This window comes from Suricata suricatta, chromosome 10 (genome assembly GCF_006229205.1).
Source record: "Suricata suricatta isolate VVHF042 chromosome 10, meerkat_22Aug2017_6uvM2_HiC, whole genome shotgun sequence".
NCBI lineage: Eukaryota > Metazoa > Chordata > Mammalia > Carnivora > Herpestidae > Suricata > Suricata suricatta.
Genome location: NC_043709.1, coordinates 45,653,571 through 45,723,936, shown reverse-complemented (window position 1 = coordinate 45,723,936; position 70,366 = coordinate 45,653,571). Strand labels below are relative to the sequence as shown.

General features: G+C 41.6%; 1 protein-coding gene across 2 annotated transcripts; it reads right to left on the bottom strand.

Moving 5' to 3' along the window:
* Positions 1 to 10,334: 10,334 nt before the first annotated feature.
* Positions 10,335 to 48,228, bottom strand: BEST3 (bestrophin 3). 2 transcript variants are annotated; one of them, XM_029954872.1, is made up of 9 exons: positions 48,077 to 48,228; positions 44,504 to 44,598; positions 43,809 to 44,042; positions 32,455 to 32,609; positions 31,223 to 31,300; positions 30,729 to 30,881; positions 27,453 to 27,533; positions 24,093 to 24,244; positions 10,335 to 11,277 (listed from the first exon to the last, which is right to left on the bottom strand). In XM_029954872.1, the coding sequence occupies exons 1-9, from the start codon at positions 48,226 to 48,228 to the stop codon at positions 10,335 to 10,337; spliced, it is 2,043 nt and encodes a 680-aa protein (XP_029810732.1). The 2 variants fall into 2 exon arrangements, with proteins under 2 accessions (XP_029810732.1, XP_029810733.1); XM_029954873.1 differs by lacking the exons at positions 10,335 to 11,277; positions 24,093 to 24,244; positions 27,453 to 27,533; ... (3 more) ...; positions 44,504 to 44,598; positions 48,077 to 48,228 and adding an exon at positions 36,641 to 36,696 and having other exon boundaries at positions 43,809 to 43,971.
* Between the last annotated feature and the right edge of the window lie 22,138 nt (positions 48,229 to 70,366).

The following is a 70,366-nucleotide window of genomic DNA, read 5'->3' as shown; positions in this document are numbered from 1 at the left end:
TCAGTCGGTTGAGCGTCCGGCTTCGGCTCAGGTCATGATCTCACGGTTCATGGGTTCGAGCCCCACATCGGGCTCTGTGCTGACAGCTAGCTCAGAGCTTGGAGCCTGTCTTTGAATTCTGTGTGTGTCTCTCTCTGACCCTCCCCTGCTCACACCATCTCTCTCTCTTTTAAAATAAATAAATAAATTACATATCCTTTTATCTCCCATCTCTGTGGAGCTTCCCTCATTATTCCGTGTTCCATGCAGTTTGCTCCAAGGCTGACCTCAGACTGAGGTCGATAGCTGGAAATAGCAGGAGGGCTCCAGGCAGCCTCCGCCCACGGGAGAGGCAGCCAGCCTGCCGGGTACTACGAACAGCAGCTGTGGCCGCACAGACCCGAGTGGACCCGAGGCTAGAGTTTCACCAGTGGGAATGACATAGAAATGACATGGTGTTCCTGGGTCGTCTGGATGGGACATTCCTGTAAGGCTTGAGCCAACGAGGCCTGGTCAAGCATGGCTGGCTAGTGCCGGAGTCCCTGTGTCTCAAATGATCTGCGCTGTCCTTGAGCCAGGGAGAATTCTGAGTGTACAGTTCACCCAGTGAAGCAGGTCAGACAGAAAGAGGAACGGATACGGGTTTTTGGTGTCTGAGTGGTAGCATGGGGTTGCTGGAGTTTATAGCAGGAACTAGAAAGATGACCTGACCTTATTGGCTTTGCATCTTCTTATGCTTTCTGTGTTTGCACAGTTTAGGGAACTCCTGTTGGTGGAGGTTTCCATGGAGCCGCCGATGCTTTAGTAGCATACTTGCCAACTGAAGATACCACCAGAGCCAAATAAGCAACAGTAGAGTGAGCTTGCTTCTGGAAGTGCAGGGCAAGAGGGAGCTATGGAGACTGTGGTAAACTGGAGAATCCTAGATGAGTAAGGGCTATGAGGAAATCAGATCCAGGCTACCAGTTTGCCACTACAGACCAAAGTTCTATATCTACCTCTGTCTCAGACAACAAAATTATTGTATGTACTTCTACCGTTGCACCCTCTCTCCATTGTGCTTCCATGATGCCCCAGTACAAATCCTTGGGTAATGAGTGTATCACAGTGACAATGAGCTTATGCAGAGATTAGGCCCTAAATTCCGCACAGAATGAGAAAATTGGTAGAGTGGAAATTACCATTGAGAATCTCTTAAGGAGGTATAGCACTGGGCACGTTATTAGTATCTTCCTCAGGAAGCATTTGTGCCCAGATGCTAAAAGTCATGGGAAGTTTTTCAGTTGAACAGCAGGTGATGTTTGGCTTGTGTTTAGGAGCCAAACTATTTGAGGAATTCTACTGTTGTGTCTTTAAATGCCAGACTCACTCTCCACGCATTGGAATTGAGGCTGACTGAGTGGAATTCCTGTCTTCTGCCTCCTACTCACACTAGGTATATGTTCCCTGGGAAGAAGGATGGAAGTGAGGAGGTATTTTCTTTTTATTTGAGAGAGAGAGAGAGAGAGAGAGAGAGAGAGAGAGAGAGAGAGAGAGAGGGTAGGGAGCTGGGGAGAGGGCCAAAGGGGGAGACAGACAGAATCGTAAGCAGGCTTCATGATCAGTGTCGAGGTGGACATGGGGCTTGATCTCATGATCCTAGGATCATGACCTTGGCCGAAATCAAAAGTTGGAAGCTCAACTGATTGAGCCACTCCTGGGTGGCCCCATAGAGTCTTTTCTTTATACATATATACAAGTGCTTCTCTTTCTTTGGTCAAACTCGCATAGTTGAATTCATATATGTCACACACATTGCATATGATTCCATGATTCCCAAGGATACACCTACACGCTTCACATGGGCACAGAGGAGGAATTGGTGGTCTTGCGCTGGATCTGCAGTCTTGTTTCACCAGCTTTAACTGATGACAACGGACAAGCCTATATTGTACCCAATCTTATATTAAACTCAAGGGCTTAAATTGTTCCCAGTGAAGGCAGAGATCATGAGGAGAACAAGTTTACCTGCAAGAAACATGTTTCTAGAGAAATAGGCTCTAGGTTTGGGCTATCCCTCAGGGAAATGATATATTTGCCTCATAGTTTATGTGCAGACCTGATTTTGAACCCCAGCTCTGCCAATTATCAGCTGTGTGACAGGGGTACACTATTTTACCATCCTCAACCTCAGTTTCTCTATGTGTAAAATGGGCATTGTGACACCTCACAGTTTATTAAGAGAATCAAATGGGATAGTGTATGTCCAGCACCTCCCATAACACTGAAACATAATAGGTATTCACTCAATCTTTGCCTCCTGAGAGTCCTCACCAGACTATGAAGGCTAAATCAATGGAGCTGGTTGAGTAGTTATGGTAATTGACTGCTAATCTGTTGTGTTCTGAATACAGAAATTTCTATCCTATCCTAGTTCATTGTTTTTCAGATGCAGTGTGGAAGAGTAGAATCAGCAATAAGCCTAAAGACCTGGGTTGAAATCCAAGATAGAAATTTTAACTGTTGTGTAACCTTCAGCAACGTATTTAATATCTCTGTCTCCTTTTGTGTAATGAATGGGTAACAGTGCTTCCTGAGGATCCGCTGAAGTGATAGATGTTAAACACTTGGCATAAGTACCCGATGAGTGTTCATTCTCCCTTCCCTTATCCCACTGCCCATTTTCTTTCTTTCTGCCATTTGTTTCTTTTTGCCACTCTCAGTATTCATCATTACTATTTCTTCCCTTCTCCTCCATGTATAGAATCTCCAGAGATGTTATTAGAACCAGCATTTGAGAGAGACCTTAAATCACTTAATCTAACGATTAATTTTATTTATTATTATTATTATTTTTAATGTGTATTTATTTTTGAGAGAGACAGAGCATGAGCAGGGGCAGGGGCAGAGAGAGGGAGAGACACAGAATCCTAAACAAGCTCCAGGCTCTGAGCTGTCAGCACAGAGCCCAACGTGGGGCTTAAACCCACGAACCATGAGATCATGACCTAAGCGGAAGTCAGACACTTAACTGACTTAGCCACCCAGGTGCCCCTAATCATTAACTTTAGAGCTGAGCAAACTGAGGTCACGTAGTCATATTACTTGAACACAGCTAAGACACCACACAGCTAAGATTAGAGTCACATTTGATGGAGATTTCCAGGTCTCTTAACTTTGGGTCTAGTTTGGATTTTTTTCTTTCCTTTCTCTTTCTCTCAAGGGGGTTCAGAAGAGAAGTCCCAAAAGAATTAAGAATTTTCTGAAGGGATGCTTAATGTCATTAGTAAATCAGATAAATGTCATACAGTGACAATACTGTTTAATTGGCAAGAAAATGCCAATTCAATGACAATCAGGGGTCACTTCACACTTGTCACACTGGAAAAATTCAAAACCTCGGTGGTGCCAAGCATGGGGCGGGAAGATGGGGAGTGTGCGTTGGGTGACTAGTCAGCACTATGATTCTGGAGTGCGTCTGGCAGTACGTAGTCAGGTTAAGTATGTCCAGACCCCATGACCCCATGACTCTGCTCCTGGATATAGGATGTTCCGTGAGGCCATAAAGGAAGCATTTCAGTGAGCTTACAGCAGAGGGGGTGCAGGCAAAGCTATGAGACATCTTAGAACATGTGGGAATCAGAAGTAATGGATGAGACGTGTTACCCAAGGGAACTTGAAAGGAAGAATCTTAAAAACATCATACTGAGTTGAACAAACAGATGAGACCTGTAATATAAAAGCATTTACATAAGTTAAAAACACTTGCACCCAAATACACATTGTGGAAGAATATTTACACAGAAAGGGCTTTACATTGAACACATTAACGTAGTTGCTGAGGGCGTGCCCGGGGGGCTCAGGTGGTTGAGGGTCTGACTCTTGACTTCAGCTCAGGTCATGATTTCACAGCTGGTGAGATTGAGCCCCACATAGGGCTCTGTGGTGACAGCACAGAGCCCACTTGGGATTCTCTCTCTCCCCCTTTCTCTGCCCCTTCACATTGGTACTCTCTCCCTCCAAATAAATAAATAAATAAATAAATAAATAAATAAATAATTCTCTAAAAAAATAGTTGGGAAGGGAATAGGATTGGGAATGAAAGGCAAAAAACATAGAAACAAGGCAATCATTATTCCCCTATACCCCCAGAGGACAGTGACAGATGATGTGGGAGGGGCAGGGTCCTAAGTCCCACCACCAAGCCTAGGCTGAATGTCTGACACTCAGGAGTTGCCTAATGTCTCATGAATGACTGTGGATAAAAATCCCAGTGGTGACCTCATCCAGGACTTTACCAATTCCCAGATGTTATTCTCCTGGAGGTGCTGGGAAATCCATGAGATTGCGTGGCCTATGGGGAGGAGGTAGACATTCTACCACTGTAACAATTTTCTATTAAAAAGTCCTTTCTCTACAAAATAAAATGCCAAGTTATTTCTCTAGAAGATCTGGTTTACTTTTTTGGTCCTAAGTGAGACATATATAAAGGCTGAACCTGGATCAGGTCTCTCTTCATTATCTAGCAGTTTATTGGCACAGGTTCTTTTTTTTTTTTTAATGTTTATTTATTATTGAGAGAGAGAAAGACACACACACAGAGTGTGAGCAGGGGAGGGGCAGAGAGAAAGAGAGGGAGATACAGAATATGAAGCAGGCTCCAGGCTCTGAGTTGTCAGCACAGAGCCTGATGAGGGACTTGAACCCCCAAACCGTGAGATCATGACCTGAGCTGAAGTTGGATGCTTGGCTGACAGAGCCACCCAGGTGCCCCCGGCATAGGTTCTTATGTAATATTTGGTAGAATATATTATTATCACCCTTTCTGTGAGCCACACTGTCAGGCTAGCCATGACATTTAGCTACTCTTACTGGTAGGAGGCATCTAAGGGATTCTCTAAGGGCGGACCTCAGGGTTTGTACCCAGTATTTCTGGAGCTGACATATCAGATCCTTTAGCATCAAGGAACAGGGGTGACTAACTCTCAGCTTGTGCAAAGAATAGGAATTTAGCCAGTGGCTGTGTTCATCTGATCTCTTCTAGTTCTATTTCTTCTTCATCTCTCTTCATTAATCTCCTTGATGTTTGTTTTGTTTTAATCTTCCCATTGGTCTAAATCAGGGTTCCTAACCTTGGTATTTGGGGCCCAATAGTTCTTGTGGGGGGCTGTCCTGTGCTCTGTAGGATGTTTAGCAATATCCCTGGCCTCTACCCATGAGATGCCAGTAGCGCCCCCCACTGTGACAACCCAAAATCTCGAGACATTGCAAAATATCTCGTGGGTGCAAAATCGCCTCTGGTTGAGAAGCACTAGGCTGACCAAAGAGCCTGGAGGACCCATCAACATTTCTGTACCAAATCTATTTTAGAAAGGTTCTTGTTTGCTTCAGGATATAAGATGTAGCATTCCCTTGGCTGATTCTGTTCGGTAAATGTTTAAAACCAGAAGCTTGCAGCACCTGGGTGGCTCAGTTGGTTAAGCCTCCAACTTTGGCTCAGGTCATGATCTCACGTTCGTGGGTTCGAGCCCCACGTCAGGCTCTGTGCTGACGGCTCAGAGCCTGAAGCTGGTCTTCAGATTCTGTGTCTCCCTCTCTCTCTGCCCCTCCCTGCTCAGGCTCTGTCTCTCTCTGTCTCAAAAATAAATAAAACATTAAAAAAATTAAAAAAAAATAAAACCAGAAGCTTGAGAAGATGATTCCAGGTAACCATCTGGCCAAATCTACCTGTGGCAAAAAGATCTGGGCCTATTTCCCAAGCTAATTTAATAAAACAAAAAAAACCCCACAAAAATGGAATCACTGGTCTGAGCTAATTGAGTAATTAGGGCAAATGTGATTCTTGTGTCCCCACTTTCCAGGGTCATTGCTCCTGTCTTCTGTTTGCCTTTGTCAGGGACAATGGCCATGCTCGGCAGAGGTGCGAAAGGAGGTTGCAAAGAGGTGAATGTGGAGATCACGTCTCTAGAGGTGTGCCAGGGTTGGGATACTTCTCCTGGGTTTTCCATGATTTGCAATAAGAGAACAAGGCTGATATTCTTGAATTGGTTCTTTTGACTCAGTGGCCATTTAAGTGGGGAAGACTGTCCTTAAAATTAGGGTTTATAGAACTAAAAAAACCCAGAACACACATGAAAGGATTGAGGATCCCTGTGAGATGGTTGGATAAGACAAAACAAGGAAAATTCTTGGTTATTACTGTTAATACCACACCACTTCAGAAAATGTTTGTTGTGGATCATGTAGGCGATGATTGTGATGAGGGAAGGGCAGGTGGAATCAGATTTGAATTCGGCTCTTGCTTAGGAGTACAGTCGTAGTGCTTGCTCTGAAATTAACTGATATAGGACCAGGTTAGACACCATAAGATGGTCCTCTGACTTCAAACCAGGGGTGCTAAATCCTCTAGAATTATAGTGGAAAAAACAGACACACTAATTGTTCTCTAGTTCCGCGTTTTGTGGGAGACAACTTTTTAAAAATGTTTATTTATTTTTGAGAGACAGGGAGAGAGACAGAGTGCAAGTGGGGGAGGAGCAGAGAGAAGGAGACACAGAATCCGAAGCAGGCTCCAGGCTCCCAGCTGTCAGCACAGAGTCTGATGTGGGGCACTGATGTGAAGTTGGCGCTTAACTGACTGAGCCACCCAGACGTCCATCTAGTTCCCTGTTGTGATTAAGGGGATTGGTATACACGCAGGGGACAGAGAGGCACTTGTTGCCATAGTGATGAGGCCTGGGGTGGGGGATGGATATAGGGTGAGGAGTGAAGGAATGACAGGAAACACTGGTGAGAAGGAAGATGTGGGAGATGCTGGGAAGCATATGAAAGAAAAAAAAAAACGAAGCCAAAAGAGAAATGGTAAGCTTTCTTGAATGAAAGAGATTAGAATCCTTGAGAATAAAGGGATCTTGACAAGTGAATGGCTAAAGTGGAAAGGAACAAATCCTTCCTTCTGCAGAATGGTGGGGGCATCAAGTAAAGCCATGCCCACCAACCAGACAGTGCTGCCTGGGCTCCCAGCCTTTTCTTGTAACCCCCCTCAGCCTCTCACAGGGCCAGTGAGATAATGTAGAGAAAAACCCATTTCCCAGGTGAGACTATGAGATTCAGAGGGACGGGCTTGTTCAAGTTCGTAAAGCTACGTGGGCAGAAGTCACACGCCAGTTTGGTACTCCTCATTCTGTTACACCACATGGCTGCCTGGACTCAGCGGATTCTGAGAATAGACATTATGATGAGATTTTGGAAAAATGATTGAGTGCTGAATCATTTCTCTGAAGAAGGAAGAAGCTAGAGGGGGAGCACACTGAAAAAGATGATGTGTGAGTCTTTAAATGAATGGTAAAGTTTATGTTTCTCCATTCCACTTAAAATGTGTTTTCTCCATGGCTGAAAGTGGCCACCTGGAGTGGCAGAGGCGGTGCACCATGAAGTACACAGGACAATTCAAGAGGGGAGTGTTCTGTGGAGGGCCAATCATCCCTAAAGTCTTGGGCCTTTACCTTCACTGTCCTGTGAGCACACATCAGGGCACAGCTATCTCCAGAAGTCGGAGAGAGAAGGCAGCAGATGGGGCTCAGCCTCCTTGTTCTCTCTGGCTGGGGGATTATATCTAATGCACGAGTCTGTTCTTGGAATGGACAAGCCAAAAAGACTAAGTTGCCAGGCCATGTGACCATTCACGCAGAGGGTAGAAGTTTCCAGAGCTCAGGAGAAAATGGTCTAGGCAGTCAATGGAATCAGGCACCAGGGAAGAAATCACTTTGTTTTTGCAACTTTGGTCTGTGTTGGGTAAAACCTCATTTCTTCATCTGATCTGGTCAATTGCTGGTGGGAATCTGCAGCTGAATTAAACCACATGGGCTCATTGAGTCATTATTCCATTTCCTGTGCAAGGAAGAAATAGGAGGCCACCTCAGAGTCTGGTGAAATATTGAGGAGATTCAATAATATTCTGGACAAAGGTGCCTAAAAGATGGATGGACGCAGAGATGAATGAACATTCTCCTAGTCCTCCACAAAATGTATGGTTCTGTTTGTGTATAATTTATCACCTTGGATTTATGAACAAACATTGATTATATTTCAAAGACAGGGAAGTGGAAATTTATTTGATTTTGAGCAATAGATAAAGCCAAAGGGAAGAGAATAGAGGACCTTAAGTTGCAACAGCCAAGAAAATAGCATGAAGAGGCTGGGGAGGGTTAAGGTTCCTGCTTCTCACCTCTGTTATGTAGGGGCTGGATGGTCTAGTTTATACTTAACACTTTGGGAATATTGGCCCCTTCTTAGGTACAAATGCTCTCGAGCAACATAGAGAAGCATCAATGAATAGTATTTCTTTCAATATTATTTCCTTTTAGTCTTTTGAGAAAAACCAGTTAAAGTAAATGTCACTGCTGTCATGCAGCTGGGGTGGCCCAGCTGGAGGCAATGTCTTGCAAAAATGTGCTAATTACACATTGCATGTTGGGAGGAGTTGGGAGGGGTGAGGAGGGATTCTGACAACTTTCTTCTGTCAGAAAAATGAAGAGGATCACGGCTGGGCTTGAAGCGGGTGAGATGCCCTCCTGTGTGCATGCCTAAGGTAGACGTGAGCAGGGAGGACCCAGAGGGGCTGCTGAGGCTGGAGAAGCTCAGGTCTGGCTTCTGCGGGGGATTCTCTGGAATTCTGGGCAAACTGTTGGCAGCTTCAGCACTTTATACACAGCACAACACTCTTACCACACAGAGTCAGAGTGTGGGCTCTTGGGTCAAATAAACCTGGGTTCGAATCTGAGCTCTGCCACGTTCTGGCTATGTGATTTTAGTCACGCTATTTTACTTTCCAAAGGCTCTATTTTCTTCATCTTTAAAATGGGAAGAACATGGCACACCTAGGTGGCTCAGTTGGTTAAGCATCTGCCTCCTGGTTTTGGCTCAGGTCATTTCATGGTTCGTGAGTTTAAGCCCCTCATTGGGCTCTGTGCTGACAGGGTAGAGTCTGCTTGGGATTCTGTCTCTCCCTCTCTGCCCCTCCCCTGCTCGCTCACTCTCTCTCTCTCAAAATAAATAAACTTTAAAAATAAAGTAAAATAAAATGGAGAGAATAGTATATCGACACATGGGACTCCTGTGAGGATTGGTGAGATTCTCTGTGAACTTTACACACTGCTGCCTAGACCCATGAGCACTCAATAAAGGGTAGCCACTAGGGTTACTTTATTTCATAAGTCATATGTAGTTAGGCGTCATCAGTCAACAGAAATAGTGACAGACAGCAGTACTCCTAAGACATGGCCTTCCAGACAAAGCTGGAGGCCCCAACCAATCGCAACCCCCACAACCCCTTGGAGGGAGGTGGGCAACATTCCATCCCCATTGTGCAGTCCTGGACCCCCTTAACCTCCCAGCTCCAAGATCCTACCTCATGCCAAACAACCTGGAACACACAGTAACTGGTCCCAGATTGGGACATAATTGGGAATTTTGCTTTAAGAGTTCAAGTCAAACACACTCCAGCCTTGTTATTCTTTGGTTCCATATCATTTGGTTATATAAGTTCCTTGTCCTTTCGATTTCTCCAATATTTAAGACCAAAGAGTGGATACGGAAAGAACAGCAATGGCAGCCGCGGGCGTGGTGGGGCGCCATCAGCCCCAACGCCCCTTCCGTTGGGAGGCTGGCGTGCCTCAGCTTGGGCTTGTGGACATCTTTGATTGCCCCGTAGGAGGCATTGCCAAAGCCTCACGGTTTGAAAGCCATGGCAAGAAGTAAGCAGCAGACATGGCAAGAGAAAATATTACAGCCTGAAAGGTGGGACAGAGTAGAAGGAAGGACAAAAGGATGAGAGAATAACAAGAAAGCAGGGAAAAGGAAATTGAAGGGAGATGGAGGTTGTGATGCTGATAGAGCTTAAGAATCAAGAAGTGATAATCGTTCTAGAAAGTTGGAGTGAGACAGAAAGCCTCAAAGAGTTGTAATTGGGAAAGGGATTTTGAGGCATTGTGCGATCCATCTCCCTCTCTTTATAATTGAAGAGCATAAGAAAAGAAAAAGGTGGGAAGGAGAGACTGTCTCTCTATAGGCAAATACAGAGGGCCGGACTATCTATCCAGAAAGCTAATAATCTATGAATTATAAGTCATATGTATACTTTTAAGATTCCTTATTTGGTTAAGATATGTCACTGTGGTCTGTTGTAACTTCCATGAAAGTCACCTTGAAATGGATGATGTGAATGTGTTTGGTTTTCTCAGTTCTCAGAAACTCAGGATCATAATGCCCTTTAGTTATAAGTAGCTTATACAGTGTGATGGCTTTTTAAAAAGTTGACCAGTCCTTAGGTATGTTCTGGAACTAATGCTAAACTTCTGGGAAAGGAAGAATCTAGGCTAGAACCATGTCCTGGGCCTTTCTGTTATTCGTCTGGGTGATTCCTTAGCTTGCTCATTGTTAAAATCTACGATATCAGTTTCCTTGGTGTCTAGGTTTTCCAATAAGTACAGCATATCAGGAGAGGCTCGAGAGCCAGCCACGATGTTGATTCCACTGGTCTCTGAGGATGTTTCTGGGTCAAGTGAAAGGACGGGCTGAGAGCTCTTGGGGTCTGGACTTAGGTCTGCCAGGGAGGCGTGGCTGGATGCCAGGAAACCAGGGAGGCTCCACCGTTTTGGGAACTTGTCATTATCATTAGGGTCTTCCCCAGAGGCTAATGTGAGGGTGTTTCTCTCAGCTGTGGCTGAACTGGTCTGGGGACTGGGGTCCCTAGGAGGTGTCCCTTTCTCTGAGGGGAGTGGACTCAATCCCATGGGCACCTCCTGCTGTTCAGTCCTGCTTGGCTCAACCCCAGTAAACTCTGTGCTCTGGATGGAGGCAGTGGAGCCAGGTGATGGCGGCAGTGGTCCCTCGGCCACTGTGATCAGTACCTCGGGGACCTGCGGCATTTTGGTGGGGGAGACCCTCACGCTGGACTGTGGAGTCAGGCTCTGCAAAGTGCTTGTCCGGCTGGTCTCCCTGATCGTGGACAGCTCCCCCAGGCTGGAGTACAGCTTGGGGCTCCCCTCTGGGGAGCAGGGTTGCTTCTGGGCGGCAGAGGCACGGTGAGGGCTTCTCGAGGGCACATCCAGCAGATCTCTGGCTGGGCTGACGTCGCCACTTGGGGGGAAGAACATGGAGCTGTCACTGGCCTGCCTGCCATAGCTTCTCCTCCTGGGGATGGAGGGGTGTTCGTGGGCACTCAGGAACCTCTTGACTCTTCTAATCATGGAGTGGCGGTGGCCGTGCTTCTCGAAACTCCACATCCACTCCTCGCCGGGGAGATCAGAGCTGGACAGTCTGAAACACACAATGGCAAAATGCAGGCAGAGCAGTTTCAGGGCCCCTGCTCTGTGGGCAGAGTCTCAGAGATCAGGACAGAATTTTGTATTTTCACATTACAGAGTTTGAAATGGAGGAGACTTTAACTTGAGATTTTCTGCTAGAGATTCTCCAACCTTTTGGTCACAGGATCTTTTTAAACACCTATAAATTATCGAGTACCCCAAAGAGATTTATTTCTGTGGGTTACAGCTATTACTACTTACTGTGTTAGAAATAACTGAGGAATATAAAAAAATTACACATGTGAGAATGTACAAACACTCATACCATGAAATGTTAAGTGATGACATCATCACATAGCATGGAGCTTCTGGAAAATTCTACTGTACACTTGGGGAAGAACGAGAATGAAAAGGCAAATAACATTTTAGTGCTGTTACAAAAAGTTTTACCCTTAAGAACTTGGGTCTTGGGGTCTTGGTTTTTGGGGATTCCCAGAGTTCCCCAGACTACACTTTGAAAATCACTAATCCAGAGACATGGACCTTAAGAAGAAGAAATGGTGTGTATTCATTCTTCTTTATTACAGGTGAATCAAGGTCATGAACTAATGATCCACAACCCCCTCCCCATGGATCATAGCTAAATTCAAGAGAATGCAAAAGCAGTTGACACTTACATTTATTTAAATACTTCTTATGCCTTAATGCAGTTAATTATCACACTCATCATATGAGTTGGTACTATTATTATTCAGATTTTACAGATGAGGAACCTGAGGCCCAGAGAGATTCTTTTTTTAATGTTTTTTTTTTTTTTTAATTTTTGAGAGACAGAGAGAGAGAGCACGAGCAGGGGAGGGTCAGAGAGAAAGGGAGATACAGAATCTGAAGCAGGCTCCAGGCTCTGAGCTAGCTGTCAGCACAAAGCCCGATGCGGGGCTTGAACCCACAAACCGTGAGATCATGACCTGAGCCGAAGCTGGATGCTTAACTGACTGAGTCACCCAGATACCCCAAGAGAGATTCTCAAAGGCAATGTAGCCAGTGAGGGCCAAACCCAGAAATCTGACTCCAAAGCCTTTGTTCTTAATGCCTTTTATATAAAGTTGGTCACCTGGGTGTCAAGTGATGAGGTAGAGCCTGGAGGCAGAATAATGAGTAAAACACAGTCCTTGCCCACAGGTAATTTGTTAACATCCCTGGTCCGGAAGGAGAAATGTGAACACACATCCATCTAAGGGAGTGGTGGATGTGTGTTCTTGCAATGTAGCTGCGCGCCCTGGTGATGAAGTTTGATGGATTTGGTACTGTTGAATTTTCAACATTTGAGACATAAAACAAACAACCCTAGCCTCTGAATCTTCTTCTTCAAGGCTGAAATAAAATGGATAATTGGAATAACAGCAAAGGCTATGGGGTGGTAAGGCCTTCTCCTGCCTCACATTACATGGTTGTCTCATGTGTTGGTGGACTTATGGTCTTAATAAGACCATAAGCTCAGAGAAGAGCTGCTTAAAGCCTTTGCCCTTAAACCACAAATGCTCACACCATCTCTGGGAGCAACAGTGCTTGGTCAGCCCTGGTCCAATATTTCTATCGATAGCTGTGGTGACAAGATGCCTTCATAATGCCAGGTGCACTTTATATGACACAGAGCGGGTGTCGGGGCAGGAGGGTGTTGGTGTAACCTGAAAGGGCAAAGTGAACGGCCAAGAGAACATCATTCTTCCATGTTTATGAATAAAAGATGGCTGATCGAGATGATTAACTGGCTAAATGTCCCGGGATGGCATCGGATTACAAACTTGTGCTGTTATTCTAAAGCCCCAGAAGTGCCCTTGGCTACCAGATAGTCTCTGGCCCACCCTTGGCCCTGCATGGCTCTGATTCGGTTACACCAACTTGAGAAACGCAGACTCATGTCTCAGCGGCCTGGTGACCCAGCTTGCTGAGTTTCATTAGTCAGATCTCCAGTCACACCAGAGGAGCGACAAGCACAGTTGTTCACTAAGATCGCCATGCTGGATGTGCTCTGGGAATCCCAAGTAGGGCTGCTAATCTCTCTTTATAGAGAGAGAGTCTGTTCTCCATTTGAGATCTTGACTTTTTATTTGGGAATTCTCTTCCTTGACTACTTCTAAACCACACAGCCTTGTAACAGTGATAAAATCTTCTAGGGATGCCTCGGTGGCTCAGTCAGTTAAGCATCCGACTTTGGCTCAGGTCATGATCTCATGGTTTATGAGTTCTAGCCCCGTGTCAGGGTCTGTGCTGACAGCTCAGAGCCTGAAGCCTGCGTTGGGTTCTGTGACTCCCTCTCTCTCTACCCCTCCCCCACTTACATTCTGTCTCTCTTTCTCAAAAATAAAAAAATCTTCTAGGAAACATTTTTGTACCATCATTACTTCAAAACTTTGTAAATCGTATGGACAGCATTTTCTAACTATGCCAATGATGGACATGTATATTCAATGGGGGCAAGAGGATTAAGGCCCTGCATCATAAATTGGAGGAAAACAGACCAGTTGCAAAGAACAAACTGCAAAAAAGCCAGTGCTCTTGCTAATGTTCTACTGATTCACCAACTGACACCAGGCAGGGCTGCCAGTGAGATCATGGCACCTTTCTGCCTCATGAGACTGTGGTGTGGACGCATGAGAATTATCCACTTGCCCAACTAAATTTACTGAGCATCTACCATGAGTAAATTTGTTGCATTAAGAATTGCATAACATAGTTTAAAAGGAGAGAGAAGGCATGTGTGTAATTAGCTAAATTGTGGCAAAGTAAGTTTTTGAGCTGACTTTTGACATTGAATAGGAATCAAGTGGGTAGAGAAGGGACAGAGTACTCCAAATAGAAGAAATGACTTGAGCATATAAGACAGGGGAAACTTTAGGGTGTTTGTGTGTGAAGTGGGAGAAACTTGAGTTGTACAAGCATGGAATAATGTCAGGCATAAAGCTGAAAAGGTAGCCTCGGGTTGTGTCAGAGTCTTATGTACCAGGTAGAGGGATTTGGACTTTATCCCAGAGGCAGTGGGAAGCTATTGGACTGTAGTTGTGAATGAAGGGATAGGTAGACTCGTGCTCATCTGTGGCAGTGTGCAAGCTGGAAGAGCTACATGGACAGCAACTCTGATGAGTGTTGTCATCCAAAAATACTGCGGATAAGAAACACGGCATGGAAACTTTGTATGCTATTAGTCAGAAAGACCCAATAGTAGGTCTTTGGAAGAACACTTGGTGGCCTGTGCTCGGGGCAGGCGCCAGTTTTATGATGTCATGATGAAGAGGTGAAGGAAGTCTTTCGGGTGTTTATAGTATCAAAGAGCAGTCGTGAAACTACCCAACGTGATGAACCTAACGACCTTTCTTCCAAATGTTTCCAGGAGGGAATGTTTCACTACCAGCACACAATCCCCATCTCCTTTCTCTGATAGTCATGCCTCCTAATATGACAGTAGAAACTGTGGTTTAAGAACAAAATGGTTTAAAGCTAAGAGTACACAGAGCAGAATATATGGAAAGATTCTTCATTTCCCAACTTGGGAGACTTGGATGTACTTTTAAGGTCGTTTCAGATTTTCTTCTCCTCCTTATTTGGTTTTTAAAGTGTACTTTTAGGACAAGGTTAGTGCAATTCTGAGGACCAAATGTAACACCACTTAAAATGCCCCAAAACAACTGTAGCAGAAACATTATATGATAGAATATAGGCACGCTCATTATATTACTATACATTAGAGAAGGTCAGCTGAAACGTGTTCTGGAATTTGCTTGGACTTAGATAGGCAAGTAATTAGAGCTAGGAGGACATTCATGGAAAGTGCCATGCAGCCATTAGTGTCCAGAAGATGGAATTTGAGAATTGCCTCTGTGGTAAGGAAAATGATTTATTTTGGGAGCTAGCAGAGCCAGGATTTCTGCTGCCTGGGCGGACTCTAACTAGCTGTGTGACCTTAGGAGAGCCACTTAACCTTTCTGTGACTCAGCATCATACTTGAAAACTAGTGACAACAATGCTTCCTCTACCTGCCTTAGAGGCTGTCGGGGAGTTCAAAAGAGTAATAGACTTGGAAAAGCTTTGAAGAGTAGGCAATATGAAAGGGACTTTGTCAATGACTGGCAGACTTTCAGAAGTGATTTCCAAGTCATTGTGACTTTTCGCACCTGCTTGGAGAAAATGATAGTGTCTGCCCAAAAGTTAAGCCCTTTTCTCCTCCAAGAGTGTATTTTAAAAATGTCACTATACCTGGGCACTGGGTGGCTCAGTTGGTTAAGTGTCTGATTCTTGATTTTGGCTCAAGTTGTCATCTCATGATTTCGTGAGTTCGAGCTCCACATTGGGCTCTGCATTGACATCACCGAGCCTGCTTGGGATTCTCTGCCCCTCCCCAGGTTGCACTCTCTCTGTCTCTCTCAAAGGATATTAAAAAAAAACTATCACTACACCTTGGAGCTGCCACTTGACAATGAACACCTTAGAAGGGATGACTGTAACAGTCACTTAACGGTTAGGCGAGGGCACTGAGTGAATGGAGAGGAAGCATAAGGACAGGAGAAAGCTGGGTTATTCAGGAGAAGGAAGATGGGGCTGATCAGGTGGCTCATTGCAGACACTGCCAAATCCTACAGTAAACAGTTATTGCACAATGTAAATCATTAGTATGGAAGAGAGTAGAATGAGGAAAGTTGGGCATTATTTTGAAAGGGTGGAGCAGGGTAGATGGGAGAGAGAAAAGGTTATATCAAGCCAGTCAGGCTACTTGGTTGTAGCTGAGTCTAAGAGGAAGAGCAGACGTTATTCCTTCAGGTCCACTGGCGTCAGGATTGGAATATGTTATTTCAACATTAATAAAAGGCCAACAACCCACACTTATAAAATATCTATTGAGCACCCAGCACACCGTCAGCCCTACAGTCTCCCTTGTCAGTGACAGATATCTGAGGGCACAAGCAGCAGTGATTTAAGGGCTTTTGAAAAGATGTTTGGGCTGGTCAGGGCCCAGAAGAACACTTGTCACCTCCTGTTGCCATAATAAAGGGGACCGGACTGCTGGAGACAGCAGTGACTTTCAGAATTCTTGGGAGAGTGTCTCATATGGAAACACCAAAACAGCCCCACTAACTTGAGAGATCTGATGCATTTTTTCCCCTAAGCAAGCTTTTTACAAAGCTTCCCCTTTCTCATGTGTGTGATCAGGTAAATAACTATAGAGCTTCACAAGATTGAAGGATAAAACTGGATAATGCTTGCCTTTCTTTCTCTGGGTCACCTTTTTTTTAACCGCCCCCCCCCCCGCCCCCCGGTTCATTGATATGTAACTGACATATAATATTCTATAAATTTAATGCTTATAATGTGATGATATGACATTTGTGTATATCATAGGATGTTTACCACAGTAAGGTCAGTCAACATCTTCACTTCACACAGTGGCCATTTTTTTGATGTTGTGTCACATTTAAAGTGGTATTTTGAGGGGCTCTTGCATGACCCAGTCCATTAAGCACCTGACTTCAGCTCAGGTCATCATCTCACAGTGTGTGAGTTTGAGCCCCACTTTGGGCTCTGCGCTGACAGCTCAGAGCCTGGAACCTGCTTCAGTTTCCGTGTCTTCTTCTCTCTCTGCCCCTCCCCTGCTCACACTCTGTCTGTCTCTCTTTCAAAAATAAATAAACATTAAAAAACTAAAAAAGAAAATATTTTGACAGTTTAAATTCAATTAATTTAGGTCATTTTAACAAAATTGAAATGAGGAATTTAGGAAATTGATATTTAATATGATGAATTCTTCTACTTCTCACATCGGATTTATTATTTTCAAATTGCTAGTGTTCCTCAAAGTCAGGCAGCCCCCTCGGAGGGAGCTGATAACTTGCCTGAAAATCTATCAGGGCAGAGCCCGTGTGGAGGAGCATTTTTTCACGGCAGAGCAAAATGCACTCTTCAAACCCATTAGAGGCAAGTGCTGTTATTTTTAACCTTCTGCTCTGCAGAATCTTGTCAGAGCTGAAGCCCAGGATTTATAAGATGGGAAGTAACTCGTGCTGAGCTGGGAGGTAGGGGCTGAGCCCTGGGGGGGAAAACCCAGTGGGCAGAGGTTGTGTCCCCCCAGCGCCCCTCATTTGCTGGATAGCGGGCAGTTTCGAGTAGTAGAGCATCACGGGAGGTTTGCTTAACTCAGAATAGGGGCATCCATTCTGCTAGGAGCAGCACCTCCCACTACCTCTCTTTTGCCTCTATGCTAGTTTGGACCAAGGATTATAGCCAACCTGGTAAAAGAATAGGCATATCTAGACTCCTGTTACCACCCTGGTTATGCTCACGGGCCCTCCACTGGCTGACGCAAAAATAAGTTGTGGCCCAAAGTGGGGGTTCACTTAAAGCCCTCCACGTTTCAACGCTATTGTATTCTATGGGAGTTTTGTTAGAAAAGGAAATTAAGTCATCTATACCTGTCAAATCTTTTAGAAGATGAAAATCGAGTGCCAGTGGTGAGTCTATGTTGGCTTGTGAAAGATTCCCTGAGAAGATTCTAAAATTATAAACTTAATAACGTGCATTCATCTCCTTGGGAGGCACCATCTCTCCTTCCATTCTGGTACATTAAGTGAAAATCAACGTTCCAAGAATACATTTTTGTTGAAGTTAGTGATTCAGAATTTGAGATATTTTTGGTAGTTTATAACACAAGCATGCAGTAGTATCTGTCAGACTATGTATTTTTTTTATAAAGCTAAAATATTTGAATATAGTCAGCTAAGAGAGGATTACTTACTAAAACCTCCATCTAGAGGTATATTTAACCACCATTTAATAAAGTACATGCTTGTTAAATATATACTTTGGTATATTTGAACTAATATCACCAAGTATACTTCTGACTGTACAATGCCACCCTAATGCTTTGTACACATTAAATATATAAGTACAACAGCAAAAAAGTAATTCTATTATTTCTACACATATGGAAGGCCTTTGGAATGAAGATAGATAAGTAAAAGTCATTATTTCTGGGTGTTTACAGTTTTATAGCACCAAATAAATCTTAAATACCTCAGCTCCTAACCAGAAGGAACGCTTACAAAAATCTGTATCTCTCTCCTCTCTGCTAAGTACGTCCTTAACTGACTCTATAGATCCAGTCCTTAAGATCACGCTAAGTGTGAGGAACTTGTGACATATTCGAATGATGGCAGAAAGCCCAGTAAAGCAGTGGTCTTTAAATGGTATTGCTGTCAGAAGTTCAAGGTCCATAGGCTGAGAGCATGCTTTTACATCAGCAGGACACTTAAAGTGACCACAGTTCCATGTGTACCCACTTGAGGGATCCATTTCATAAGCAGCTAGAGCCCCTCTTCTCCAGGATTTGGAATCCTTTAGCTGCTATGGATATTTCAGTAGGGTTTTTCCAATGTCTTCAAGGGATTATTGCTTCTTTGCTCTTGGTGGTTTTGATTTTCAAGACAGAATTAAAGGGTGTTATGAGGCTTTAAGACTTTAATTCCCTTGTGTTCCATTCCTCAGAGACTTATTCATTTGTGCTAATGGATAATCCCAAGTATTTAAAAAAGAATAAGACATTTGGGCGACTCATGGTGCTATAATGTGAACAGAATTCTACCTCTGGCTAGCTGTGTTGGGCTAGGCTTGGATCTTATTCTCTGTTCTAAAAAGAAATTTGGGGCCCCTGGGTGGCTCAGTTGGTGAAGCATTCGACCTTTCATTTCAGCTCAGGTCATAATCTCATGGTTTGTGAGTTCAAGCCCTGTGTCAGGCTCTGCACTAATTTGGAATTCTTTCTGCCCCTCTCCCACTCATGCTTTTTCTCTCTCAAAAATAAACATAAAAAAAGAAATTAATTTTCAGCAATGCTGGCTTGAGTTGAAACATTCTAGGTTTGTTTTGGTAAAGTTTGGTTTATTATGCATAAGTGTTTACTTACTATTGCCCAAAGAAGATCCATTTGCATTTCAGGGCTTGGGCATGTTTTCTTCACATGCATCTTCTAGAAAACTCTTTCTAAAGAGTTACAGGTTAAAAAACAAAAAACAAAAAAACTCTTCCCTCTGCTTGAGGGTAATCTCTTCATCTTGGTTAATAGTGTCTCCACCGTAAGGATAATGAAAAGACACCTTAATTAAAACAGCAGATCCCCACAATGTATACTATAAATATCTTAGGATTTTTATGTTGATTATATTTCAATAAATCTGTAATTTAAAAATAGTTTTATTTTTTATTTTTGTGAGTCAGAGAGAGACAGCACCAGCAGGGGAGGGTCAGAGAGAGAGGGAGACACAGAATCTGAAATAGGCTCCAGGCTCTGAGCTAGCTGTTGACACAAAGCCCGACACCGGGCTCGAACCCATGAACCATGAGATCATGACCTGAATCAAAGCTGGACGCTTAACTGACTGAGCCACTCAGGAGCCCCGATAAAGCAGAAATTAAAAAACCAAACAAAACACCTGTTACTTTAAATGCAGTGTCATTCCTTGCTGTTTTTGCTCATATTGGCTTGGAATGTACCCTTTGCTGAATCCCCTCCTCCGATTTGTGTGCTAGCTCCTAATTTACTCTTAAAGATGTGCGTTATACTCCTCAGCTCCAGGAAGCCATCTCTGATTCACCGGGCTGGGTGAAGTGTACTTTCCTTGTGTTTTCATGAGACTGAACATTTCTCTATTGCTGTGTGTACCACGTGGTTCTAGGACATGTCTCCTTGTGTCAGTGAGCTGAAGTGGTGTTTGTTTTGTTTTGTTCTTGTTTTGTATTTTTTTGTTTTTGTTTTTTGCCTATGCCTAGCATTTGAGATAGAACCTACCATATACAAGGCTCTGAAAGAACATTTGCCTGAATAAATGGATGAGTTCATTCCATATGTGAAGGTACAAGGAAAAACGTGGTATTTTAAATTTGTACTTGATATAAAAATATGGGGGAAAACTTGCTTTATTTCACTAATGTACATTTGGTAAATGTGTTGGAAATATGGCAATATTTTGAATATGTTCCTGAATATAGAGAACAGAGGAGTCGTCTCTAAGGAGTTTTCTTTTTTTATTTTAAATTTTTATTTATTTGAGAGATCGGGAGAAAGAGCGCACGCACATGAGCCCTCGAGCAAGCAGGGGAGGGGCAGGGTGGGGAGACAGAGGATCCAAAGTAGGTTTGGTGCTGAGAGCAGAGAGCCTGATAGTGGGGCTCACACTCGGGAACTGCAAGATCATGACTTGAACCAACGAACTGAGCCACTCAGGCACTCCTAAGGAGTTTCCTTTTTATTTGGAAATAAGTAGTGCCCTGAATGTAAAAGAAAATATGAGGCAGAGTAATTTCTCAGGTTGCCCTGGATAGTACTTTTGATCAGTTATTGAAGAGCATTTAGAATTTCTGGGTCATGGGAATTGTGATTATAAGCTTGAGATGTTGATATGAAAAGATAGAGAAATTTGATTTCTGAATTAAGTATGCTAGGATCATACATCCTAAATAGAATAAGAAAATTAAAAACTTACTCATCTGGAAAAGGATGTTATATGCTCATCAAGCAGCAAACACTTTTATGAAATAGTTGCATCCATACTATTTTGACACCTGGTCTTTAGCTTAATGCAAAGGGCTCATTGACTCAGTCATCATCAACAAAATCACCTGTGCTACAATGATGCTCACCTTTACCTTCCCTTTTCCCTGTTCCTCAGTCAGATGGCTCACTTGATATTGATTTTATATTTGGTGAGTGAACAGTAAAATGCTTAGGGAATGATCTTTTATGATTTTAGAGGACATTCATTGCTTTCAGCCCAGCACTCATTCCTGGTAGTACCATTCCAATTTTCTTAAGATTTCACCTACTCCATATGGTTGGTTGGGGCTGACACATGCCCCTTGGCCCAAAGATGGACACGTGAACCAGCCTCAGCTAATCAAAATTTGTGTCTCCCTCTTTAAGAGTGGGTATGTTATCCAAGCCCAGACAGTTAATTCAGTACTTTAGTTTTAAGAGTCGTGCTCTTCTCACAGGATTTGCTGAGAAGTTAGGTTGTAAAGCTGTTGGCCACCATCTTGCTGTTTTAAGGAGAACTGAAGAGATAGAGGGGGCAATAGTGAGTCCTGGTGATATTTTTTGGGCTTCTGAATCTAGCCACACCCAAAGTTAGGCTAGTTTCCAGATGTGATCCAAGAAACCTCCTTTTGCTTAAGTTAGCTGGAGTTGGTTTTCCAACATAGGCAAGCAGAAACAACTTGTGTAACAGAACAGTCCTGGAAAGAATCAACAGTGGACATTTCTGTGAATACTCCAAAAGCCTGTATTCCTGTAGCGACTTTTTCTAGATTGTGAGGTTCCCTCTGAATGGTCCTCATTCATGCAGAAAATCAAGACCAAGTGAACTTTTGCCTAATTATTTCTTTGATCATTAGTTCCAGAGTCCAGTTAAATTTCTCACAGAAATCTCCCTTAATAGACTCTGGCCTTTGCCTGCGGCTGTTCCCATCACATTAGTAAGTAGACTGTCTTAATTAGAGGAATTCTCTCTGACAACTAAGAACTTTTTGCTGCATTCTTAAATATCACATCTCCTAGTTTTCTCTCAAACATTATATTTTGTGTTCCAAATTTCCAGTGCTAGCTTAATATGAAAAATAGCTTAGATTTGTTTAATCTTTCTGTGCCTCATTTTGACATCCACAAATAAGATACTCACTGGAGTCAATAGTAACAATACTCTATGGTTACATCTAGAGTGCTCTGATGTTTACAATCTCATTTAATATTCTCGATAATTATTTGGGGGTAGATATTTTCTTCAAGGTCTTATAAATCCCTAATCCTGTGTCTCTATATTTACAAATAGGAGAAATAGACATTCTAACACTTTCTAAAGAATGTGGACACAGAGGACATAATATTATGATGGTTGGGATGAATATGCAGATCAAGATGAAAATCTTGAGACCAAACAAAAACTATCATTTTAACCATCCTGCAAAAACAATTAAGTGGACGACAGAAATGGCGCACAAGGGCACCTACAGTCCCAGTAGCAAAACCACAGTGATTCCCCGCCCCTGTCAGATGTGCTGGTCTCTTTTCTCTTATAAATTAGCTCTTCAAATACTTCCTATTAATCAGTGATGGGAAGGGACAGAAAGTTAGAGCCTACTGAGTTATCCAAAAACAAACCCACAGGAAAGCATCTATTAATTTTCAAGATTGAGAAGGATTTCAGGACCCATGAAACTGCCACTGCCGCACGTATCACAAAGTGCTGACAAGGGTGAACAACAGTGCATTGCTCTTTGTAGAGACAGAGCAGCCAGTTGGGGTACGGATGCCCATGGGAAAGTCAAGGCTTAGGGGGCCATCTGGAAGCCGAGGCAAGCCTAGCCTGGGGTGTGCAGCCTTCTCTAAGGTGTGCTTTGAAGACAATAAGGCAAATCTCCTGGCTCCTAAATCATTTCCTCATTTGCCACCACTTCTGAAATTCTACTTTGTCATCTTTCCCTTTGGATCTTGAAGACCTGTTAGGATTAAGAGACATTCAGCCAAGAGTGAAGCCTTGTAGGAATAGGGTTGAAGCTGGACATCCTGGTGGTTGGGAAACAGGAGGACCGAACACTGCGGGGGCGAGGAAAGAAGGTCCCAGGTGGCAATTATGGGACGTGAACTCGCCACCCAAATCTGCCAAGTGCTGGCCTCAAAGAATAGCAAACCACAGATTTGCCAAAAGTTTTAAGAAAAATCCTGCATATGTTTTCCCCTTTTTTAGAGGGATTTTTGAGAGGGGTTCTCCCTATTTTTCTAAATTTGTCCATAGTCTTCTCTTTAAGTTATTTGGAAACTGTGGCATCTGCCTTGAGCAAAAATACTTAAACTTCCCCCACATTCACACATTTCTCCAAAATCAAATACATTATCAGATTTAATAAAATTATTTGAGAAGTGTGTACAAGTTACTTCAGGCTTCAGCCCATTTATTTAAAGCTGAGTACATAGGGACAGATTATTATGTTAAAACCACAGCACAGAGACTGACTTGTCTACTAAACATAGTTGAATTAAAATCTTAGAGAAAACCTATCTCTTTTCTTGTCTCTAAGTAGTCTAACATAGTGCCTGCACATGGTATATGCCCCATAAACACTTGTTAGAAATACATTGAATTATGAAAATCTTAAGTAATAAATGATTATGTAATTGAATAAACTAAATTTTAATTGAATAAGTTAAATTTTAATTTTAATTGAATAAACCAAAATTTTCACTTTGGAAGGGAAAAAAGAGGATAATTAAACAACTATTGGAAAAGTTTTCTGTGGTATAAAAACAAGTGAAATGCAAATTACCCCCAAATACTCATTTCCGCATGTACGTACACACATTTACACCAAAAGCTATACCCTCTTTACTCTCAAACTTCCTTGAACATATTAGTTACACCTGAAAATTTGAAAAGGCTACCCTTCTGAGATATTAACAATTGAGAGTTGTCATGAAAATAAGTCAAGACCAGGGCATAGAAAGATCAGAAAAGGGGCTCCTGGGTGACTCAGTCGGTTGAGTGTCCAACTTCGGCTCAGGTCATGATCTCACGATTTGTAAGTTCAATCCCTGCGTCGGGCTCTGTACTGACAGCTCAGAGCCTGGGGCCTGCTTTGGATTCTGTGTCTCCCTCTCTTTCTGCCCCTTCCCAACTCACACTTTCTTTCTGTCTCTCTTTCTTTCAAATATAAACATTAAAAAAAATTAAAAAAAGATCAGAAGAGTGACCAACTTATTTTCTAAATATTGATGATATAAAAAAATGCACTTACCCCATTTCGACTGTTGACCCCAGAAAGGAGGGTATGCAATAGTCAGCAGCTGCCAGTGTGTAAGGTGGTCGCGCAGCAGAATCATCCCAGTAAATGTCCTTCTTCATCTTGGGTAAGCTCATGTGCATTTCATCCACAGCTAAAAGAGAGACCTAAAATCATTGTTTTACTGTTAGGATACTTCGGATGTGTATTGTTTTTTTTGTTTTGTTTTTTTTTTAAACTTTTTTTTAATGTTTTTTTTAAAATTTATTTTGATACAAAGAGAGACAGAGCATGAGAGGGGGAGGGGCAGAGAGAGAGAAGGAAACACAGAACCGGAAGCAGGCAGGCTCTGAGCTAGCTGTCAGCACAGAGCCTGATGCGGGGCTCAAACCCACAAACGTGAGATCTGACCTGAGTCAAAGTCGGAGGCTTAACCGACTGAGCCACCCAGGCACCCCCGGATGTGTATTGCATAAAGACAGAGAGTAAGCTCCAGTGGGTGGATGGGATTTGCAGTAGGACAGAGCAATCTGAGTGAGTAAATACACAAATGTCTATTATTCGTATTTGCTGTAATCAGGACTGTTGCAGGGACTTGCACATGTTTATTGCACGAGGGCACTTGGCAATGGGGGTAAATGGGGTTATAAAACTGTCCAGACTTGGTTTACGGAGTCCCGTGCCCAGAACGGGGCTAGCTACATTTTCCCGGGAAGCAGGAGACTCTCCTTTCTCTTCTTTGTTCAAAGTTACCCTATTGTCTAGCAGCTTTCCTGACTGCAACCTCATACTTCTAGATATCCTAAGAAGGTGAAGATTCATTATATCTCATCCTGTGGATTCCATAAACATACTTGATGTCATTTCTTTTTAAAACAATTTCTTAATGCTTATTTATTTTTGAGAGAGAGAGAGCACGAGTGGGGGAGGAGCAGAGAGAGGGGGAGGCCGAGGATCCAAAGTGGGCTCTGTGCTGTGAGAGCCCACAAACCTCGAGATCATGACCTGAGCTGAAGTCATTAACTGACTGAGCCACCCAAGAGCCCTCTTTTTTTTTTAAGTAGACTTCATGCCCAGCGTGGAGCCCAATGTGAGGCTTGAACTCAGAACCCTGCAATCAAGACCTGAGCAGAGATCAAGAGTTAGACATTTAATCGACTGAGCCACCCTGGCACCCTGTACTTGGTATCATTTCTTATGTGCCTTGATTATTTGTTTGTTTGTTTGGAAAGTATATCAGCAAGTCTATAGTGGTTGGGTCCATATAGTGGTCTCTCTTCTTGACTTTGACAAACTAATGCATGAATAAATTACTAATTTGCAAACCCAATTTTTACAAAGAGCAAGTGTCCCAACCATTATACTTCCTCCCTGATGGATGGACAATGTGATTGTTGGAGGTGATTATGGGGTGGATGTAACCTCTGGTGACCTGAGAGCCGACCCCAAGCTCCCAGAGACTCCTTACCCCCACCCCTCCCCTGCCTTTGGAATGTACTTTCTGGTCACTGTTCTCACAGTGGACCCATGTCAAGGACACGGCCTTGGGAGAGCAACGTATTGTTGAGACCATTTGGACTGAACCTATGACTGAACCCGTTAAGACCTTTGTATAAACTTTTACGATTCTGGCAGGTGGGCATGGAGATCTACTCATCTTGTGGCTGCCTGAAACAAGCCTTATAGGTCAGTCCCTTTGCTTATTAAATCTGCCACCTGCCAGTCTGGAGCGGCTCCTTCCTTCCATCTCTCCCAGCCCTCTCTATATGCAGCCAGTTTGTGAAGCAACCCTGTTCCACAGTGAAACATTTGAACCTGCTTGGTAAGGGCCCGAAGCAAGTAGACAAGCTGACATTCTTTTCTTAGTCTGTGAGGAAGAAAATGGTCTGGGGAGAGTCCTGCCTGGAAGGAAAATTCTCTCATGCTGATTCTTTATGAAAAACTTCTTTGAAATAATGCTTTTGGGGTAAGGGTCCTGGGGTCCATTAGGTTTAGTTCTGTCAGGCCTGAGACCCAGGCTGGTGTGGCCCATGATCCCAGGGTCCAGCTGGTTGGACATCTGACTGCAGGGAGCTGTGTGACATGAATTTGGGAGCTCACACCAGATCATGTCTGGCTGCCCTTGTCTGTTCCTGCTAACCTCACTTGGGTGGCAACAGAAACCAAATTAAATAATGAATTAAGGGGCACCTGGGTGGTTCAGTCAGTTAAGCGTATGACTTTGGCCCAGGTCATGATCCTGTGCAGGTCATGATCCTGTGCTTTGTGGGTTCGAGCCTCCTGCCAGGTTCTGTGCTGAGAACTTGGAGCCTGCTTCAGATTCTGTGTCTCCCTCTCTCTCTGCTCCTCCCCTGCTTGCACTCTGTCTCTCTGTCTCCCCAAAAGAAATACATATTAAAAAAATTTTTAAATAATGAATTAAAATATTGCTATACACTGAGATGGAAGAGGCTCCCATTTGTAAATAAACTTACAAAGAAAACTGGCTTGAAATTCCATTTAGGGGAAGAGAAAGAAAAATAAGATAAAAACAGAGAGGGAGGCAAGCCATAAGAGACTCTTTAAAATTTTTTTATAGTTTATTTTTATTTTTGAGACAGAGAAAGACAGACCATGAGTGAGGGAGAGGTAGAGAGACAGGGAAACACAGAATCTGAAGCAGACTCCAGGCTCTGAGCTGTCAGCACAGAACCCGACACGGGGCTCAAACCAATGAACTGTGAGATCATGACTTGAGCCGAAGTCAGATGCTTAACTGATTGAGCCACCCAGGTGTCCCAGGAGACCCTTAAATACAGAAAACAAACTGAGGGTTGCTAGAGGGGAGGTGAATGAAGGGCTGAGCTAAATGGCTGATGGGCATTGAGGAGGGTACTTGTTGGAATGAGCACTGGGTGTGATATACAAGTGACGGATCACTGAGTTCTCCAATACTACACTATATATTAACTAACTTGGATTCATTTTTATTTTTATTTTTTAATTTAAAAAAGTATTTATTCATTTTTTGAGAGACAGAGAGACGCAGTGTGAGCAGGGGAAGAGCAGAGAGAGGGAGACACAGAATCCAAAGCAGGCTCCAGGCTCTGAGCTGTCAGCCAAGAGCCCGATGTGGGGCTCGAACCCATGAACCAGGAGATCATGACCTGAGCCAAAGTCAGCTGCTTAACTGACTGAGCCACCCAGGCGCCCCTGATTTAAATAAAAAGAAAAATAAATTCTATTTAAAAGGGACTAAACTTCACTGCAAGTGAGATCCAGGATGTGTGAAGTTCCAAAAGTAGCTGAGACAACATACTGAAAAGCCAAATCTCTTTCATACGTGACAAAGGACTCATTATTAATGTTTGTCAAGGAAGGAAAAACTCCTCTAACCTGTAGATTTCTGTCAATGCACCAGTTGGTTTCGAAATCATCATCATCTTCTCCAAAAGGGTTGATAAGCTGCTCAGCGACCTGCGGTGGAGAACACAGAATACGGGCATCGTGATGCTTGCGAAGACCAAGATGCAGGCTAAAGGTGACGAAGGTGATGCCCTTTGCCACTTTCGTAACAGGAAGCTCAGAGGGGAGCGGGCTGTTCCACAGACACCGATGTTTATCAGCAAGCGACGCTGCTCTCAGACCACAAACGAGGCACCTGAGTGGTTTGCTCTGCCGCGGACCCGTCTGTTCAGCTGGTGACAGTGCAGGCCTGCCCAGGAGCAGCGTGTACTATGTAGGAGCCAAATGATTGATGTTCAGGCACAAACCAAAACAGTGAATGTCGAAGGAGCACGGACAGGTGCAAGGCCCCGCGCTGGGCACTTCCAGGATGGCGCAGCCTCGGAGCGACAGCAACTTACAAAGGTCCAAGTGATGAGATAAAATGTAACCATGAGGAAGGTGAAACAGCAGAGATGTGAAGCACAGTTAACAAGGCAAGGACTTTTCACAAGTATTGGCTCTAACTGCTGAATGAATGAGTCAGAGGAGCTGGAGGGTCATAAAGCTGGAATTTGTCTCACTTTGTCTTACTCTACTTTTATCTGGTGGGTCAATTTTCCCGCTGCAAAAAGTTTAGGCAGCTTCTTCTCATACATTTTCTAATAGTTGGTCACTATGAAATGATCTTAACCTTGTTCTGGCACTGAATAGCCTTCTTGATAAGAGGTTTATATGTCAAATAGGACTCATTTATTATTCTTTTTTAAATAATCTCTTTGCTTTTTATTATCTAGGGGTGTGTGTGTGTGTGTGTGAGAGAGAGAGAGAGAGAGAGAGAGAGGGAAAGAGAGAGTAAGAGAAAGAGGGGGAGGGAGATTTTACACTGGAGTTAAATGGAAAAAAAAAGTGTGTGAAATAGATACCATTGATTAGTTGAGTTTCTGTGTTCTGAGACTATTTTGTAGAAATTCTACCTACCTGATTTTTTTAGGACTTAAGTCTAACCACTAAGCACTTAGAGCAGTTGTTCTCAACCTGGGATTAAGGTCAAAGTCACTAGGGGAGCTTTAAAAGAACTTGATGCCTGGGTTCCTCCCTGAGAGATTCTGATTTATTTATTTATTTATTTATTCATTCAGAGATTCTGAGTTAATGGGTGTGAGGTTGAGCAGAGTTATCAGCATTGGATAAAATCCAGGAGAATTTAGTGCATGGCTGGAGTTGAGAACCATCGACTTACAGAGGTACATCTCCTCAATTCTAAGGGACAAAACGGGGCAGGGCCTGAGCCCAGAATCAGTCAGCCTCATGGTGACATCCATGTCACAGTCCTTTACTGCAACTTCCAGGGCCTGTCTACCCTTTCCTGCCTGATATTTTCCTTAAGTGGGTCACTGAAGAGGCCCGGAAAATATTTTTGTTATAACCAGAATTTCACTTTTATGGAATCAGCCCTGCATATAGTGTTAGAGTCTACATTTAACACCAAAATGATACCTATGTTTCAGAAATGACGTTCTCAAAAGATATCCTTTACTCTCTTGGAGGCTCCATTTCCAGCAGATAACTAATATACGGTTTGTAAGATTAAGGTGGGTTTTTTACACTTTAAAAAGATTTATAAAAATTGAAATGGCCAAGATAAAACAGCTGCTTAGAAATTGAGATATAATCCAGGGGGTGGAGAAACACTTCTTTTAGGATTGTCTATCTCTTCAAGGAGCTAAGGTGACATTTTCATATTTTGCCTTTAAAAGCACTTTATAAAGAAAAGGAGTGTTAATATTTTATGTATTTATTTTTTCAACATAATTTACTGCCAACTTGGCAACATACAGCATTAACAGTGTGCTCTTGGTTTTGGGGGGAGATTCCTGTGACTCAGCACTTACATACAACACCCAGTGCTCATCCGAACAATATTTTAGAGGCATTTCGGAAGGCAGGAGCTGCTAGCTGTTCCTAACAGGCTGGGCAAACACCTCACATAGACACGAAGCAAAGAATAAGAGGCTCGGCACAACTCAGGGGAAAGGACGATAAAAGACCAGAATGATCGAGCTCCTGGGCCAGTTGTGGTGATTTGCTGTTTATAAAACTAGACTCTATTTTTTTCCACTAAAGGGAGATGAGAGCTATTAGTCTCTCTTGCTCTTTCTCTGTCTTAAATGTATAAAAATAATTAAGAATTACAGTCATCTGGTTGAAAACGTTTTTGCCATTTATAAAGGACACACTTTTACTATTTGAAATGCCAACATATTTATCATTCCTGGTTAAGATTCAAATCAATGAAATCAGAGGCACTGGCGGGGACAATGTTGCCGTAGCCTGGAAGTCCGCCACGGTGTGTTCAACATGTGGCTGGCCAGAAGGTCAAAAGTTTGAAAATTAGAATTTATTTATCTTCGAACTGTCATTAGATTTCATTTGCCTTAATGCAGCAATTGTCTTTGTGTGTGTGTGTGTGTGTGTGTGTGTCTTTTCCATTCACTACTTCTTTTCTGGAAGTTCACAGAAGCGATGGAAGACTCGGGCTCTGGTGTTTACATCCAGGGAGGGGTAAGGGTTGTGGGGAGGGGCAGCGGTGGGTCAAATGCAATTCTGCACCGATGACTGGACAATTCTTCCTCACTGTTCCAACCTGTTTTCAATTTCCTGGCAAACCAGGTGTTGTCACAAATCCTGGCGTTTCTCGTTTTGATTCTGTTGAATCATTTTCTGAGTCTCAGTTCTGGTTTTGAAAATGGGATGCATTTAATAAGGGACAGCTAGTGGGATTGCAGAGAATCACAGTTAATTATTTACAGAGTTGAACAGAACCAAGATAATAATATAATTCTAATGCTTAAGTCTGATACACAAGGCTTCTTATTTACTCTCTTTTACTCTGCCTACTTGCTTATTGTGGCATAAAATATCCGTGAAGGCACAGTTATTACTTTAATTACATTATTATAATCCTAATGGGAGCGCACAAGGACTTAAAAAAAAATCACTGGCCATAAAAGAGTACTCTTGTAGTCTCTTTGCTTCAGATTGCTGCATATGGTACTCACCACATCACTTGAATCCCTACTTTACAAGTAATAACATCTGAGTGATAAAATCTTAAATCTACCTTTGACTTGCTCATGAACGAGTGACTCAGTAAAGGACCAGTGTGCAGAGGACAGAACATGATAGATTACAGAGCGGGTTTCAGGCACAGAGATGGTGGGCTACCTTGAGCCATCCTGCATAGAAGAAGAACTGCAGGAGAGTGAAGATCGGAATGTAAAGATCTAAGTCATGCCCTGCGTAGCCTTTGGTGGGATCCAAAAACTGGCGTCCAATCAGGCAGGCAAAGAAGAAGGTGTAGACAGCCAGAGTGACAACCTGCAATGGAGAGAAGCCTGAGTGAGAGCACAGCGCTGGGCACCACGGCAGGCCAGAGCGCCCAAGTGGGCAAGTAGATAAAAACCCTGTGCAGGGACACCTGGGTGTCTCAGTTGGCTAAGCGTCTGAACCTTGGTTTCAGCTCAGGTCATGATCTCACAGTTTGTGAGTTCAAGCCCTGGATCAGGCTCTGCACTGACAGTATAGAGTCTGCTTGGGATTTTCCCTCTCCCTCTCTCTCCACGCTTCCCCACTTGCTCTGTCTCTGTCTCTCTTACTCTCTGTCTCTCTCAAAATAAATAAATAACTTAAAAAAAAACCACATGCAAAGTATTTTATACCTGGGTGTAAACCAGCGGAATCCCAACCCAGTCATAACCAAATAAGAGGCTGCACCAAGAGCGGTATCTGTTCATTTCCTAAGCCAGAAACAGATAAAACATGGTTTACTAAATGATGCATGAGGCAGTAAACATTTCCTGGGATTCAGAGTGTGGCCAGGTCTTCTATGAATATGTCTGTAAAAGGATGAGGCTGACTTTTTAAGGCTACTCCAAAATGAAAATCCTGAAAATGACAATCACCGTCATTCAACAATGGAAAGAGGATGGAGACAGTTGGATATTTTAAAAAATATATTAAAATAAATCAGGACTTTCTAGAACTACTGCCTACTCTATTGAATCCATTATTTCCAACATGTATACTGTCCTAAAGTGGTGATAGGAAGGCAGGGGCTAATATTTTCAATAAGTCATTTCTATCCATTTTGGTAAATTTATGTGGAGAGCAGATTTTGTTTGTTTCTCTACCTCTTGAAAACATGTTTACTATAGATTTTAGGGGAAAAAGAAGTACTTCCTAAACCTTTCTGCCCACAAACAAGGACTTTGGAGCACTTATCTTGACAGAAAATATCTTTCTGGAATGGGAAGGACTCGAATCCACTGATTTTTCCTTTATCATGCATAGATTATTATATAAGACTGGGAAAAAGAGTTGTTAATTTGGGAGCTATTTTTATATCATTCACTCCTTTTGGCCTAATCCAGGCAGGAGACTGTCATGGGCCATATCTATCTAACCCTTCCATAAATTTGTTTCTCAGATGAATTCAGGGTTATTCGGTTTAATGGAAACATAATTTTGTTTCCTGGAGCATCCGAAAAGTTGGTTTAACCTCAGGAACTTCCAGTTTGGGGCAAATGATCAGGCAGGGTTATTTCTACTCCAGATGTTATTCTAGATTCTTGGGGGATGGCAATTATGCCAATGTGGGCACCAGGTCATTGAGAACCCTTGGCAGCTGTTGGTAATCAATTAAGGGACACTTTCTTACAGAGCCTATGACAAAGCCCAATTCTGTTTAGACAGAGTTTTGAAGCAACCAACCAAAGTTAAAACCTGTATACTACCCCTGTCCTGCGTGTGGAGGGTTCTGACATGAGCCCAGTTTTTCTGGTTCCTTTGGAACCGGGCATGAGCAAAGTAGACACGTCCTGGTCTGACCTATTACACCCAGGTCTCTGTTCTCTGATTAGCATCTCCTAGGGATGGTTTGTGATGTACTTACAGTCATCAGTGATTGCAGATCAACACTGTCTCTGATTCTACCTTCCTTCCGAGCTTTAGCTGCAAGATTTCCAAACCAGATAAATGGAACCCAATATTTCAGATGAGGAGATTTGAGGTGGTCAAATAATTTTCTTTCATCTGCCGTCATAAAACCTTTAGCACAAAATAAAGATAGTTCAGTTATAGAGAATTAGCTCAGTACTAATACATTGCTCTAAATATTTTCATGGTTAGTATGTGAGCATACAATGGGGGGATATTAAAATATTACATAAAATACATATTACATAAAATGAAGGTTCTTGACTCAAGTAGTTTATACTTGTATTAGAGAGAAGGAATGTGTATGTGCGAGTGTACACACACAAGCTGTGTATCAGTAATCTGTAAGGCAAGGCATGTTGGTAATCCCTCACAGAGATGGCCTGTAGAAAGTAAGGTGACAGGGGCACCTGGGTGGCTCAGTTGGTTAAGCATCTGACTCTGGCTCAGGTCATGATCTCAGTTTGTGGGTTCGAGCCCCGCGTCAGGCTCTGTGCTGACAGCTCAGAGCCTGGAGCCTGCTTTGGATTCTGTGTCTCCCTCTCTCTCTACCCCTCCTCCACTCATGCTCTGTTTCTCTCTATCTCAATAATAAATAAACATAAACAAATTAAAAAAAAAAGAAAGTAAGGTGACATTAAATGGGACTAGAACATCTGGGGAAAGTTTCTTCTCTAGGATTTGGTTTATTCATCTAAAATTGGGAACAAGAATACTTAGGATTGTTAGGCTTAAAAGAGCAGAAGGTGTTACCATATACAAAGCACTAAGTATGGCATGGAACTCAAGAATCATATACTTTTCCTCCTGACTGCTCACCCCCTTCACAGCCCTGATTAACTAGGTCTCCTGTGAAGCCCTCCTTGATTTCTTTCTTCTCCTTCTCCTGGGATTTCTCCCCTTCAAAGCTCCCCACACAGTGCTCTCTGTTGCCATACATAAAAGTTTCTCCTGCCAAGACTCTTTGGAAGGGCAAAGAGCATACTATCTTCATAGTCCCCACAGCGATTTGCATCTACCTTAAAAGTTAAATTTTATAATCTTTATTTGTGTGTGTGTATAGCACAGTTTGCCTGAGCTCCCAGTGACCTCTCTGAGCCTCAGTTTTCCCAGGTGCAAAAGAAAGATGATAATATCTACTTCCCAGGAATGTTGTAGAATTACCTGAGATGATGGACGCACGTCAAGAGCTTAGCATAATGCTTAGCACATACTTTGCACTCGCTAAGTACAAAGGCATAATATATCATGAAGTTTTAGCTATCCACCCCACCTCCAAGGAAAGAAGAGATTTGAAAAAGAGGAGAGGAGAAATAAAGGAGTAGGTTTGTTTAATAAATAAACATTTACTGAATATCTATCATGTACCAGGGTTCATTCATATAAATATATACTATGAAAGCTTACAGTTTGCACTTGATTTTTTATTTTTTTAAAAAATTTGATTGAATCACTCAAATGGTACAGAAATCCAAAAAGGCCAAAAGAATATTAATAGGAAAAGTAAGTCTCATCTTCTCAGCCACACAGTTTCCCTCTCTGAAGGAATCACTGCAACCAATTTATTGCGTATCTTTCCAGAGAAATAGCATGGGGTTCATACAGGCTTAATTTTTAAGGACGTGAATGGCTTTATACTACATACACATCTGCCATTTGCCTCTAGTTTTTGCTTATATCTTGGAGGTCTTTTTTTGGTTAACATATAGATAGTGGCATCATTGTTTTTAATGGCGGCATTCTAGTTAATCCTACACGATATTTTATTTAACTAGTTCTCTTTTAAATAGACATTTAAATGGTTTAAAATCTTTTGCTATCAAAAACAATAATTCCATGACCATCCTGCACTTACTCATTTGACTTTTTCAGTGGACTTTTTAATGTTAATTTATGATTTAGCACAAATAATGTTTTCCAAACTAAAGCCTTTTCTGAAAACTGAGTTTTGTTAGGTACTAATTTTGAGGTGCTTTTGTCTCAGGAATGTAATCATTTGCTTATGAGATTCTAATCCATTCAGATGAAAATCACTTTTGCCCTAGTGTAACACAGTTCACATCTTTAACCATCTGTAATCAATTTATGAATCCTATTATCCCGCTTAAAGTAATCTGCCTTCCTTACCATGTAGTTTTAATTCAGAGGTGTTACTATAACAGAAAAGAAGTCAAAGGAGAAGTAAGATGTGCTCGCTCTGATTCATAGGGCTTCAGAGATACCTAGATCTAGGTCAGGGTCTTTGAGAATAAGGTCCACAGACCATGGGTGCCTGCATCACTTGTGACATCTATTACACATGGAGAGGGTGAGGCTCCACCCTTACCTACTAAATCAGGCTCCACAGTGCCGAAGTTCTCAACCCAGGTCTGCACTCCAGAGTCTCATGTGGGTACTTTTAGAACATACCAATGTCTTGGCCTTATCCCCGGAGATTCTGATTCTATTGGTCTAGAGTGAGTCCGGGCACCAGCATCCATGTAAAATCTTCCTGACCGACTTAACGGAATTGGGTCCAGGCAGTCACATGTGGACAAAGCTCTGCCAGAAATTCTAACACACAGTGATGTTCGAAAATTACTGCCCTACCGAATGAAGCTTCTATTTACTCAGTATTGGAAGTAAACAGAGTGTCAACTACAAAGCCAATATTTACCAACAGGAGACTCGTTTTAGATAATACTCAGGTTATTTATGTTAGCTTAGAAGGGTTCTGCCCGTGCCTGGGGAATTGGACTTTCTCCGGATATCAAAAATAACAACGAGCCTGATCATTCTCTTCTCATTTCTCAGTGCGTCTCAAAGTTGTTGCATGATCCAGATAATTTGCTTTTTTTCTTTTTAAAGACTTGCAGAGTGTGATTAAACCTTATTACAGGAAGTTAATAAACTTGACCTGTCCTGGCTCTGTACTTAAAGATTGGAGGCAGCAGTTCATACTTTACCTGGAAGCCTATTCTTGGACATTTCATATCAATTAAATAGCAGTTTTATTCTTGGGATTTCTACTGCAATTTTCAAAAATTATCCCTTTTGTATCCTGGCTGCAATCTCTGTCATTTGACCCAAGAATAACTTTACCTCTGGTGATTTTTTAATCAGGAGTATGGATCAAATTGTGCTGGTGAGGTCTTTCTTGGCGCAGCAGAATGTAGTATGCCGAGTGAGGACTTACTGAGCACAGACACTAAAGCTAGAGTTAGGGCCTCCCCCATTCAGCACCCCGTCAATTGGTAGGAGATGTGTGGAGCATGGAAAGCTGGTGGATTTTAATTTTTAGCCCACACATACTGAGGGCTTTGCTAGGTTCTGTGAAAGACGTTAATGGCGATAATGAATACTGAGGATGCACGACGTGACATGGATGCGTCCTCCAAGAGTGCTCAGGCAGGCGACTTTTGTTATTCCCTGCAGGGTCACAACACATCTCACCTAACTAAAGCAAACCCTGTCCTTGAAAATAAAGTTATCGGTCAATTAAAAGGAAATCTATAGATTGTTCGTTGGTTAAATCCATTGAAAGAACATTTTCTCTGAAATGGAATGTTACCAGCACTTCAGGTCATTATCACCACAGGCCGATGATCTTTTCCAGAATGTGGCCATTATCCTCATCTCTAAGACGATGTGAACCACAGGCATGGATTTGCCACAGCGTGCTAGCACTGTCAACTGGCTGGTCCTCACACAACCCTGTGACCTTGACATGTCAGTCTTCATGACATGCTCCCTTGCGTCCTGTCCACACCCCTGACATTGTTATTTCATCTTGCTGTTGCATCTGCTCAGAACTTCTCTTGCTCTCTTTTCCTTCTGGCTTTCTGGCCAGTTCAGCTCTGTTCAGCACTTTTCATACTGCTTATCACAGGAAACCTCCCTAATATTTGAGACCAGAGTAACATACATACAGGTTTTACTTTAGAGTTGAATTGTGGTTTAATGGAGTAGGACCTGCTACCTTAAGGCAAAATGTTACCGCCCTCAAGCCCAAGGCCGAATTGTGTCCACTGATAATATTCCAGTCTTTATAGATTTTGCCTGCTGTACAGTTGGTCTATTTTGCCTCAGTTAAAGCTGAGGCAGATGTCTTTAGCTTTTAAAGCAGAGTGTGCAAATAGAGCCTCTATTAGCTTTTAGAAGAACTAAAAGCACTGCATCTCGAAACCTGAAGGCAGAATGGGTTTATTGCCAATTCTTTCTGTAAGAGGAAGTTGTGCATTCAGCATCTGAGCCCTTCTCAGAGAGATGACTTTTGCAGGAAGATTGCAATGTGCCTGGCTCATTTTCATCTCTGTACTGTACTTTCTAAATGAATGGAATGAAGCCATCAGATTCAACTATAGCTCTCCTCTGAATTCAATGGTAGGGGTAGAAATCCTTACCAACTGCGAAAATCAAAGGGAGTAAAATGAGATCGAAGGAGAGAGATGGAATCACATTGTGAAACCACTGTCCTGGGCAGAATGTCAGAATTTTTTTTTTTTCTACCATGAACCACAGTAAGATATATATGGTTCACAAAACAATTATTGGTTCTTCCACACAATGTGCTCTTTGATGTTTAGCGTTCGTGCCTGTTCTGCTCTATTCTATTCCATTCCATTAAAAATGCTGCTTGTAAGCCACTGAAATGATTTAAGAACCCAATAATGAGTTACACACATAGTTTGAAAGCTTGAAATAGGATTTGGTTGAGTAAAATCAGTTTCTGGGGGAGCAATACTGAACAGAGCCAGAGAAACGCTTCTCTATTCCTGACGTGGGTAAAACATCTCTACTTGGCCATATTCCTGTCCCCCAATTAGTATCCCATTTGGTAGTTCACTGCCTTCTACACACGACACACAGGAAATAACATAGCGCAAATCAGTGCTCTCAACCACTTGCCTGTCCTGAATGACATTTACCTGAATGAAGAAGAGATCAGAGGCGGTCTGCAGGTGAGGCTGGAGGAGTTAATAGATGTGCTCTAGTGCAGTGGTTCCTGAACTTGGCTGCATATTAGAATGGTCTGGAGAGCTTTAAAAACTCCTGATGCCCAGGTTGCATCAGACATCTATTGAATCCTAATGTCTGGGGGTGGGACATCAGTGTTTTTTTTTTAAAAACCCTAGTGATTTTAGCTTGCAACGAAATTTAGGATCATTTATCCTTGTGCACAGAATACATAGCAAGCTGGCCATTTTAGCTTTCTTGGCCTGGGTCAAATATCCTGCAGTGCTTCTGGGAACTTGTTCAAAATGGAGATTCCTAGGTCCTAAGCTGCAGATACTCTGATTCCATCAGCCACCTGGGAACCTCCAATTTAAATTTAAAGTAATTTTGAGGATGCCTGAATGGCTTAGCCGATTAACCATCCGACTTCAGCTCAGGTCATGATCTTGTGGTTCATGGGTTCGAGCCCCGTGTCAGTCTCTGTGCTGATAGCTCAGAAGCTCGGAGCCTGCTTTGGATTCTGGGTCTCCCTCTCTTTTTCCTCTTCCCCATTCACACACACACAGACACACACACACACACACACTCTCTCTCTCTCTTTCTCTCTCTCTCTCTCTCTCAAAAATAAGTAGACATTAAAAAGTTTTAAAAAAGTACTTTCGATAATTCAGTGAATGCAATCTATGATCGCACTTTGAAAAACATTGAGTAGCTGCTTTAATTCTTACAACTGTGTGGAACCTTCAAACACTGACCATCTGAGAGGGCACATCGTGGCATTAACTCAAGTAGGGCTAGTTCTACCGTGTACTTTCTCTCCTATGTACAGCAAGTGTGCATAGGTGAGTCAAGTTTCACTCACAGGATGACATTCTGTCTGTTCCGGGCACGTCATGTGAGACCCGGGGGTAACTGACTCAGCCTGTGAAAGTTCAGCCAACAGAAGAAAAACTGGCACGGCCCGTGCCACCATCTCCTTGATCATCTCTGTGCAGCACAGAGCAGCTGGAGGTTTTACAGAGACCAGGGAGCCCCAGCACCAGGGAATGCCTCTGGAAGAACTTGAACAGCAGACCACAGGGTGGAAGGTTAATATTATACAACATCTATTTGCTTTTACTTAGTGAGAGAAGATCACAGCTTACATGATCCAAGTATGGGGCTAGCCTTCCAGCTGGTGCATCTAAAGGCAGAACTTGTATCTTAACAGCCACTTGACAATGGGAGCTTGGTTAGTTGTATTAACAGTAATTGTCTTAACTGTAAGTGTTGCTAAAATTGCAAGTTTCCTCGTTATAGAGGAAGCTCGAGGAATTTCATGTTGAGATTCCAGGGCTTTAAGAAAACTGAAGAGTGCCCTTTCCTCAAATGGGCCACCAAACACAGAAGGAAACTATTTTAGAGAAATAGAGATGCAATGTAAAGATATAAAGTTTAGCTGCAAATATATTTGTGCTTGTCTCTGAAAATGACTTGTGTGAGGAAGGATTTGTAGTAATTTTTACTGATTGGTGAGGATAGGGACCATATCTATTCTTGCTTCTCGCTGTGGTCCCGTGTTCAGCACAGTGCCTGGCCTACAATATACTCTCAATAGATCTTTGTTAGATAAGCAAATGCATGACAGATGTATCAACAGCTTTAGTAACATTTCTTTTAGAGGAATGCTTAGAGGAATGCATATAATTTCCCATTGTCTATTTTTGTGCTTCTGGTGAGTAATTTTGAAGGGAATATTTTTTTTCTCCTGGTCAATTGAAATGCCAGTCTCATAAACAATTAAGGCCATCACTTGAATTGGCAAAAGTCTGGAATTGTGCACCTGACTTGTCTTAGAATGAGTGACATCTTCCAGGGCTGGTGATTGGAATGACTGGAATTTTCCAGGACAGGTTTTTTGCCAATAGACAAAAAATAAGAGAGGCTCTTCTGAGATCCTCTGGTAAATAACTGATGACAGACCCGTTCGTGGAATTTTTAGCATAACTGAGATTGTTTTGCACTCAGTTGTTATCTCCATTTTCATAGGAGCAGAAATAAAACTATTTTATTTTTAATTTGAGGAACTTAACCTGTAACATCAAAGCATATGCATTACCCTGATAGCATGCATTTGGTCCTTCTGATTTTCCAGGCTAATGTAACTTGACTGTCCAACTTAAAAGTAAGGGAAGTTCAGGGACTAGCAGGTGAGTGCCCTGGCTCATCTGGCTCTGGTCAAGGGACTGCCAGGTGCTTCAGAAGGACACACTGGTCTTCCTTCTCTCTGCCCTCTCACCTATTTCCTCCTGACCAGCCCTGAATCTTTGTGGCACGGACCCTTCCTGAAGCAAGGCGAAGAAGAGGTTAGAGGGAAACTCTGATGGCCTTAAAGCCCATTTTTCTCCGAATATGATCCAGGCCCCCCTTGCTTCAAAGTCTCTAGGAGTTTGTTAAATACGTTCATTCCTGGAAACCACCCCACGTCTACTGAGTCAAAATATCGGGGTGTAATATCTTGGGATCTGCGTTTTTGGCAATATAGATTTTTAACAATATCTAATGTGCACTGATATTTGAGAACATGCCTTTTTTTCTGATGGGTGATTCTATGCCGGAAAGTCACCTGACAAAAAGTAGGTATTTTGTGCCCTCCACACTGCCTCCGGCCTTTGCCCCCACTCCTCTGGGGCCCCTGTGCTCCACTCACCAGCCCCATCTGCAGTTAGGCAGGGCAGGTGTCCTGGCTCTGGCTCACGTCTGCCAGACATTTTCCGCCAGCCCTGAACTTCCTGTTCTTCCCAGAAATGTTGGCACAGGCCAAGGTCAGTCAGACAGTGGTGGAGGCATGTGTCCAGTTGAGGGAGCCTGGACACTGACCCCATGTGCAAACTGAGTCAGCCCTCTCTGTTGGGGAAACAAGCAGGAAGTCTGGTGAGTCAGTGCTGCCAGTCGGCAGAGAGGACGCCCACTTGTGCACTGGGCCATGGGGTGGTCAGGAAGACCCTGCCTCTGGGGTGTCTCCCTCAGCTTTGAGGGCAAGTGGCTTGGAGCCTCTGCCTCACTGCCTAACACACAGACTTTATGTTCTTGGGGGCACATGCTACGTCTTCTGCTTTTTGAGAAAACACTTAGTCGTGAATGAGAGCAGTAGGGAATTGTTCACTGTAAGGTCCGAGATGACCCTGGGGGCACCTGCAAAGGCTTTAGCCCCCTCCATGCTCTGTCAGTTCTCTCCTCCTTCAGAGGCTCCACACAAACCGAGTGAGAAATTGAAGTCAGAATGATGCCCACTATGGCCATGCACGTCTGATTCAAGTGCCCTGGACAGCAGTCTTTGAACAGGCTGGTGCCCGCTACCCCTATGCAATTCTGGAGCCTCTTGCACGGTCAAAATCATGAAGTCCTCCTTCTCTTAATTGTTGCTACTTTGTTATCAGTAATGAAACACTCGGTGGATGCCAAAGCCTTTTACCCCAAGGGTGAGAAGAAGGGGTTAAAAATAAGCATCCCAGAAAAGACTCCATTCTTTTCAAACTTTGGTGTTTAATAAAGCAGCGTAGGAGCATGTTGAAGTGCAGGTTTGCTGGGCCTTAGAGCCAATGGTTCTGATCCAGGAGGTCTGAGGTAGGGCCCAGGAATATGCATTTTAAATAAACAACTCAAATTATTCAAGATATAAAGGGCCTGTGGGTCTGCAGCACACGCCTTGAGACACACTTGTCCAAATGCACATCAAGGAGTGAATAATTCCAGATTCACTTAGAATGGCTGGGGATGTGGGTGGTGGCTGGAGAGAAGTAGTGCAATATTCCACACGCCTTGGAAAGGGGCCGAGGGTATATACAGGTACAAACGGCATTTGCACAAGTTTGACAAGGAGTAAGCCTTGGTATTACGAACAGTCCACCTACAGGAAGTGAAATCACATCACTCTATTTATTCATCCTCCATATCAGCTCGCCCCTCAGAACAGAGCACAACTCCGCCTTCTTTGAGCTCCGCTGTGACCAGAGGCCCCAGAGGCCTCTTCATCGCCAGCCATCCAGGCTTCCTCCTGCTGTGCTTGGAGTATGGTGACTCTGGAAGGGATCTGCTTTGAGAGTTGGGCCTGCAGACTGACTGCTGTCAGAACACACTCTCTTCTCCCCACGGATGCGTCAGGACCAGAGACACAGCGCCTTTATGCATCTGAATAAACATTACCTCTCACTCATCAATTTGGAACGGGTCAAACCCTTCTTGCTCGTTTTTAGGACTTTCTTCAGAAGTGGAAATTCTTACTGCATTTGATCCTCAGGACATTAGGGTAAGAAAATCAAGTGATCCTGTGGCATTTTCAACTAGGGCATTTTGACGCAGTTTTCAGCTTCTAAATTTGGAGAAAGGGCGGCAGGTAATTCTTTAAAAGTCCCTACTGGTTTTATACCATTGCAGACCTGTGTGTATGCCAGGCCATTTGTATCCTTTCTTTGAATTTTTAGTCTACGCCCCTGACTGCACTATTTTCTCACATCTTACTCTGTACCACAACACCATCCTCTACTCTCCTCCTGGTTACAGCAGATCAAGAAGACCTGGGATGTCACATCAAATGAGTCTTCTAAAATGAGCAAAGGGCGCCGTTATGCCATTGTGCTAGGTGATTTGATTATTATTAGCAAGAGCTTTCTTATCATGTGCCAAATACCACTCGAATGCTGTGCAGGTATCAGTTTATTTAATCCTCACAATAAGTCTGCGAGGTGTATGAGTGGGGTGGTATTATAAATTATTATGAGTTCATTTTATGGATGAGGAGACTGAACATAGAAGGTTCAGTAACTCACACAGGCTGTGTGGTTAGTAAGTGGTAGAATAACAATTTGAACTCCCCTCTATTCTTAGTCACGATCTATATTATTTGTCTAAGAAGGCAAAACTAAATCAAAGCCAAAAACGCCTACAAAAAAAAAACCCATTTACTATTCTTCTTTAAAAATCTGTTTTCAAGGACATTTCAGAAAAGGAGACTGGATACAGCAACCTAATTTGAGACTGTACTTAGTATAAAGCCAGAGTCATCTCATGGTTTTTATACTGTCTACACAGTCATTAATGTATCCCAACAAACTATCAGATCTACTAACGGCAACCCAGCACATCAATTTTTATTCCGTGAGTGCCAGCAATGATCTCATTTAATCCTCATCCCACTGAGGGCCAGTGTAACAGCTTTTCCCTCCTAAATATTAACACACCAAAGAGAACCATTCTTCCAACGTGACTTGTTCTCCACATGCTGTGCCCCGGAGGCCAGGTAGAACACCTGCAGCTGCTCTGAGGCGTCAGGGACACGACACGCCCACCCTGCCCGGATGAAAACTCACCTTCTAACAAGCAAAGGTTCCTGCTAGAATCTATTTCTGTTCCGGGAAAGCGTTCACTTACGAGTGCCAAGCCTGAACCGTAATTCTGGCTCCTCCACTAACGGTCCAGGGCCCGATCACAACCTCTCTCTTTTTTTCTTTTAATTATTTTAATGTTTATTTATTTTTGAGAGACCGAGAGTACGAGTTGGAGGTGGGGAGCAGAGAGAGAGGGAGACCCAGAATCTGAAGCAGGCTACATGCTCTGAGCTGTCAGCACAGGGCCCAACGTGGGGGTCCACCTCACGAATCGTGAGATCATGACCTGAGCCAAAGTCAGATGTTTAACCGACTGAGCTACCCAGGTGCCCTGGGTCACAACCCCTCTGAATCTATTTCCTACCTTTCTCATGTTTTCTGTTTTTTGTTTTTAGATTCAAATGAAATAATATTTATGAAAATGTATAAACTATAAAGTGCTAGAAAAGATCAGGTAATAGGGGCGTCTGGTGGCTTAATCAGTTAAGCCTCCAACTTCAGTTCACGTCATGATCTCACAGTTCATGGGTTTGAGCCCTGCATCAGGCTCTGTGCTGACAACTCAGAGCCTGGAGCCTGCTTCGGATTCTGTCTCCCTCTCTTTCTTTCCCTCTCCTGCTGATACTCTGTCTCTCTCTCTCAAAAATAAGTAAACATTAAAAAAAAGATCAGATAATATGAAAGATGGTTTTAATAAATATGACACTTTTTACCGTGGCATATTTACCTAAAGGCCAGTGACTCTCTGCCACTTGATTTGAAGTTGACTGCTGCTTCCCACCTTTACCCTCCCCTTCCCCCCTGCTCAGGCAAACTTCTCCAGAGCAGTAACTATGTCTTATTCATCTTTGCTTCTTAAGACTGTATCTGGCACAGTAATCCACAGTAGGTAATCCATAAATGTTTCTTGAATGAATGAATGAATGAATAAAAGACATTTTCAAAGAAATTTTGAAGGTTCCCATCTAGGTAGAGAGGAGTCCACGGAGGGAAGAATATCTTACAATACCTGCTTCAACCACGTGGTCCATCGTTGGGAACCTTTTGTACACAGCCGTGCTCACCGAGCGGAAGATGAGCAGAGACGTGAGATTGACGTAGCGCATCAGCGTCCTTCGGAGCAGGCGCCCGTGCTCGTCGCTGCCGTGAACGCTGCTGGAGATGAGGAACATCAGCCTGTCTGGCCAGGGCAGGTTCACGAACTGGTTCCACCATCGGTTCACTACCAGAGTAACATAAAACCCTGTAAAGTAACAGGAAGCTATAAAGCAATTTCTTACAGCAGACATGTTGTCGACACTGATGCGTTTAGCAGACTTTCAGCGTCTTTAGGGGTCAGGGTGTATAAAAATATGTTGTTAGCCATACCTTACGATTTTGCCCTCCAAAAAAAATGTGATTGTGCCTGGCGATGCCATAGCACCCAGTAAGTGGGTATTAGAATTCAAATATTGATGGCAAAAATGGACAGTTAGTGAAGTGAAAGCTTGATTGTCCACTAGCAAATTATTACCTCAAACTTGTTTGGTGTTAATTTAGCGAAAGCAGCCCTGAAGGCAAACCTCATGGACGGTTCTGGTTCTACTGCAAGCGGTGGCTTTTCAGGCATGCCTCTCAGCTCGGAAACACTCCCATGCAGAGGCATCGATGTCATCCTAACGGAGACAGCTGTGTGGCTGCATTCTGCGTGTGACCTATACTTACCAAGCACAAAGGTTACTGGAATTTGCTCAGCATATCTGTCACAGTAAATTGATAATTTTTCAAAGTAACGTTTTTGGGCGCCTGTAAGTAACAATCTGGAGCAAAAATAAAATGCACAGCCCTTTATGATATTATACTTCTGCACCTGCTTTGCAAGTGATATTCAGTGCAAACAATTAAGCACAAATCATTTTAAATTTTTTAAAGAAGCGATAATGTTTTTTTTTTCTACCTGAGCTATCTCAAAAGCTTTTTAAATCGTTGAATGTTTCAAGTACCAATGTTTTTAGTACATAAATGTGATTGGCCATTAGACAGTGGGGTTTGTTAACTTGTTTATTTATTTATTTTTAACTTTTATTTTTGAATACTTTATATTTTAAACTTTTATAAGATGAATACATTGGATTTAGAGTAAAATACCTCATTTAAGAGTCTAATTTTCAATTATTCATCAGGTATATTTAGAAAAAGAGTATCTTGATTAAGGGAACTACAGTTATTAAGTAATTATTCAATAATAATTCTAAACTTGACATCTTGATCTTACGAGTACGCTACTTAGCACGTTCTTGATTATATGTGTTGTACTTCAAAGGGATATTATAACCATTTATTTTAAAGCCTACAATTATTTAAAATACAAAATAGCACATAACAACAAGAAGTAAAAATTTTTTATTCCTGTATTTGGTGGGTTTGTACTTGCACAATATAAATATCAAAGTTTGTATTATAGAAGGATCAAAGCTCATTTTCTGGTATTGCTAAACATAAGCTCACTTAATGGAACTGTTATTGATATTTTTGTTATAGGGAGAGAATTTGGAGTCAGGGGAAATGTCTCAAGGCAGGTTAATTGTAGGGGTCAAGATCTAGAAGGAGAAGCAACGGAAATGAATTTGCATAAATGAGTTCTTCCAAGGGAGGAAGAAATCCCTTGCAAAGATCCATTACAACATATGTCAAAAGGCCTGTCTGAGTCAGTAGAGTTTGGATAAAGGAAGCAGGGGGATGATGAGGTCACAGCGAGCCACCAATCCGACTGCACATGAAGAGCTGGTACTGACGGGAGTTTGGGGTGCAGCGTGGGCTTGGAGTTCCTGCCTCAGCTTTGAGGAGGTTTCAAAAATTCGTATTCAGCTGCCCAGGCTTATCAAGGTCATGCCAATGACAAGTCACAGTCAGAACAGTTTCTGATACCCAAATAGAAACGGTCAAAGGGGATTTAAATGCAGAAAGCATAGACCTTAAGGTCAGATGAAGCCAGGTTCGAATCCCAGATCTGCCACTTACATACAGATTTGGACTTGGAACATATTTTTAAATCACGCTGAGCCTCAGTTTTCTCACTTGTAAGTGGGGATAATAAAGCCTTGCATTAGGAATGTTATGAGGATTAAAGAATATATTATACATAAAACCACTGAACACACAGTGTCACACTTTTTTGGTAACAAGTGGTGGTTATTATTAATAACTGGCCAAAGGGAAAAATATTTAGCTAATAGCTCCATAGAAAGTTGACTAGCTAGAAACTACTAAAATGATGATTTTGTTGAATTCACCCCAAAACAATACAAAAAAAGGTATAATCAAAAGTAATGAATTCGGATTTGGCTTATGATTTTTCCTAAGTATGATTATTTGCTCATAATGGAACTTTTAAACTTAGCATGATTAGTAGACACAAGAATAACATTGTGTCTATATTTTTCTACAAGTGTGTTTGACTTTCTTGATAAACTCAACCTACAGTAGTTGGTGTATCTTCAGTCAAAATTAAGCAGCTATTTTAACAAGATTTTATAGCTGAACTTGACAAAAATGAAGAATGACTTGCACAAGTGATCATTGTTGTAAATGTAAGCACTCTTTGATCTTTAAGAAAAACACGTGCATGTGACTTGTATAGAAGTAAGATATCAGAGCCAGAGTGGAGGCCCCGTGGAGCATTTCTGGCCACGATGCACCTGCTCTGACTGCTGTTCTATCCTAAGCAGCAGTAGCAGAAATAAACTCACATTAGTAAAAATAAACTAATGAGACAATTCTTCTGAGACGTCATGTGTCTTCCCTGACTTCATATTCTCAAGGATTAGGTGACACAAACATAAATTGTCAAAAAATATCATATTTATAAGACACATCTGAAAAATAATAAGAGGTTTTTAACTAAAACCCCTAATGTTACTTTACAGATATTTTGGCATGCGTCAAAATAGCCCTTCCTATTCTATTTTTGACAGTTATCAGCTGGCCAAATTACTATCCCTCTTGTTCAGATGGAGTCCTGTTGCTGCAAAGAAGAAGGCAGGTAAGAGCAACGATAATACAAAGTTGTTTATCAGAATGTGGGAGAGAAAGAACAAACTGAGGTACATAGAAAAGGTGGAAATACAGCCTCAAAAACCATTAGCTTTTCTATTTTAAGTTTTAACTTCCCCCAGAGTAGAAATGTATGCAATTTTAATTAAAAAAAAAACTAAAGGAAGATAATCCCATGTTTTCTCTCATATGTGGAATTTGAGAAACTTAACAGAGGACTATAGGGAAGGGAAGGAAAAATAAGTTACAAACAGAGGGGAGGCAAACCATAAGAGGCTCTTAGATATAGAGAACAAACTGAGGGTTGATGGGGATGATGGTTTTAGGGGAGGGGCAAATGGGTGATGGGCATTGAGGAGGGCACTTGTTGGAATGAGCACTGGGTGTTATATGTAAGCGATGAATCATGGGAATCTACTCCCAAAGCCAAGACTACGCTGTATACACTGTATGTTAGCTAATTTAACAACAAAGTATTTAAAAATAAATAAATAAATAAATAAAATAAAATTAGTTTAAAAAACTCACAAAGCTTCCCATTTGTACTACTGATAAAATTTTATTAAGACTATAATTTTAGTCATGAGAGTATTTCTTAGATATGATTTTGCTCATATTTCCTGTCAGTCTGACAGGCTTAGGTTGTGATGTTATAAAGAATGAACATCTTCGGCTGTGAACATAATATGCCCTGCACTCAGAAGATAATAAAATAAATTCGGTTTCAGACCTTGGCACCATCCTGGATGAGATCTTGTCATTCCAGGCAAAAGGAAAGGAAAGTTGCCTGATATACACCCTTCAGGAACATGTTAATTATGTAGTTAGTAGCTGCCGAATCACAAATTCAAACTATCAATGACACAGCGGAGAGAGGTACAGACGATTATTTGTCCATGGCCTTTGCCGTTCAAAATCATCCCTGAGTGAGGATTTAAGTAACAAATCTGCCATTTTATGCCTCTGGCAAAATTCTGGCAGCTTGCCTAGTATCTCATTGTGATGGATTCACATGGGGCTGGAATGAGGGCCACCTGAACATCACAGAGGCTACTTAACGTCCCTAAGCACGGTCAAGTGTAGGTTAAAATCCCCTGTCCTGAGGTGAAGAACACAAGAGAGGATCATGCAAAGGAGGAGATTACATAAGGCAAAAGTCAGCGGCAACCCAAGGCTTGGATTTTTGAGACTGTATTCTTACATGATATTCGATGGCCATTTAAGGAGACATGCAAAGGAAGGTACCTGTACACCAAACTTATTGCCGTGTAAAAAACAGCAAAGACAATAAATTCCCTGTACAGTAGTTTGTAGATGCTGCCTCTCCACTTGAGAAGTAACCTATGAAATCCAAAAAAAGTCGCATTTGCTACTTTACTGGAGTACGTGACAGTCATCTTGGAGAGCTTTTATTTTTTCTAGAAGAGCAAGAAGACAAAACACAAGTAAAAAGCAATGTTTAAGACTGAGCATAAATCTATGTCTCAAAGAAACCCAAGCCATAACCAGTCAGCCATCTCCCTGTTTTGCCTTTCTCTGTTTTGGAATTCGGAGATAACCAACATCTCCATGTCAAATCTTTCAGTAGAAAAGGGGAGGAAAGTAGTTTCTGGAAAGAGTATTAGTAGAACCTGCCTTAATTTATAAATATTATTTTCGGGTTTTATAGTCATTACTTAGTAATATCTGAATAAATGAAGGAATTTGATATATGAAATATGTTGTAGAGTCACCTGTCATTATTTTCTTAATCCATGGGAAGATTTAGGGTATTGATATGCTATATTAAGTGGCATTTTCAAAAGCACTGACCATACTTACTGTTTGGGTCTTTATTTGCTACAGTAGGTAAAGAGGTATATATTTCACCCTTACATTTCCTAAGGGGAACGAACTTATGGCTCTCTTAGGTATCAGGAGATGTTGTTGAAAAGAAGCAAGACTCTTCAGAGAATTTAATCGATGGGTCACTTTTGGTGGTTTTAGTTGGATGTGGGTGTCTCCCTAGTGGAGCTCCAAGTGCAAGGTTAACACTGTACACTTGAAAGGCAGGGCCACAGGGATAGCACAGAAGGCTCACTTCCTGTTGGAAGCCCTGCATGAAAGGCTTAGGGAGATTTACTTTCTGTTTGGAGCTGACCAAAATAAGGTCATTATTTAGGGCTCATTCCACTTGGATCTGTTCCATAGACATGAGTAGAATGAGAATTGGACCCCCATGCCTAATTCCAGTGAGTTCTTTGGCATTCCATTGCTTTCAAACATTCTGATTCTTTGGTGTAATGTTTACTTTCATACTCAATTAGCCCAAAATAATTACCAAACTTACCATTGTGCTCCTGGATTTGTGCTTGTGCTGCTACACTATTTGGGAAAAAATACACTGCAAGTTGGTAAGAGACTACTGAAGAAGCATGAATATAATACACATGAGAGGCATCTACTCGACTTATATTTTACTTAATGAGGATGGTTTGCTTTTCCATGTCGAATGTCTTGCCAAATGCTGTGATTCAAGGTTTGCTTTTGTTCAAAACAGTTCGTATTTTTTGTTAATAAAATGAACTTGAGAAAAGAAAAAAAGAAAAAAAAAAGAAAGAAAATCCTATATTACCACCTTTTAACACGGAGCATATACAGAGAAAATGAAAAATTTTTTGAAATCTTTTTTGTTGCAAAAGAATCTCTGAGGAGACTCTTCCAGAGCTACTTAGATGGAAATTATGGAGGTCTGAGGTAGAACTGGGCTAAACTCAGGAAAGAATCCTCTAGCAGGTATCTTTTATGAAGTAGCTTGCAACCCACGGTTTATCTAAACAAGAAAATGTCTGTCTTTCTTCAGAGGTGGGAAAACAATCGAATTCTAATTTGCCTAGTTTCCCTAAAGAAATAAAACTGGTACTATCTTCGCAAACTTAAGCCTTCAGCATCACTCATTTTAGTAAAGAAGCCTGGGCTTTTTGGCATAAGTAAGCGGCATTACGAGAGAACAGGAATCACGCCATAAAGCCAGTTTCGTTTTTCCATTTTACTTGGTCTATCTGTGTAATGTGAGTACAGCCAAAATTGGGGGAGAGGCACCTAATAAATTATGCCATTTTATAATTTGTTCTTGTGGGCAGCATTGTTTTAAATAACAGTCCTCAACTTTTTTTCATTTAACTGTTCACCCTTCCATTTCAGCCATCAGAAAAATTAAGATCGGATAGAGGAGAGGTCAGAATTAAAATGCATAGATACACTCTTTGTGCACTAACCTATTTCTTTGGTTTTGAGTCTCCGACGGGAAAGAAAATCTTCCAATTTCAGGCTCCCCGTGAAGAGGTGCCTTCAGGTCCGAGTTGCGTTCGGCTTCACTGTTCGCTCGTGCACAGATTTTCTTCCCTGTCCTGGCCACCGAGAAGACCCAGAGGGTGACAAGTACAGGAGTTAAATGTTTTTCCACTTGTGGAGGCCTGTTTATGCCAATTTGCCCACTGATGACAGTTACAGCCGGGAACAAACAGAAGCAACAGCTGCTGATGTAGCTTTTTTCTCATCTATAATTATAACTCCACCTGCCGCCCAAAGTACCCCTTTGAATGAAAAGTCGGAGGTGACATGAAGGAGATTGGGCCATTGAAGTCTGTTATTTTCATTTTGATTCTACCCTGGGATCAAGGATAAAGATCCATTTTCCCCTACAGAGTTCTGAAGAGGCTCCACTGGTCAAAAAAGGAATTAGGACAGTCTGTGTGTGCTTAAAATGAAGAATGAGCTGTTGTGAAGCTATAAACCAGGGCAGATAAGAATCTTCTCTCGTTTGAGAGGTATTAAGAATGTTCTTCCATTAAAGGCAACAAGCATGCATGCTTCAGTGTGTGTGTGTGTGTGTGTGTGTGTGTGTGTGTGTGTGCGTGTGCATGCATGCTCCCGTGCGTGTTTTAGAGGAGCATAGAAAATTATTATGTGTGATGGCTTAGTACAGCAGAAAATAACACACTGATTCATTCATTACATTTGTTATCCTTCTATGTCAGCTAGGAAAAATTATTTATTCAAAAATGATTCAAAATGACTTCCATAGTTTCCTTCTTGAAAGAGAGAGTTCATTGGCATTCTTTAGATTATAAAATAAATGATTTTAGGGTCAGTTCCTGGGGACTTTGCAATCTTCTAAAGTAATGTGTGCACCAAGCATTGCAACTTCAGCTTAACTAAAATGACTACAAAAATACATATTTTTGTGAGAAAAGAAGAGAGAAAGGATACTTATTCTAAAATTGAGAGTATGTACATTTAAAAGGATTTTTTATAGCATTCTAAAGTTTTATATGCATTTGCCTAGTCTCTTTCTCAAACTGTAAGTACCTTGTAAGTACCTTAGAGCAAAGACAGAGTTGTTGTATCTGATTTCTTGCCCCATCCCTGTTCATAGTTCCAACATGAAGCTTGGTGTATAATGGATATTCAAAATGCATCTGTCATTTGATTATTATCTTGTCAGTATGATACTTCTGTCAGTACATTTGGGGGAATTTATGAGCATTTTATTGATATGTTTATCTATTTGAATTTGTGAACATTTTAAAAGCACGTATTTTCTATTTGGTTGCCATGAAAAGTGGTTGGATAGACCTGATGTTGCATTTATAAAGGTTTGCAAGACTGATCAATGCTCTAGAGTTTGAGCAACTCTAAACCCAAGTGCTTGTGAAATAAAAACCTGGGAGGTATTTTTAAAAATTCTTACTTTTGAGGGCCCCTGGGTGGCTCAGTCAGTTAAGCGACTGACTCCTGATTTAGGGTCAAGTCATGATTTCATGGTTCAGAGAGCCCTGAATTGGGCTCAGTATGGACAGCACAGAGTCTCCTTGGGATTCTATCTCTTTTATTTTTTAATTTTTTAAATGTTTTATTCCTTTTTTGAGAGAGAGAGAGCATGAGCAGAGGGAGAGGGAAACACAGAATTTGAAGACAGGTTCCAGGCTCCGATCTGTCAGCACAGAGCCTGACGTGGGGCTCGAACCCAGTAACGTGAGATCATGACCTGAGCTGAAGCCAGACACTCTACTCATTGAGCCACCCAGGCGCCCCAGGATTCTCTCTTTATCTCTCTCAAAATGAATAAACATTTAAATAAGAACTCCCACTTTTATGTCTCCTACTGGATGTGTGGTGGCCCTGAAATGTGGCATGATTCCCAGCAGTCATGACTGCGTAACTGCAGAGTCTGCCTCATCTTTGGGGCACTGTTGGTTGGCTTCGCTTTTAAACAAGGTTAATGATGTTCATATTTCCCATCAGACTCTTTTGAGGAATGACTAATTAACGGTTGAGATCATGTTCTCAATGCAAGTTAGTCAATAATGACTAGACTAAATGAACAAACTCTCATTACTGGGCTCTGAGTCTTGCCGCTTTTTCTAACACGTACCAAAAGACGCCATTCAGAAATGAACTCATTAGAGAGGACTAGTCACTATAGCTTATTTCAAAATATCCAACAAACACTAAATTGCAAAGCTTTTTTGAAGAAAACTTTAAAGTTTCTTGTTTAAAATAGACATTTTCCAGATTCTAAAGGTAACATATGCTTATTAAAATTAAAACAAAATATAGGGACACCTAGGTGGGTCAGCTGGTTAAGCATCCAACTTTGGCTCAGGTCATGATCTCATCTTTTGTTGGTTCAAGGCCCTGTGTCAGGCTCTGTGCTGACAGTTCACAGCCTGGAGCCTGCTTCTGATTCTGTGTCTCCCTCTCTGCCCCTCCGCCCTCTCAAAAATAAATAATAAAACGTAAAAAAAAATAAAAAAGCCCCACATTCATTTTAAACTTTTTTTTTACTTGTACCATTGATATGAGGAATCTTTGTCAAATTTCTTTTGAGTGCTTGGTTGAACATGGTCGTGTGCATGCAAACTTTACATTCAAATAAATATTCCAGGTTTTGCTCATTGGGAAGAGCTTGTGACTCTTGATCTTGGGGTTGTGATTTTGAGCCCCACGTTGGGTACAGAGAATACTTACAAATAAATATTTCAAGACCAGAACTTGTATTTTGGAGAATTTTATTCCAACTCTCACACTTTTGGACATTACTAAATGAAGAACAATAAATCGTAAACGTTTTTGCACAGGAAAAGGGCTTGAAAAAAACATCTGTGTTGTAGAAAGGTGAGTCTGTGAGAAGAGAGTGTAGGAATCTGAATAGGCAGGGACTATAGACAGGGAACCAGTTTGGAGTTATTTTGGCTGTTGGTGGTGGGGTGGTGGGTGAGTGGAATGCAGAGGAAGGGTGGTGAGAGGAAGCCCCCAGGAAAACTACCACTGGAGGGGAGGGGCATTGGGGGGGAGGGTTGGGGAAGGAAAAAAGGAGGAGGAAAGAGAAGTCTTATAGGACACTTGCTTTGTCTGTTGAGCCCGTTTGCTCATGAAGAATGAGAACTACAGAATATGATTTCAGATTTATTTAAGTGACACAGTCCTTCGTAGGACACCGTGTAAATTTAAGATGTTTATCCTGCAAATAAGAATTTTTGATTAGAAAAAAATGGATGCAAAGTAAAATCACACAGAGGAGCTCATGTGTCCATCAAAGGTCAAGTTGTTGAAGTATATTTGATTAGCTAATCTGCAGTTTTTCCTGTTAATAATTCTGTTAATTATTTTTCTGGCACTGACTCATTTTGCTATGTGTTGAATCTCTCTAGAAAAAAAGACAGTAGTTAGTGGCAAGGCCCAAGAAAAATTCATACAGTAAACTTTCAGTTGAGAACATTCATTTATTTTTTTATTTTCCACATCAGAATACTTTGGTTCAGTTGGTTTGAGAACCACTCACGGTGATATTTTTTCCCTACAGATAATTTTTTATTGGCTCAGTGGTATCGTAGGCCTCTTGAGAACTCCTGCCTTACTCTTTCTTATTTTTCCCCTATTCATTAGCTGCTATGATCGATACCATAGCTGCATAATGAGCAGCGAGTGGGACAAGTCCTGTGTCTGTCCAGATGAATGGACGTTTCTGACATATGCTGTTGGTGATAGAACCCTGGCAAAAAATCAGATCAAAGTGGGATTAATTAATTGTTTTCTTTTTTACTTCAAGGGACAAATAGAGAACTTCTAGGATGAAAAAGACTATTGAATTTTATTACAGATGAAGCTCTAAGCTCGTAAGTGACTGGGTATTTGAGGAGTCATCATTACATTTCGTATACAGAGTAATTGCCAACTCAGCAAAAACAGAAATGCATTAATTCAAATTCTGAAGGTCATCTTTTCCTAATGGGAGGTACAGAAAATTTGTTCTATTTTCGGGATAAAAGCTCAGAGTCTAGAGAATTATTACTATGGTGCTTAAAGTGTATCCTGTGCTTTCTAATCAATGATATTTCTTAAATGGATGGTACTGCTTAGCTCAGGTACATTCCCGATTGCTGAAGAAAAAAACCCCTGCAACAAAGAATCAATTAAAACAGTTTAGTTTTACATGAAAATGCATGCAAATCCAAGTACATTGTTTGGTCCAAGCCACTGAGAAATTCTGTTACTTCACCAGCGTGATGGCTAGCACGTAGCTATGTGGGTAAAAGGAAGATAAAGGTAAATAGAAAAATTCCATGCACAGATATCTGGACACATCTCAGACACCTTTTTATCTGTGGTAAAATCCATGTGGAGATGAAAACTAGTTGTTGGTTCTTCTCCTCCCATATGGAGGATTGCTCCTTAATGGCTACTGCTGGGGAGAGTAATGGGTTTGGAGTAAGAAAATGAAGAAGAAACCTCAGTTTGTGCTCCACATAATTTTGTATTTCTAAAATGCCATCCATATTTTCAGATTTAATCGTATGCAATAAAAAGTCTTATCTTAAATTTATTCCTCCGGCCCAGATCTTGCACCCAACTCCAGAATATCCTTAATATTCTCAACAATATCTCAAACCCCAAATGCCCGAAGCCGGACCCCTGATCTTTTCCCCAAAACATGCTCCCCCTGCACCCTCTCATCTCAGTTGATGAAAATTCCTTCCTTCCATAAGATGAAAAACCTAGGAGTCACTTTCATCTCCTCTTGTTCTTTCATACCGCTGTCCAGTCTTCCACAAATCCACCCACAAATTCTCCACTGTCCAAATATACTCAGAATCTGTTACTTAATTCTCTTCTCACATCCTTGTCTCTTCCCTTCTCTCCTCCCCAGAACCACCATCATCACTTTCCCAGCTTATTCTAGCAGCTTCCCAAAAGGCCTCCCTGATTTCCACTTGCTCCCTTCAATCTCCGGCAAAAAGGCGGAGTGCTCATACTAAAAGTAAGCCAGGCGAGTGGTGTCACTTCTCTGCCGGAAGCCCCTCTGTGGCTCCCTGTTTCTCACAGTAAAAGCCCAAGTCCTACAGTGGTCTGCAAGGTCTTTCATGACTTGTCTCATTTCCTCTCCGGTCTCATTTCCTATCACTCTCTCCTATGCGGTGGCCACATTCATCTCTTTTCCTTCCTCTAACTTATCCAGCATGGTCCCATCCTAAAGCTTAGAAATGGCTGTCTTCCTGCCTGAAATGCCCTTCCTCTAGATATTTGAGGGGTTGTCTCCCTCACTCTTTTAAATCTTTGCTCAAATATTTTGTCAGTGATCCTACTTAAAATTGAATACTAACCCAGCACACCTCTCTCCCCATTGTCCTCCTGATCTCCCTTATCCTTTTGCTTTTTTCAAAAAATGTTTTATTTATTTTTGAGAGAGAAAGCCACAGCATGAGCAGGAGAGGGTCAGAGAGAGAGGAAGACACAGAATCTGAAGCTGCCTCCAGGCTCTGAGCCAGCTGTCAGCACAGAGCCCAACACGGGGCTCGAAGCCACGAACCATGAGATCATGACCTGAGCCGAAGTCAGACGCCCAAACGACTGAGCCACCCAGGCACCCCTATCCTTTTGCTTTTTATCCATACCATTTATCTCCTTTAAATACAGTATATAATTCATACATTTATTGTATTTATTGTCTACTTATCCCTACTAAATTGGAAGTTTCATGAAGGCAGAGGGCTGTCTGTTTTGTTCACTGATGAGAGCAAAGTGCATCCAATGCCTAGTTCAATAAATATTTATTGAATGAATAAATCTAAAAAGACTAGGGAGATGCCATTTTTTGTCATGTAAATTTTATGAGAACACATTCTACTATTTTGTAACTTGCTTTATATCTAATGCCCAGAAAAGTGTCTGGCATCTAATAGGTATCCAATAAATATTTGTGAAATAAGTAAGAGAGCATGTATTTTTTACTCAGATTTTAGCCCATCTTTTTCATATAAATGGTTTTCCTCGAATGAAAATGGAAAGACTCAGTATTTTTCCTGCAGCAGTTGTACAGCACACCAGAAAACTAGAGACGGATACCATTTAGGGACCTCTGAGTACCGACTTTGCATTCTCCCTATCCTGTGGAATGCTATGCCTGCATTGTGTGGTCACGTCTCTTCTGGGGTTCAGTATCCTTAGCTAAATAACTCAGGAATTTAGAGATTAGGGAATGACTTCTTCCAGGCATCCATCTGTAACTCTGCCTCTTTTCTTTCTTCTTCTTTCCTCCTCCTCCTCCTCCTCCCCCTCCTCCTCCTTCTTAACTGACCTCAAGGAGATTCAGACTAGGATACCACTGTACATTAAATAACAATAAGGAAAGAGGCAGAAATAAATTGATTCCTTCTACTTCCTATTGACTACTCCACAGGATCGTTTTGTTCCAGGCATGGGACTGAGCACTCACTCTGCTGGTGACAAATGAATTGCACACCCATTAAAATAGCAGTGTCATGAAAGGATGAATACAGGTAATGTTCTTTGATGATGGTCCTGGTGGTGGTGATATTCTTGTGGCTCATAAGGTGCCTTGAGGTTCTTGACTTTGAATGCCCTTCTGGGATAGGGGACAAGATTCTTGGTGAAGATTAAATTACAAAGGTCCTTTAGGGTAATTATAATGACTAAATTCCAATATCAGAGTAATAGTATATGAGGGGTGTAGATCCACTGTTAAGGTGGTATTTCGGAGCACATTTTAATATGTTTCAATATTTCTGTGACATAAAAATGGAGGTAAATTGAGAATTAAGAATACCTCCTGTCTTCATTTCTTACCACCCTCTATATACTGATAGCTTGGGGATGATTCATATTCATTCTCATCTGTTTTTCACATAGACTCATGATTAGACTAAATTAAAAACACAAAAATGAGCTGCATAAACGCAAATTCATAGAACTCGGCTTCTACTAGACCTCATGGCATCCTATAAAAACATAAATCTTGCCTTCAGGAAAATGAAGTCTGTTTGTGTGTGGACAAGACTACAAATTCTCCCTTAGCATAGTATTATCTTGTTATAAAAGGACTAAAGAAAAAGATAAGTCATATACAGTTTTATTTTCCTCATGGTAAAACTAAGTGGGTGCTTCCTTCTCTTGGGCTTACCTTCTTCATCCCTTTAAAAATTTTTTAAAAATTTTGTTGGGGCATCTGGGTGGCTTAATTGGTTAAGCACCCGACTTCAGCTCCAATCATGATCTCTCAATTCATGAGTTCGAGCCCCACATTGGACTCTGTGCTGACAGCAAGCTTTGGATTCTGTGTCTCCCTCTGTCTCTGCTCCTTTCCAACTTGTGCTTGGTCTCTCTTTTTCTCTCTCAAGAAATAAATAAGCATTAAAAATTTCTTGAAAAGAAAACACATTAAAAGTTTAATTTTGTTATATTTATCATTAGACTAAGAGAACTAAATTGTTCTTTGCTAACTTCTTCTGTTCTTTTGCTATAAAATTACATGTTGACTTACTTTTGACCCAGAAATCCCATTTCCAATTCTTGGAAATAATGCAATTGGACGTATTCTTCTAATAATGCAAAAATGCATATGTAACAGGAAATTAATTGAAGCATTATTTGTAGCTATAAAATGTTGGAAAGAACCTAAATGCTTACACATAGGCAAATGGTTGAATAAATTAAAGTAATCCACAAAATGGAGTACTACACACATGTACAGAGGAATAAGAAGGATCTTTATAAATTGATATGGAGTGACTTCCAGGATGCATTGAGTGAAAAAAAACATATGCAAAAGATTGCCTACAGCCAATAAGCACCTGGAAAGATACTTGACATCATCAGTCATTAGGAAATTGCACACCAAAACCACAATGAGATACACTTCACACCCACCAGGATGGCTATAATTAAAAAAAAAGGAAGCAAACATGAAAAATTTAGCATGTGTTGGCAAGGATGTGGAGAGACCAGGACCCTTGTATACTGCTGGTGGGAATGTAAAATGATGCAACTGCTATGGGAAACAGTTTGGCAGTTCTTCCAAAAGTTAAACAGGAAATTTGCCTTATGACCCAGCAATTCTAGTCCTAGGTTTTGATTCCAAAATATTGAAAACAGATTTTCAAACAAATATTTGTTTGAATGTTCATGAATGTTCGTGGCAGCACTATTCACAATAGCCAAAAGGTGGAAACAACCGAGATGTTCATCAACTGATGGACAGATAAACACAATGCAGTATATCCCTACGTTGGAACACTATTTAGACAAAAAGAGAAATAAAGTACTGATACATGCTACGATCTGGATGAACCACAAATATATTATGTTCGGTGAAAGAAGTCAGATCCAAAAGTGGCACCTATTGTATAGTTCCATTTATATTAAATATCCAGAATAGGTAAGTCCACTAAGACAGAAAACGGATTAGCCATTGGGGGGGGCCTGGAGAAGGAGAACTGGGGAGTAACTTCTCAATGGGTATGAGGGTTCTTTGGAGTATAATAAAAATATTGTGGAAGTAAACAGAGATGATGACTACAACAGGTGAATGTACTAAATGCCAGTGAACTGTACACTTTATTTTTTAATTTTATTTTAAATGTATATTTATTTATTTATTTGAAAGAGAGAAGGAGAGAGTGCATGTGCACATGGGTGAGGGAGGAGCAGAGAGAAAGGGAGAGAGAGAATCCTAAGCAGGCTCTGCATTGCCAGCACAGAGCCAGACATGGGGCTTGATCCCATGAACTGTGAGATCATGAACCTACCCAAAATCAAGAGTTGGATGCTTAATCAACTGAGCCACCCAGGCACCCTAAACTGTACACTTTATTATTTTTTTAATGTTTGTTTTATTTTTGAAAGAATGAGAGACAGAGCTCAAGCTGGGGAGAAAAGACAGAGAAGGAGACACAGAATCCAAAGTAGGCTCTAGGCTCTGAGCTGTCAGCAAAGAGCCCAATGTGGGGCTTAAACCCATGAACCGTGAAATCATTACCTGAGTCAAAGTTGGATGCTTAACCTACTAAGCCACCCAAGCAACCCCCAAACTGTACACTTCAAAATGGATAGTTTTATGTTGTGTGAATTGTACCTCAATAATAAAAGAAATAGTTCCTATAGTGTGCCTCCTTTCACGAAAGATAAAAGGTAAGATAAAATGGACAGGTATCTATTCTTTTATGCAAAAGAAATACAAGAAGGACTAAACCTATTGAACTTGGTTAGTCAGGACTGGGTGGGAGTCAGTTGGGAGGAATGAGGAGGCAGGAATGGGGTAGTAGGGTTGGAGGAATGACATTTGCCTGATATTCCTTTTGTAGTTTTATATGGCTCTGACTCTTAGAACCATGGTAATGTTTCAGATATCCTCAAAATAAACAATTAAAATCAACCAGGATGTGTGTGTGTGTGTGTGTGTGTGTGGTGGGGGGAGCCCAAATTAGAATACAAAGAGTAAAAAATGGATGTAAATGTATTACGGATGATTATCATAACCATACCAAAGAAGCTGGGGAAGAACCAACAACTCTGGACTGTGTAATGTAAGGCTAAAGACAGAACTGTCTGCAAATATACTCTAGTTAGTACATTTTCCCCTCAAGGGTATAGGTTAGCAATTCAGAAACTACTTTATATGTATACTGGGATTGAATAAGTAATGGGCTTCTTTGAGATATGATTGATTCCAGGGAAAATATGAGATGAGTCAGGAATATCTTAATGTACTGGAAGGTATGGAAGTACTAAAAAATGATGGTGTGTGTAAAAATGATAAAGGAACCAACTTGAAGGAAAGCAGGGACAAGTTGAGTTAAAAAATCAATAATGATAGTAAAGTATTACGATGTAGAAAGTGAAATAAATATCCCTGAGTCCATACTGATATAAACAAATAAACAAAAGGAGAGAAGGAGCAGCTCTTCTATAATAATTACTTAAAAAAAGGAATGATAGGAATAGAAAATCACCCTAAGGCAAAGATAAGAATAGCTAAAGGGCACTTAAAAGTAGTGAAGGTAAGAGTGTTGGGAAATAGGATATTTGCATGGTCTCAAAGTGCATCCTCCCAAGATAGTTTTAGTTACAAATGGATAAATAGTGACTTTATAGAGATGACACATGGCCAAACTGTATAACCAAGCGATGAAAGTCAACCTCACCAGTAAAAAGTCATTGGCATCAGAACCCTTAAGATGAGGCGCTGAGAAAGGCACACCCTCACTCACACTGTTCTCTTACTTCAAATGCATCACCTCCATTTAATTACAAGAAAAGCATCAGACAGATAATAAATGGAGGGCTATCCTACAAAACAATTGACCAGCGCTCTTTGAAAGTGTCCAGGGTAGGCGAGACAAAGAAGGAAACATGACTGAGGAAACATGACAACTGGATCCTAGACTAGAAAAAGGACCTGAGTGGGACAACTTGGTCAAATTTGGATAAGGTCTGCAGACGAGTTAATAGTGTATCTACGCTCACTTCCTGGTCTGGACCACTGTGCTTAGGTAAGATGTGAACATCGGGGGAGGCCCGGGGAGAGTGCACGGGAACTCTGTACTATTGGTACAACTCGTCTATAAGTCTAAAATTTTTCAGAAGGATAATTAAAAAAAAAAATCTCTCTCACTTAAAACCTTTTTTTTTTATTTGCTTGCTTTCACATTTAGCTGAGCCAAGATTTTGAAAATCTGTGTAGAGTGACATCATTAATTTTCTTTTCAAAAAAATGTGAGGTATTAAGGAAGGAAATGAGGATTATTAAATTAAGTTGCCTTAGATCCCTCTCCCTTCCTAGAGAAAAGATTTAATAAGAAAATGGTGGAAGAGGATGTGGATGAGGGGACTCAGTGGGGTAGAATGATCTGGAAAAATGTCACTACCCCTATACCTGAATGAGAGAGGGGAGGAAGAAGTTAGTGGAACCCAGAGAGGGTAGCTGAATGAAAAGAACACTGGAGAGGATTTGTGGGTGCCTTCAGGGGCAGGACACAACCAGCCCACAATAACAGACTGAGATTGCCAGGTGATAAATGGCCCAGTGTTACCCCTCCTCTGCCATCAAAGCTCCTGCTGGGGCCTCCTGCTGGTGTTCCCAACCAGAAGCTAGAGGTCAGTTTAAACATTTCCACCTCTAGGGGCTCAGAGCAGAGTACGGAAGTTTGGAAAGTGGATCTGGAGGGAAAAAATAAAAAGGTATCAAGTACCCAGATCAGGTAGTATGTCTCTTGCATTTTGCAGATGAGAAAAATAAGCCTAAGGGAGAAAATGTATCCTAAGTCACAATAAAAGGCCCAGGGCTGCAAACCTATTGGTTTGCAAGTTAAATACCTACGTCAAGTCTTGGTTTGGCCACTACACTGTGCTTCGTTTTCCATATCTATGAATAAATGAGGTAGACTAAAGCAGTGATTTTTCAAACTGGGGTACACATACCTCTGGTATATATGAGGGTTTTGAAGTAGTAAAAGGGCATGAAGAGTTTTAAGTGAATCGTTTTTAGACCCACAACTTCCTTATACATATGTATTCTCTCCTAAAATTAATGTGCTTTCCTTTTCATAAATGTTCTCCTTCTTGTAAAAGGAAAGCGTTCCTCTCAGCCATCTCAGATACCACTGTGATGCATTATTCCAAGATGTGACATTTTGGGAGCACCCAACAAAAGGACATTTTGAAAGTGCATAGCTTTTGAGGCGTATACCGATGACAACCAACCAGAGACTTTCAATGAAGAACGATGGAAAGGCGCAGCAGTCACTCAGGGCGAATGTGCATTCGTATATTGTCCCTCTGAGAAGGGTTTGAATCTTACAAGCGAACGTTTCACATTTCAAACCTAAGGTGGAAAGCTGGTCTTTGCCCGTTTAGGAGGAAAGAAGGCTTGAGAGACAAACAAAAAAAGCAGACTTTCACTATAGAGAAATGGTTACCGTTTCTATAGAGAATGAAGTGGTTACGCGGATGGTTGCCAGGGGGAAGGTGGGGGGGTGAGTGGAAGAGGTGAGGGAGATTAGGGGTACACTTGTCATGAGTAATGTATAGAATTGTTGAATCTCTACGTTATACTCTTGGAACTAATATCACTGTATGTTAATTATATTGGAATTAAAAAATGATTTTTAACAAAAAAAGAGGGGCACCTGGGTGACTCACTTGGTTAAGTGTCTGACTTCAGTTTAGGTCATGACCTCATAGGTGGTGAGTTCAAGCCTTGCTTCGGGCTCTGTGCTGACAGCCCGGAGCCTGGAGTCTGCTTTGGATTCTGTGTCTCCCTCTCTTTTTCGGCCCCTCCCTTGTTCTCACGCTCTCTCTCTCTCACTCTCTCTCTCTCTCTCTCACTCTCAAAAATAAACAAACACTTAAAAAAAATAAAATAAATAACATTGTGTCAAATCTACCTTGATAAAGCTGGTAAAACATTTAAGAAAAAGAAGATTCTAATCCGATTCTGATTCAGATGATGAGTGGCTTGAGCTATTCCAAGAACTGGTTTTGCCACATACCAGGCTGACTAGCACAACCACAGTGACAATATGCAATTATTTATTTCTACTTCTTACATACGTGGTTTTATTCTTACACAGAGCTCTTGTGTCTTCACAGAAAAACCAGTTCATGGTGAGCTACATGGAGCCAGAAATGTCCACAAACAGCTGTCACTTCCTGGGAACACTTCTTTTTTTTTTTTTTTTTTTTTTTTTGGAGAGAGAGAGAGTGCACGAGTGACAGAGGGAGAGAGACTCTTAAGAAGGCTCTGCACTATAGCTGACATTTCACAACTGCGAGATCATGACCTGAGCTAAAATCAAGAGACAGACGCTTAGGGGCGCCTGGGTGGCTAAGTCGGTTAAGCGTCTGGCTTCGGCTCAGGTCATGATCTCACAGTTCGTGGGTTCAAGCCCTGCATCAGGCTCTGTGCTGACAGCTAGCCTGGAGACTGCTTCAGATTCTGTGTCTCCCTCTCTCTCTGACCCTCCCCTGCTCATGCTGTCTCTCTCTGTCTCTCAAAAGTAAATAAAAAACATAAAATTAAAAAAAAAAGAGACGGACGCTTAACAGACTGAGCTGCCCAGGCGCCCCCCTCTGAACACTCTTAAACTCAGAGGACCTGTTGGGCCGAGTCAGCCTTGTGATTTATCTTGCTCTGCTCTCCACTTGAGGAGCAGCAGTGATCTCTTCGATGCCAACTATAAGGCTAATAATCTCCAAGATTCCAGTAGTTGTTGATGATTTCACCTTTCTTACATTTCTCTAAACAGCCCCTCTGATTCTTGAAAATAGTATTATTATTTTGTTAAACTGACAACATGCCCATTGTAAAAATTTAAACAGTTCAGAATAGTGGAAAGGAAGGACAAAAATATCCTAAATTCCGCCAATCAACGGTAACCATTAACATTTGATGACTGTTTTTCCAGACACACCCTATGCCTAGATATACATGCGCATTATTTTCTGTAAATGAGACCATATTATACGCACTGTGTGGTAATCTGCTCTTTCACAGAACAATGTGCTGTGATATGTATACTGCACATCACATATAGTTTGTGTATGTGTTCAACACTCTTTTATTGAAGTCCATTTAGATTGTTTCTGATTTTTCACTTTCAAACAACGCTGTGACAAGGGTCCTTCTGTGTATTCCTTTTCATGTTTCTGCAAGTGTCTCTGCATTAATGGATTGTATTATTTTTACATCGTGGACACCTTTGAGAATCTAGTGAAAGCTATGTATGGACCACCTCCTTTGCAAAATACGCATATTCGTATACCTCATTCTGACTTTGACTTTTTTGGTGTGTGGTTTCTAGATACCCCCTTCAAAGTTGATACTTACTAAGGATCCTTGCTAAAGTTCATGTTGCCAAAATTAAGAATACCTACTTTAAGGTTAATTCCAAGATGTGAATTTTAATAGCCTTTTAATTTATTTCTATTAATTTATTGCTTGTTGTGCCAAGTACTCATATGTCCTCTATCTCTCCTATTGGGTCCCCTCTGCAGTTTGTGTCTAACGCTGGAGGTTTGGTGACATAATAAATAATAAATTTCCATTGACTGCTACAGGGTCCAATGTGACTTTGAACACAAAACCATGCATACCATCTTACCTTACAGGCTTTAAGAAAAAAATATTTGAGGATTTGATTCCTTCATTCAACAAATAGATATTGAACAATAGCTATGTGCCAGGCTTGGTGCTGGATCTAAGAGATAAAAGATGAGTAAGACTCCACCCTCTCCATCACGGGATTCACCGTCTAGAAGGACCGTCAGACATATAAGCACATAGTTGTCAGGTGGGGAGAGATTGCAATCTGCTCTAATGGGGCAGCAAACACAAAGGTGTGAAACAGCGCACACTCGGAATGTTAGGGAGTTTGTGTGACTGAAGGGTCGTGGTCAGGAGGAAAGAGCCATCCCCCCTGAGTTGTGTTAGCAAACCTGCTCTCTCTATGTGGCCCATCTCCAGCCCCGCCTATCTGAATGTTCTTCTCTTTTCTGTACACAATATTTATTTTACTTCTCAGGGAGACTCAATACTGACCTGAAATTCAACAATCTCCAGCATGGCTGAAGTGAATCAAGGAAACCAAATGGTTCGAGAAATAATGTAGGTTCCAACCAGCAATACAGCTGGGTTGTTTGATGATAAGCATTCACTTTTGCATGTTTGCAGATATGGTGCTCTTGCTATTAAATCACCCCAGTGGATGAAAAGCAGGAGAAACCACATGTCAGGTTTACATATACGTAAACTTAAATAGATAACAAGGCTGCTTGCTGTCAGCGGAGTGTGTAAATCTTGTAAATACAAAGCAATAGGCTGAAAAGCGTTTTTTTTCTTTTCTTTCTTTTTTTTTTTTTTTACCATACTTCATACGTCTTGGCTTGGACTTAATAGTTTCAGTACCCTTAGAAAGAATCCATTTCATTTGTTTCCACCACAGCCCAGGGATCTCTTTAGTAGCTTGATTTCCTTTTGAAATTGGTGAACCTCACCTATCTGCTATGGCAGCCTTGACATTTCAGTCCTCATCTTGATCCATTCCCCTCATTTTTTCTGTTGTCTCTATTTCTCCTATTTCTTCACTGACTACCATCTCCTCTTTCTCTAGGCTTCTCACATTTGGATTGCCATTCATTGGTAAGTTCTTCTAGGTCTTCACATTTGCAATCCATCTTCTGCTCTCCAGGTTGCCAGCCCTCCTGAGTCAGGCCTGGGGTTCTCGAGACACATCGGATTCCTATTCATCAGCCAAGGTTTCCCCTTACATTTGAAAGAGGAAGGAAAGGAGTGTAACCACTTCCCCCAGTGTCGTATTTCTTAAGGACAGCATTTAGAAAAATATTTTAGTTATATTGACTTCCCCTAGGATTTTAATGTATGGTTGTTCTCAGGACAAAAACCAATTAAAAAAAAAGTGTTATGGGTATGTGTGCAATTTTCATTCAAAGTGAAAGTATATGTTGATGCAAAAAAGTGTGTTTTTAATACATTTATTATTCACAACTCTGAGTCACAGGCATCTGAAACCAAGCATTGAAGCCTACTGAGAATAGGGATGAGTGGTCCTGAGATATAGGATAGCGGAGGGTGACAGTGACAGCGTCCCTGTCACTGCTGTAGGTCAGTCAGTGACAGTCTTCGTTCTAGACTTCTAAAAACACTGTTTAAAAACCCTCTGCAATATTTCTTGCCCATTCAGCTTTGAAATTTTTTTGCATATTCAATGCTAATAAAAAGGTTGTATGTCAGTGTCTAATGTTACTTAATTTTGTTTTTGATGTAAAATGTAATTTGTTTCCCTTAACATTTTATACTTCACCAATGTGAAAATACCTTATACTGTGTTTTTCAAATCTGACTCACACCTATAGCCAGGGGTCATTTTTTTTTATTTGAATGGCATTGATATTATGTTTTAATAATTGGTGTAGTTTTTCTGTTTTCTCATCAGTAAATGGGAGATCACAGTAGGACCACAGAGTTGTAATGAGTTTAAGTGAATTAATACATATAATGACAGCAACAGCTAGTATTACTTGAATATTTTCTGTGTATTGGGCATCATTTTAAGTGATTTTTAGGCATTGCTATACTTACTCTTCCCTAGACTTCTGTTAAGTCCTGTTATTACCATCTCTTCCCTATTTTTTATACCCAAGGAACCCAAGGGCACTGGGCACTTGAGTACCGTTCCTAGGTTACAATGTGGCAAATGGCAAAGCAGGTGGGCTTCAGAGCCTGTACTCTTATCCACTGTGCCATCCTGCCTTGCAGGTGAGCTAGCATCTGAAAGAACCAGATTGTGGATTGGTAGGAATTTTTTTATAAAAGTAAACTTTTGAAAAGCATAATCTAGAGCATGAAATGAATGTTTTTATGTTACTAACGCTCAGTGTAGTCTGGCTGGGGCGTCTCCAACACGTACAGCTGCTATTGTAATAAGTGTTCTAGGTCCCTTGCTTTCTTGTTTTCTTGAATGCCTTTCTTATTTTTTTTAATGTTTATTTTATTTTTGAGAGAGAGAAACAGAGGATGACCAGGGGAGGAACAGAGAGAGAAGGAGACACAGAATCTGAAGCAGGCTCCAGGCTCTGTGTCAGCACAGAGCCCGATGCAGGGCTCAAACCCATGAAATGTGAGATCATGACCTGAGCCAAAGTCGGACCCTTAACCCACTGGACCACTCAGGTGCCCCCTCGAATGCCTTTAAACATTTGACTTCGGGTAGGAGCATGTTGGTGAAAAGATCATGAGGTTTAGAATCAGAAAGTGTTTGACTCCTTACTGAGTGGCCTTGCACAAGTTACATGCCTCTCTGAACTCCAGTTTATCTGGAAAGATGACAGTAACAGCTGGTTTAGGTTCTACAACAGGAAGCATGACATGATGAAATATTCAAACACAGAGGAAGACAGAGAACTAAGGCAGCGAACACCGAATTTGACGCATGGTGACCAGAACTGACAGCATGGTCTTCGCTTCCTCCCTGGCTCAGAGTTTTGTCAGTTCTTGATGAAGACGGATATTAATATCAGGATCTCACTGAATATCACTATTTTGTTGCTTATATACTTAAGTCTTGAATTCTCTGGATAGAAAATTGTATATTATTCGAATTCCATAATCCATATAATAATTCTTAGTGGATCTTTCTGCTATTTTTATCAAGTCTGAATATACTGAGCTTTTTAACATATACTGTATATAGTTCCAATTTGTCACATGAGTAAAAATTCTGCTGTATAGATGATATGAACAAACAATTCATGGAATAGAAAATGTAATTAGCCAGTATATGAGAGGCAGCTAAGCCTCTCTAGAAATCAAAGAAATGCAAAGCAAAAGACATGTATCATGTTTTGCATATGAATATATTCTGTGCTGGTGGGGCCATATTTATTATTGATGGGCGTATAAGCCAGAGGAAAGTCCGTTGGAAGGCTTTAACATATAATAAGGATCTTAAATATGTTCCTGTGTTTTAAGATAATTTGTTTCTGGAATCTAGCTTCAAGAAATAACATGAAGCGTTGAAAGAGCTTTTAGTATAAAGCATTCATTGTGGCATTATTTATAAGAAGTGGGAAACAACCTAAATGCCATCCATATAACTGGGAATAGTTAGGTGAACAAGATGTGCTTTACATGATGGATTACTGTGCAGTTATTTAAAGTGATGCTCATAAATAACGTATAATGACATGGAGAAATACACGTAATATAATTTAAGTGAAAAAGCAAGCTATATATTTTATAGATAGAATGATTGCAACTAAGTAAGAAAAGATGTATAAATACTTATATAAATATTTGGAACTAAGTACACAGAATGCGAATAATAGTTACTAGCGAGGTGATGATTATGATCTGTTTCCCTGCTTTTAACTTGTCTATATTTTTCAACATTTATTCGTGCACAATGAGTGCATGCTAGTTTACAATATTAAAACACAGAGCAAACGCTCTATGAGTAAGGATTTTGTTGCTAGGATGGGCAGCAGTCTCTGCTCTGGCAGGACGCTTCGACAAAGCAGTGTGCTGTCAGTGTGCCTCCTATTACCCTGCTCCGTGGGTTCTTGGGAGAATTAAATATTCTCCCATGGGTGACTGTGGCCAGTATAGATTACTACCTGGTAAGACGCTGTTGCGGAAGATTTAAATAGTACAGCCTTCCAGGGGACAAAGGAAGGGCATTGTGAAGGGATTTTTTTTTAACCTTTCCGAAGAATTCATAAGTTTCCTTAACTAGCTAGCTTTCTCATGCATTCCAATGCATACAAGCTCTCAGGATTATTTTCTTTTCGTGTCATGTGAGGATACATTTGTACGTACTGGCACCTTTATCAGAAGCACACTGAGAAAGAAAAACCAAACTTTAATTCAGTCAGTTGTTTTTAAAACAGTTTTTACCACCTACTTGGGGGTGATAAGTAGGGTTTTTCCAGGACAATCCTGGTCCACACGTTGCTCTGGCTTAATTATTAAGAGTGCTCTCGTCTTCTCTCAAAATTGCTCTGCTTCGGAGAATAAGTTCTGTCATCATCCTAGCAATTTCGGATATGGGGAGAGGGGAGGAAGCAGTGGTACCATCTGGATGCTGACTATTGAGTAGAGGGGGGTGTGTGGGAGGGACAGTTGGCTCCCAGCAGCCAGCTTGCAGGAGAAGGAGCTGGCAGCTGCACGTGAAGGAACAGAAAGTAGCCCAGTTGCCAATAAACACTGGCCTATGGGCTGTATTAATTAGCCTAATCAGCCATATCTATCACTTGATAGTGATTTTGATTCTTACAGCATTGGCTCTACTTGAAGGTGGACCAGAAAATCTATCTTGTTGATTTAAGGACACCAAAGACACACCTGCTTCAGGATTCTTTTCTGTCAGACCACTCTGGTGCTTGGCATTTCCACCTTTAGAGTTATAATGAAATGTTATCAAAATAATCCAAATTGTCATCTGGAGAGAACAGTGCAAAAGAACAGGGATAAAAACAGTACGGTCAAGGAGTTAGAAGGACCCTCAAACCAACTCCGCTCTTTCCAGCGTTATGACCCTGGGCAAAAGACTCAACTTCTCCGAGGCTCAGTCTCTTCAGCAGTAAAAAGAGGGAAAGAAATCCTGCTCTGTCTATTCCTTGGGGTAGTACTGTGACCCAACTGGTTACTGTATGTGAAAATGCTCTGCTAAGACAAAGCACTCTGCAAATGTCAGGGACTAGCAGTATCATGGAGGTTTTTAAATAAAGTAACACATTAGCTTGAGCTAATAGTACCATGTTGGAATGTAGTGAGAAAGTCCTGGGTTGGGGAGGGGACACACAAATTGGGAAGATTTTGATGGGTGGCAGCAGGGAGGAGAGAGAGGACTAAAACAGGCTGGCTGAGCATCTGAACCATCTGGAGAGGGTTTTGGGGGGGAAATTGGTGGGCTTTATCCCAAGAGCTTGAGATTTCAGTTGACTAGACACCCAGCCCAGTGTAAGCAGGATGGTGAGGGTGGGGAGTGGGGGCGGGGGGCAGAGAGCTGCTAAGCGAGATGTAAAAGGGAGCAGACAGGGCTATCAAGAGAGAGGGGGAAGAAAATCATAGAACTCGGCTGCTCTGACATGTTTTCTTCAGAGCTGGCCGTGCTAGGAAACTAAGGACTAAAATTAATTTTTGAAATTTTTGGTGCTTTCCCTCCCAACCCACTCCCCCCGAAACCTCCAATTCCAGAACATAAACTCCACGTTGGTAGGGAGTTTTGTCCTTTCGCTTCACTGCTGAATCCCAAGCACTTAGAACATTTCCTGGCACATGGTAATAATAAAAATTGAGTAAATGAGTATTATTTGCCCATGTCAACTATTTTCCCCACCCATAGCTATAATTTAAAGCTGGCTAATTTTGTTATTGCAGTTCTCAAGCTACTAAAAGAAGGGCTGTCGGACCAAGTGTAGGATGAAGGCCTTGACCTAGGTCACACAATGGTAGCTCTCACTTGTGGTAATTGCTACTTCCACCACCAACTTACATTCTTTGTTGGTGATGTGTCAAGTTCTGTCTTCGTGGTGTCTTATGTAGGTTCTTCTTCTCAAGCCCTGGGGCTACCCGACCAAGAACAGAATTCTTTTTAAAGCTGAATTTAGTTGGTGACAGTAGTCCCCCCGCTTATCCGTGGGGGGTACATCCCAAGACCCCCAGGGATGCCCAGAACTGCA

What these genes read in the sequence shown, in the direction of transcription:
- BEST3 (XM_029954872.1), bottom strand. Translation starts at nt 48,228, where the DNA reads ATGACTGTCACGTACTCCAGTAAAGTAGCAAATGCGACTTTTTTTGGA. An exon ending in GCATTGACAGAAATCTACAG is followed by an intron (nt 24,245 to 27,452) that starts GTTAGAGGAGTT and finishes CAATGATTTTAG; the next exon opens with GTCTCTCTTTTAGCTGTGGA. An exon ending in GGGTCAACAGTCGAAATGGG is followed by an intron (nt 11,278 to 24,092) that starts GTAAGTGCATTT and finishes TGTGTGTTTCAG; the next exon opens with ACTGTCCAGCTCTGATCTCC.